The sequence below is a fragment of the Antechinus flavipes genome, chromosome 6 (assembly GCF_016432865.1).
Source record: "Antechinus flavipes isolate AdamAnt ecotype Samford, QLD, Australia chromosome 6, AdamAnt_v2, whole genome shotgun sequence".
In the NCBI taxonomy this organism is placed as follows: domain Eukaryota; kingdom Metazoa; phylum Chordata; class Mammalia; order Dasyuromorphia; family Dasyuridae; genus Antechinus; species Antechinus flavipes.
Window position 1 is genome coordinate 246,587,266 of NC_067403.1, and position 72,089 is coordinate 246,659,354.

Sequence of the window (72,089 nt, forward strand, 5' to 3'; positions counted from 1 at the left end):
ATTTCCAAGAATCACACCTGCTTCTTGTCCAGATGTCAGTGGGTCATTAGTGCAAGTTAACTAGAATTAAAAAAAAAAAGATCTGGGGATTTTCATTTTTTAAACAGCGTTTATATGACACTTTAAGATTTACAGTGTACTTTATAGATACCTCATTTTGTCCTCACAACCACCCTGGGTGAGAGATATTATTATAATCCATTTATCAGATGAGGGGAAGTAATTTCACACAGCTGTTTAGGATTTCTTGACCTGCCCCCTAAGTAGAAGGGGGAGGAAACGAAGGTAACCCTAAAAACAAAGAATTTTCATTTTTAATGAAATTAAATGAACTGGATTAATTTTTTTAATTAAGAGAAGATGGATTCCCAAGGAGGAGGAGCTAGAAAAGTGGGACACTTCCCAAGTTCTTTGATATCTCATCATTCTCCAGAAGTGGAAAGTCTGGATGCAAGCAGATGAATCAGATCTTGGGTCGCTCCTTACCCCAGCCCTTCGAAAGCAAAGGAAGCCGCCCATCGGGAGGCAGGACCAGAGAGCTGGGCGGTTTCAGCAGAACCTACTGCCCTACCCTGGACAGAGTTCAGCTCCTCCTCCCCGCCCTCCAGCCTGTCAGACGAGGATCGGGATTGGTTACTAAGGTTTGGATCTCAGGCAGAAACAGTTAAAGATGATCAGCGAAGAGGATGCTGAGAGGGAAACGCTCGGCCCCAGAGAAAAGAGGCGCGTCTTCCTATGGGATGAAAGCCATCCTTTGAGGACAGAAGAGCGGACTTTCCTTCGGGGCAGGAGGCGATGCTGGGGGCTCAGGGAGCACAGATACGGGAAGGGTAAACGGGACTTGGCCCAGAACAGAAAAAGGACTTTTAAAAAAAAAAACAGAGGGGAAGGGCAAGCTCTCTAGCTTGTTAAATGAGAGCAGGATTGCAAAAGGCTCAAAAGTGAACCTCGAAAGGCAGCATGGGGCTGAGAATAGGGGACTGTGAAGAAAAAATAAAGGTGAATGGGGGGCAGGAGATTAAGAAACGTTGGGAGGTGAATGGGAAAGGGGAGATCAACGGGAAAGCGGCATCCAATGGTCAGCTTCACGACGAGCGAGAGGCCAGAGGCAAGCCTCTGGGAGACAGCAGCCGACTGCCCCTGTACAGCTGGGAGGAAATCAAGAAGCACAACCTGCACACAGACCAGTGGCTGGTGATCCACAGAAAGGTCTACAATGTCACCAAGTGGGCAGACAAGCATCCAGGAGGTAGCCGGGTCCTCAATCACTATGCTGGGGAAGATGCTACGGTAAGCGAGATGGAGCTGGAGCTTCCCAAAATCCCACAGCAGCATTGTGTGTGTGTGTGTGTGTGTGTGTGTGTGTGTGTATGCAGGCAACTTTGTATCTGTGTGTGTGTGTGTATGTCAGGTATGTGTAACAGTGTACCTGTGTGTACATGTATGTGCAAGTGTGTATTATGTAACTTTATAAGTGTGTGTGAAGTTGTGTGTCAGAGTGTGTGAGTGTGTATGAGTGTGCAAGTGTGTGTGTAACTTTGTAAGTGTGTCTCTGTGTGTGAATGTGTGTATATGTCAGAATATGCATGAATGTATATATGAGTGTTACGTGTGAGTGTCAGCATGTATGAGTGTGTGTGAATTTATGTGTAAGTATACAAGTATGTATGTAAGTGTGAATATGTCAGGAGTGTGTATGAGTGTGTGCATGTGTGTGCAAGTGAGTGTAACTTTGTAAGTGTGAATTGTGTGTGTCAGGGAGTATGCATGAATGTATATGTGAGTGTGTGTGTCAGTGGGATGTATGAGTGTGTATGTGAATGTGTGAGTGAGTGCATATCAAGGGGTGTATATGTGAGTGTGTATGTGTCTGAGTATATGTATAGAAAGTGTGTATGTGAGTTTGTGTGTATTGTGAGTGTGTGTATGTTGCTCATGTGAGCAGGAGAACGATGTTGGGGGAGGGGAGGGGAGAGGAAAGGCAGAAATGGCTCAGCCCTTGGCCCAAAGGCACTGCCAAGGCATGTTCAAACTTGAAGCGTTTCACCCGTTCCAAAACTGATCTTGTAGGATTTGGCCCAGCCAGAAATGAGAATGTATTAAGTCCCTAGGCCTAAGGGTGATATGCAGTAGTTGGCTTAATCCTATAATTCAAGCTGAAAGGAACTGTGGGATCAGCCAGACCATGTTGGTCATTTTACACAGGAAAAAAAAAAAAAAAAAAAACAGGTCCAAATGATATCCATCAGAGTTGGGCTTCAAGTCCTTTGTCTACAGAGTCAGGGCCTTTTTGTTGTACTACCTCTGTTCCAAGACCTTCTCACAAACTTACTCCGGAACCACAATCCATTTGATTTCTTGGAGTTTTTGTTTCCCTGTCTATAAAATGGAATATAATGACACTGAGCTCATAAAGCTATTGTAAGGATCAAATGAGAAAATAGTAATGGTGAACATTGAAAGAGTGCTCTAAAAATTGCAAAGGCAATCTGAAGGCAGCTGGGTGCCCAGTAGATAGAGTTCTAGACTTGGAATCAGGAAATCAAAATTCATCTTTGGCCTTAGTCGCCTACTAGTTGTGTGACTTTGGACAAATCCCTTAACCCTGTTTGCTCTCATTTTCCCAAATGTAAAATGGGGGGAATAATAGCCCTTGCCTCCTAGGGTTGTTGAAAGGATCAAATGAGATAATATTTACAATGCACCTAGTGAGTGGCTGGTACGTAGTAGCTACTATATAAAAGCTTATTCCCTCCCTCCAGTACTCAAAAACATTTTCCTTAAATTATCTCACTTATGATTTTACAAATTATCTCCATTTAATAAATGAGGAGACTGAAGCTAAGGAGAGGTTAATTGACTTGCCCAGAGTCAGAATTTCTTGAGTCAGAATTTGAACTTGAACTTGAACTTTCAGGCTATAAACTGACTATTCCATTCATTTATCTGAATAACAGAAATCTAGGCAAAACACTTTGCAAACACATAAATGGCTCTATATCATGTTTCTGTATTGTTTAGTTATTATTATTGCTTTTTATTATGTGGTGGCTGACCATGGTAGAGAGCTGAATTGCTTTAAATCCCAAGAGAGAGCACAGAAAAGCAAGTGTAGCAGATGCCAGGGCATTTAAGGGATTTGAATAGATCTTATATAATAGAATGATATTTTGGGTAAATGTTTAACAACTGGCTGGGCAGGGGCAGAAAATACACACATACATATAAACTTAAAAGTGTATCTTATATAGGATATGCTTTTAAATTTAATCAGCATTATTAACATTTTCTCTTTCACTTTCTGAAGGCTAGACAATAAACAAAACAATAAATTGGGTTTGGATTTGTAATTTGAATGTTCACAATAAAAATTTAACAATCTGGTTCAAGTGGGTTAGAGCTGGCTCCAGCACCCCCTTGCATATATGACTAAGAAGAACCTTTCTTCCTCATTTCAACTCTAATAATTTAAAAGAAAATCTGGCCATAATGGAGGATTTTTTCAAACTCCATGTGGCTAGAATCAGAGAACACTGAATCTGGAAGAATTTCAGAGATCCTTATGGAATTACAGCAGAGCATTAGATTTAAAGGCAGCAGACTGAGCTCCCTGATTCAGGCTTGGTTACTTAAGAAGAGCATGACGTTAGATGATCCATTCCCCTCTCTAAGGCTTCATTTTTGGTCCATTTACAATGAGGGGATGGGACAAATTGTGTTTGGCCCTTCAAGGCCTAAAAATGATGATTCTCTCTAGGTCAGACTTTTTCTTTCTCAATTAAGACAACTGAGACCCACAAAAATGAAGTGACTTGAGTAGTCATGAATCCTCCTATATGAACTAAAAAAATCAATTTCTTTATCTGATTCCTCCTCTTTAAAATGAGAAAGTTGTATGCCAAGATCCCTTGTAATATGATATAATAAAAAAGAATCACTTGAATTAAATCAAAGGAATTGTTCAAATCCCAGCTCTGTTACTTGCTGCTAGCCAAGTGACCATAAACAAATCCATCTCCCTCCTAAACTTTGGTTTGCTTCTCTGACGATGGGTTAAACTTTAGTCATGTTGTCATGTCCAATTCTTCATGAATCCATTGGGAATTTTCTTCACAAAGATACTGGAGTAGCTTGTCATTTCCTTTTTCAGTTCATTTTGCAGATAAGGAGACTGAGGCACAGGGTGAAGTGATTTGCCCAGGATCATACAGATAGAAAATGTTACTAAGCTCAGGAAGATGAATCTTCCCGATTTCAGACCCGCTCTATCCATTGCATCATCTAGGTGCCCAAGGGGGTAGACTAGATATTCTCAAGGGTCTGTTTGGTCCCTGAGTCCCTAATCCTTTCCAACTTTAGCATTCTGTGGTCCAGGAGTGGTTAGAGCCAAAGTTGGATCAAGAAACCACGGCCTGCCATTCTGAAGAGGATTCCTTTCTTCCACCAACCATTAATTTCATTCACCTGCCCCAGCCTCAGGAGGGTATATTTTCTTTGGCTTTTATTAGCCATGGTAATAGCAGGTTTCCTCCTTGGCATAGTGTATTTTTTGCAATTTGTTTTACATTATTTTATTTGCATCAATTTTTGCATTGTTTTATTTGTATCTATTTTGCATTATTTTGCTAAGTTTCCTGAATTTGACAGGTGAGATCTTAGAAGCAATGCATCATCAATGGGGTCACTTTTCTCCTTTCCTAAAACAACTTTCTTAAATATACCACCCAAAGAGTGACCTTTCCCCTCTGCCTCTCCTTTAATTACAGTACTTATGACATTCATTCCTAGAAATGTCTCTTAAATATTTGCCTCTAGGAGGATGAAAAGACATTAACATTCCCATTCTCTCAGCTGACAGTGAGATCTCTCCCTCGTGTTTCTTAAGATGCTTGATCTAGGGGACACGCCACCCATCTGCCTTTACATAGTGTCACAGTGATTAGTATGAAGGACTAAGAATCAAGAAGAACTGGATTTGAATACGATCTAGAAATTGGAATATGTTCTGTAAAATCTTCTGTGTCAAAGTACTATGTAAATCTCAAAATGCTCTCTCCATGCTTGATGTCATTATTGACTGGCTGTCTTTGGGCTAATCACTTGCTACTACAGCTATTTATTATTACCTCCACCACCCTCAATGGCAAAAATTGATGATCTATCTTAACATCAGTCACTTTGGCTATAAAATGAGGAGTCTTTGACTAGAAGATTTGGTAAAGTCCCTTTTAAGTCAAAATCGACTACCTAGGATCTTAAGGTAAACACCCAAAGAAGGTGTAGCAGGGGTCTGTGGAAGTAGTCAAGTCAGAACAAGTTAAGATAATAACCACTTATTAAGCACCTGCTGTGTGCCAAGCACTGAGCTAAATATTGGGGAATACATAAAAAGGAACCCTCCAAAAAAAAGTCTCTGCCATAAATAATACACAAAGAGCTACATACAAATAAGATACACATAAAGTAAGTTGGAGATACTCTAAGGTGGAAGGTACTAGCATTAAGAAGAAGATGCTGAGTGTCAGAGAGGGGACTAGGTAGTATGTTGGATACATCGCCAGGCCTGAAGTAAGAAAAACTTGAATTCAAAGCCAGCTTCAGACATTTATTAACTATGATTCTGGGCCAAGTCATATACCCTGTTTGCCTCATTCGCCTATAAAATAATCAGGAGAAGAAAATGACAAATCACTCCAGTATCTTCACCAAGAAGATCCCAACTGAAATCACCCAGATATGATTGAAACAACTGAATAACAACAATAGATCTTGTGCTCTGTTTATTACATCGCCTGATTCCAGAGGAGCAATAGAAGAGCTAAGATTAGAAGGGGATAGTGGAGACCATAGAATAGGAGACTGGCCTTTGTACAACAGAAAGGAGGGCAGTGAGTGGTCTCCACATCTGTCAGGAAGGCGGTCCTCTTGTTGATTGATGTTCTGCCCCACCCTTTTACATAGAAATACAACTCCACCTTCCATCTGGATGACTCCCTAAGAATTCCAACTTCCCAGTAAAGAAATATGATTGATGAAAAGTCCTAAGGGCAGTACACTGATCCAGGAGATGAATGCTAACTGTAGCTCTGCCCCTATACAAACTTTATATTATACCATGTGATGTCTTTCAGGGAAAAGAATCATAAGGATGTAGTTTGGAGAAAATAGGGCATTGGGATTGGGAAGATCTATCTTTTGATCTTCCCAATTACTGTCTCTGTGACCCCCAAAAAATCTTTACTCTCTTTGATCTTTGTTCTTTTCTATTATAAAATATAGAAAATAGTACAAGGGTTATTATGAGGATAAAGTGATAGAATTTAGCATAGGGCCTTGAAAAACCTTAAGATCTCCCTAAATGTGATCTATAAGTATGTTATATTTATTTAATCCATTTCTAGAAATCATAATGTAATAGTAAGAGTACAATATGTAAACCAAGGTCCTTGGAATCCAAAGTGTGGGTGGTTCTGACTCTTACAAGTTATGTGACTGTGGGCAAATCATTTCACCTGAAAAGGCTTTAATTTCATCATAGGTAAAGCAGGGATAAGTATATTTGCCACTCCCTCTTTTGCAGGAGGATTGTCGGGAAATGATGCTATAAACTGTTACATTCAAATTTTCAAAACTGCAAACTAACTAAATACTTATCAAAGGCTTGCTTTATGTAGAATATTGTGCAAAGGCTTGGGAAATTAGTTGAGAAAAAACAAATGTGCAGTCCCCAGTCATGTGGAGTACATATTATGCATAAGGCACAGGGCTAGATGTGGAAGATAGAGACAAAAGTGAAATTCCCTGCCTCAAGGAGTTTACCCTCTATTGGGGTAAGCTCTCTGTCTCTATCTTTCTGTCTCTCTCTTTTGTCTCTGTCTCTTGTCTCCCTCCTCTTTGTATGTCTCTCTCCTCTCTCTCTGTCTCCCCTCTCCTTTGTTCTTCCTCTCTCTGTGTCCCTCCTCTGTCCCTCTCTCTGTCTTTCTCTTTTCTCTTTCTCTTTTCTCTTTTCTCTTCTCCCTCTTTTCTCTCCTCTCTCTCTTCTGTCTCTCCTCTCTCTCCCTCCTTCCCGCCCCTACCCCATGTCTCCCAGTTCTCCCTTCTACCCCCCCATATGTTTATGCATGTACTGGTATGTGTGCATAATCATGGGATCCCTAGATAACTATAATACATAATGATATTAGAAGGTTCTGGGTCCAAAATCATGAAAATCTGAATTCAAATCTAACTTGAGATATTTGCTGATTGTGTTTATTGATGTTCAATTGTATGCAACTCTTTGTGATCCCATTTGGAATTTTCTTGGCAAGGTTACTAAAGGAGTTTGCCATTTCCTTATCCAGTTCATTTTATAGATGAGGAACTGAAGCAAATAGGGTTAAGTGATTTTCCAGAATCATACAGCTAGTATGTGTCTGAGGCAAGATTTCAACTCAGAAAGTTTGTCAAGTTCAATACTCTGTGCCATTTGCCTCATTTTCTTCATTTGTAAAATTGGGATAATTATAGCACCTACTTCCCAGGGTTGGTGTGGGGATCAATTGAGATTATAATTGCAAAGCACTTAGCCTAATATCTTAGTTTTTCCAATGAAATTTCACATTTTCTTCTATTTTTTTTTTCATTTTTTGGTCTTGATATATCGTTTCTTGATTTCTCCTACAACCATTAGTTTTCATTTGCTCAAATCTAATTTAAAGACAATTATTCTCTTCAGTGAGCTTTGTGCTTCCATTTTCATTTGTCCAATTCTACTTTTTAAGGAGTTTTTTTTTCCTTTAGTGTATTTTTGTTTCTTTATTTCCATTTAATTAATTCTGCTTTTTAAGGCACTTTTCTCTCCATTGGCTTTTTGTGCCTCCTTTTCCATTTGGCCTGGTCTGGTTTTTAAAGTTGTTATTTTCTTCAATATTTTTATATCTCTTTTATGAAATTGTTGATACATTTTTCATGATTTTTTTGCATCAGTTTTATTTGTCTTCCAAATTTCTCTACCTCTTTTACTTTAATTACAAAATCATTTTTAAGCTTTTCTATGGCCTGAGACCAATTCATATTTTTCTTGGAGGCTTTGAGTGTAAGAACTTTGATTTTGATATCTTCCTGAGTGTGTGTTTTGATCTTCCTTGTCACCATAGTCACTTTCTATGGTCAGAATTTTTTTGTTGTTGTTTACTAATGTTCCTTCCTATTACTTGACTTTTTATTCTTTGTAAAAGTAAGATTCTGTTTTGGGGGTGGAAACTGCAGTGTCTCAAGCTTCAGGGGGTTTGTACAGCTACTTTCGGTCACCCTGTAAGTTTTCAATTCTTCTAAGGTAGTACAATCTCAGAAGAGATGCTCACTACTCTCCTGGCCTATGCTCTGGGAGCAGCCACAAGTATTCTTTACTACCCTGGATTGTGAGGAAGATCTCCATTGCATTGTGACCATTGGTTTTGATATTCTAATGCTCTTCCTCACCCTAGGACTGCGGCCCAGATCTGAGTATGGGCAAAACAAGAGTTTTGCCTTAGTGCTAGCAAAGAGATTCCTATAATCTCCTTTTTTAACCAGTTATTCAACCCTGCCTGTGGGCTGAAAGTTCTGCTGTTGATTCGGCGCTCCCAAGGCCTACTCCCAGTTTGCTAGGACCAGAGTTTTGCTGGTATGGCCTAAGATGGACTATGCTCCACTCTTACCCAGGTGTGAGAAACATTTTCTGCTGTTCTTCTGAGTTGTCTGAAACAACCATTGCTGCCATTAATTCACTTGCCCCGAGGCCAGCTTCTGGACTTGGGTTGTGCTGGCACACCTGCACTCCATTCTCACCATTATACAACAGAGCTTTCCTGTGAACTTCTAAGTTGTCTTGGTCTGGAAAATTGTTTCATTCCATCTTTTGTGAGTTCTGCTACTCAAGAATTTGTTTATAGTCATTACTTAAAAGTATTTGGAGGAGTTTAGGGTAGATCCCAAGCAAGTTCTTGCCTTTCCTCTACCTTGACTTTGCCTCCTATAATACTTCTTGTCAAGGGTTAGTTTCCTTCCTTATCACTTTTAATTAGATTTATTTTTGCTCTTACATGTTTTGAGATCATGATTGTTACCTTTTTTTTTAATTTCATCTGAATCACAATAGAATCTGTTCTACCCCCTTTTCCTGTAATCTGCTTAAAATGTGTTTTTGTAGATCTTGTAGATTCTATTTTTTATTCCATTCTGCTACCCTCTTCTATTTTATTAGTGAGTTCATCCCATTCACATTTACAGCTATTATTGCTGATGACATTTCATTCAATCCTATTTTCTTCTATTTATCCTTTTGGTCTCTCTCCTTTCATCCTGTCTGTCCTCATAAGTGTTTTGCTTCTAACTACTACTTCCCCCTCTGTTCCATCAATAACCCCTTTTTTCTTATCTTCCTTCCCCTCTACTTCCTTATGGGATGAAAGAGATTTCTATATCCAATTGAGTTTATATGTTATTCTCTCTTTGAGGAAATTACAATAAAACTAAAGTTCAAGCATTGTCTACCACCCTACCCTACCCCACTTTTCCTTCATTGTAATAGGTCTTTGATATCTCTTCACACTAGATAATTTCTATTTCCCCAGTGAAATTATCTCTTACCTCTTAACACTTTTAAATGCTGTTTTATCATGATCAACTTATACTTCCAACCTCTGAATATTTATATTCCTTTTAACTACCCTAATAGTGATAAAGTTCATAAATTACAATTATCATCTTCCCATGTAGTAATATAGTTTAATTGTATTGAATCCTTTATTTTTTTCCTGTTTTTTATGCTTCTCTTGAATCTTGAATTTGAAATCAGATTTTCTCTAGTCTTATCAGGTTTTCTCTAGTCTTTTCATCAGGAATACCTGAAAGTTTTCTACTTTATTAAATGTCTAATTTGTTCTTTGAAGGATTTATACTCAGTTTCACTGGATGAGTAATTCTTGCGTGGAAAACTAATTTCTTTGCTTTATTGAATATCACAGTCTGAGACTTCAATCCCTTAATGTAAAAACTGCTGAATACTATTTAATCCTGACTGTGATTCTACGCTATATAAATTGTTTTTTTTTTTTCTTTGATTGCTTGCAGTTGCTTTTTTCTCCTTGACCAGGAAGCTCTAGAATTTCACTATAACATTCCCTGGTTGTTTTCATTTTGGTATCTCTTTTAAATGGTTGATAGATTCTTTAAATTTCCATTTTACCTTTTGGCTTTAAGAGCAGAGTAGTTTTTCTTGACAAATTCTTGAACCATGATGTGCAGGCTCTTTTTTGATAATGGGTTTCAAATAGTCAAATAAATCTTAAGTTATCTTTCCTGGATCTATTTTCCAGATCAGTAATTTTTCCAATGAGATATTTTCCTTTTTCTGCCTTTTTTTTATGTCTATGTACACTCTTCAACCTTAACTTTTTGTACATTCAGGCTTTTTTATGTCTATGTACACTCTTCAACCTTAACTTTTTGTACATTCAGGCTCTGATCTGACTTTTTGGGGGAAGGGACAATTATTTCCTTCTTCATATTAGGTGACATCTTGAGAGAAAAAGCCAAATGTAGAATTAAAATGCTACATTAAAATGTAGAATACTGTTAAATCAAGTGTCTTAGCATGAGACTATGCAAATTATTTTCTTATCCTGGAATTCAATTGAAATGAAAGTTATTCTAGAAGTACAATTTTGCCTAGAAATCTTTCTACTATAGAAAGATGTTGGAAGGAAAGATATTGAATATAATGGGACTGGCCTATCATCCCCATTGGAGCTCTGAAAAAAAAAAAAAAAAAACAATGAAAGTAGATGAATGTTTCTATTTGTGCATTGCACTGTGACTATGGAAAACTACTCAAAATAATAAGTGTTTATGTTTATAAAATTCTCTCTGTGCATTCTTATTCATATGGACCTTACATGATACTTCTGAAGTATGATCATTCTAACTTTGTAGATGAGGAAATTCAAACTTTAAGAGAAAGTTGTGAAGCTAAGGCCTGAAGCCATATCTTCTTAGTCTAGATTCAACTATCTTTCTTACCTTACCATACTCAGAAACAGAAATGTGAATTTATTCAGAAGTTCAGACTTTTTCCATCTGATTGTTGTCCTTGCTCACTTCATTTGTGTCATAATTGGTATTACACTGTTTCTACATCTGGGTTTGAGGCATAAAATTGATAGAAAAGTGGATTGAGGGCTAGGCTTGGAATCAAGATCTGATTTCAAGTCTGTTCTCAATCATTTACTAATTGTTTTACTCTGATCAAATCACTTAACCTTTGCCTAATTTAGTTTCTTCATCTGCAAAATGGGGAGAATAATACTGTATATCTTACAAGGTTTTTTTTGATGATCAAATGAGACAATATTTATTGGAAAAAAGTTAAAGCAGTATCTGGCACATAATAGCTACTGTACAAATTTTAAATATTATTGTTTTTGTTGAAAGGGACCTTAAAACGAAGAAGACAATATCAGAGCTGGAAGATATTTAGAACAGAACCTAGGCACTTTAGAACAGAGAATGCAAAAACTAATATGTGTGTGTGTGTGTGTGTGTGCGTGCATGTACTACATAACATAGAGTGATAGAGCTGGGAAGAAATACAGAACATAAAATACAGAATGTCAAAAATCTAATATCTGAGTCCCAGACATATAAAGAATTTTGGCTAAGATCACAAAGCTAGTTGATGCCATAGGTCTTGTTTCCTAATCCATTTTTCATTTTGCTAATAGGAGGAGTCCATATCTGTAGTTTGCACTGTGCTTTATAAACTGTAATTTGGTGATTGGACTCAACCTCTAATATATAATCCTATAATCTACTAAACATATAAAATCTGAGTTTTCACTCTAAATATTTTCAAGATTTGATAGAAAAATAATTTGTATATCTTCCATTCCTAATAGCTCTTCACTTTAATGTCTGTAAATATTTTAATACATAATATTGCATTGATCAGGATAATAACCCTGTGAGATAGGCAGATGAGCATTTTATCATTGCCATTTTACATATTGGGAAACTTGGACTCCTGGAGATTAAATTAATCATGCGCATACTTCCACGGCTAGAAAACAACAGAAGTGTGTGGGATTTGAGCTCAGCATCTTGCTGGTGCTGAATTTAGTACTCTAGTCCCTATACCTTGCTCCTTTCCAGTGAATCCCTAAAAGAAAAGAATGATGTTGTGGTTGGAAAGGTAGATTCAAATTCAACAGCTGCATTTTATACATTATGTAAACTTAGACTGGTTCTAGCCTCCAAGGGTCTTAATTTTATGCGATGAAGAGGAAACATCAGATGAACTCAGAGTTCCTTTTTTTCATGTCTACCCATAAGCTCTGCACAGGGTAAAGACAATATCCTGGACTCATGACTAAATACACACAATCAGCCTTGTTGCTGGCCCAGGAAGACCCATATAATCAATTATACAGCTACAGACTCGGAGTCTTGAAGACATAATTTCATATCTGGCCTCAGACACTTATTAGTTGTGTGACTGGGGGAAATCATCCAAGCTCTGTTTCAGTTTCTTATCTGTAAGATAAGAATAATAAAAATATCTCCCTCCCAGAGTTATTATAAGGATCAAAGAGATAATAATTATCAAATGTTTAGCACAGTACCTGGAACATAATTAATGCTACATAAATATTAAACCTTCTTCAGAATCAGCGAAGGAAGACAACCTCCCACACTTCTAATTTGTTGCTTACATAGGTGTAACCCTCTTTACACAGTAGAGTATTTAAAATTAAATAAACATCAAATTCACTAGAATAATAATTATTCATATAGTTGAAAAGTCTTCAGCACTTTAAGACATTTTGTTGGATTCTCCTAACAGTTCCATTAAAGGGGTGCTATTTTAATCCATTATTTTTAACTTATTTAGTGGTAATATTATTCCCATTTTACAGAAAAGGAAATTAAGGTCCAGATAGCTCAGGGTCAAGCAATTAGAAAATGTCTAAGGCCCAATTCAAGCTGAGGATTTCTTGATTCTAAATCTGATCCTGTATCCATCATCCCACATTGTTTATTTAAAATACTTTGGAGAATGTTGGTTTTTAAAAGAAACTGGTAAAGTCCTAAATCAAAGAATCCTTTTGCCTAAAGATTTCTATATGGTGAAAATTGTTCCATAAGAATTTTCTTTGAAAAATCATTTTGTGATATGAGGATGTTCTCTCTACTTGACCAGATTTTCATGTACCCAAGTTTTTAAGTGGCCTCATCTACAGTTTGCAAAGATGACTTTTCATTCTGACTTTATTAAATCAAGTGACTGGTTTCAGCCATATTTTTATGTTTTAGGAGCATAATATTCAAGATCTTCTAAAGAGGAATTTTTTTGAGAATTTGGACAGGGACTCCAAAGGAATCCCTAATGGACTGTGATTGGACTGAGTTTAGATCCAGGATGAGGAAAACCTAAAAGGATGATAATACAAATGGAATAGATAAACAGAAAATTTATCTTTCTGTCTCTGTGTCTCTGTTCTTCCCATTCCAGGATGTCTTCTTGGCCATGCACCTGGATCAGGCTGTGGTTCAGAAGTACCTAAAGCCGCTGCTGATTGGGGAACTGGCCCCCGGGGAACCCAGTCAGGAAAAAAACAAAAATGTAAGTAGGAGTTGAACTCCATTGGACAATGACTGATAGGGAAATTCTCCGGGAGCTATTTATATTTAAGGGAGTTCTTTGGATTCCTCTAAATTAAACTGCTGCTGAGGATTAATAAAAAGCCCACAGCTATTTAGCAACAGGGCATAACAACCAGGATTTAGTCCCATGGTATTCAATATAGATGGAAATAAATATAAGACTTGAAAACCCTTGAAGGTAATAGGCACATTTATTTAGCTTTGCCTCCTGAGTGCTCTGGAATCACTCTCAAAGAGGAAAACCAGATATATCTCACCCTCTGAGATTTAATTATCTCCTAAGGGATCAGAATATCGTTTTCTTAGTGCTTTTGGTTCAGTCCCCATTCTGGTGTGTTGTAACCCATTGCTAGCCACCAGAGATTGATAGTTCAATTTAATTAATCAACTAGCTTCCACACATATTATATTTATTTCCAGAGAGGGAGGGAAGAAAGGGGGAAAGAAAAAAGGGAAGGCAATTATCTTTGTACACTTTAACATACTTTCACAAATATTGTCACCCTGCAACTCACATGGATCGTAATAATTACCCTTGGAATGGAGCAAAAAACATTGTCTGATCATGTCTATGAATGGAGTTTGTCTAGAATACCATTCTCTTAGAAAAAAAGGGAAATCACACATACTAAGTAGTAATCCTCCCCAAATGAGTTTGTTCAACAATTAAAATTTTATTTCTGGTGATCGGGAGAGAAAGCAATTCATAGTGAATAGAAAATTGGTCTCAGGAAGGAATGAAAGGAAAAGAAGGAAAGGAAAGAAGAGAAGAAAAGGAGAGGAATGGAAAGAAGAAAAGAAAGGTGGCTAATTGCAATGTAGATGCTAATATGAATAGAATAAGTTGAGGGATTTCCCCAATAGCACATAGATTAAATCACAGATAAAAAACATTTTAAAGTAATTATGATTATATCTAACATTATATATATCTCCCTTGTCCAAATCTATGATTACACTGGTAGATGAAATCTGTTATTACGCTGATATAGGAAATCTCTACGAAAACAGATGAGTCATGGACTGTTGGTATGAGTGTTGGAGATTAGGACCTGAAAGAGTAAGCAAATTTCCAAAGATCATGTGTTCAATTTTGTCATAAGAAGGACTCACTCCCTGTTTGTCCTGATCCTGAGGCTAACTTTTAAACCACTATTCCTTATAGCCTATATACAAAGCTCTTTAAAGAGTCCATATACTTGTATCCTTTCATCTCCTCATAAAAGTGCTTAAGGGTAAATTGTGCAAGTATTATTGTCCTTTTTCTTTTTTATAAATAAAAAAAAATTACATTTCAGGCTAGATAATTTGCCCAAGTTAAAATCATAGCTAGACACAGGTTCCAATTTACCCAATTCCTCCCTCCACCAGCCAAAACTTTGACAAACCTCCTATTTCTAGAGATGTTTTAAGATCAATCAATTAATCAAAAACCATATATAATAAAGCAACTATATACACTAAGCCAGACCTTGTGCTAAGCCCTGAGAATACAATGGGGAAAAAAGTCCATATCCCCCCCCAGGGTTGGACTTAAAAGGCTTCTTTTTAAAAACTAAACAAATATGTTTGATTAATATTATCTAGTCTCTATACTCCCAAATTGAACAGTTAAAAGGAAAAGATAAAGAAAAGCAAATTCCTTAATACATCTTTAATATAGCAAAAACAACTTCCTGCAATAGCTATGTCCACATCATATGCTTCTGGTTACATGAATTTTTCATCTCTCACCTCCCTGACAGGAGATGAATAGCATATAGTATCCCCATTCTTTTGGTTGCATGGTTTATCATTACAATGATAAGAATTCAAAAATCTTTTTAAAATTTTTTTCTATATTTTATAATTAAATTATATTCCCAGTTCTGCTCACTTCACCTTGATCAGTTCATAAAAAAATCTTCTCAATTGCTCCTGAAATTATTGATTTCATCATTTCTTATAATACTATAATATCCTATTACATTCATCTACCACAATTTCTGGCTATCATGAAGAGAGTTGCTATAAATATTTTTGTACCTAGAGATCCTTTTTCTCTTTCTTTGATTTCTTTATGATACAGACTTTATCATACTATAGCTGGGTCAAAGAGGATGCAGAGTTTGGTAACTTTATAATTTCTTTCCAGTATGGTTGAATCAATTTACAGTTTCATCAACAGTGTTCTAATATGCCTCTTTCCCCATGGCCTCTCCAATATTTGTCATTTTCCTCTTTTATCATTTTGAACAGTCCAATAGAATGAAGTGGAACCTCAGAGCTGGTAAATTATGTTTCCCTTATTATTAGCAAGATAGAGAATTTTTGCATAAGTTGTTGATATCTTGAATTTCTCAGTTCATCATCACCACCACCGCCAAATGTGCCATAAAAAATTAAAAAGTATAAGATATTTTACTAGATTTACGATAATGAGCAAATCAGTCCATCTCTCGAAGTCTCACTTTACTCATGTGTAAAATGAGGTAATTAATACGTGAATTCACTCCTGCCCCAGACTTCACATGTTAAAAATATCCTCTCTCCCTGTGCCCTTTCCCTCTTATTGGCTCCCTCAAAGAAAATCCGTTTTAAGAAGTATGAGTAAGATAGCCATGTCTTCATTCCACTCCTGGATGATTCTCCTCTTCTCCTCCTCTCTAAAATGTGTTTGCATACAATACCTTCCTCCTACACAGACACACACAGAGAAACACAAACACACCCCTTTCCAACTTCCTTTTAGATATTGTTTTCCCTCCTGAAGCTAAAATACTCAAGTGTATGAACTTTCTTCTTGTTGTATTTCAATACTTAGTACTTAATTCAGTGACTGGCAGATTGAAAGCTTGATAATTCCTTTCTGAATTGACTTGACAGAAGTTTGTTTTGCTTAGTACTCATATGTGACAGTAGTCTTTGTTGCAACATTATTTAGACAGAGAAGTGGGAAAAAGAGGAAACTGGGATATGAAGGATGCTCGTGTATATGTATGGATCCACTAGTCCTAATGCAAAGAAAATTGGCATCCAGCTAGAATAAGTTCTGATCTCCTAGAAGTTACTTGGAAACAAAGACTAAGACCAGTGAATGTGAATTATCTAATATGGGAAAAGGACAAAAAAAAATGAGGTCTAACCACTGCCATCAAAGGAGAGGGAATCAGAAAATAATCAATATGGGAATGTAAAGGAAAAAAAATTCTGAAATTACCAAAAACCATAAGAGGAATGATAATGGTGATATAATCAGTATAGTGCTTTAAAGTTTGCAAAATACTTTAGAATATTAACTTTTTATCCTCACAAAAATTTATTTTACAAACACTGAAGACAAAAAAATACGAAAAAGAAATGAATGAAACAACCAATGAAGGTATAAAGTAAAATGCATTATTCCAGAAAAAGGAATAAAAAATAAGCCCTAAAAATTAAAAATTAAAAGACTCAAATGTTATAAACAAAAGAGCAACAACAAATATTACCAAAGAGACTATTAAGAGTTTTTCCCCTAAAAGAACACAAGAAAATAAAGAAGAAAAGAAATCTTAAATAAAAGTGATGGTGGAGGGAAAAGGTTTGAAACTTTATGGATTAAATGAACCTTACAATTCATCTACATTGGAATATTTTTTCAGTCAGACTACAGATTGGAGGTACATAAAGAAAAAAGGAAAGAAGATGGAAAGGATATGATATATACTGATCAAATTAATGGGCAATAATCCTGTAGTCTTTCAGAAAGAATAAGATCTCCAGGACAAAGGGTAAGGAGGCAAAAGTGATTGAAATATTAAAAAAAAAAAAGAGGAAAAAAATATCATTTCAAAGGTTGAAGAAAGTCCCAAAACATTGTCATGGTGGAAGGGAAATATTATATAATGAAATAATGAAATCTAACCAAGGCTCTAATCTACAGAGATTTACTACTTAGATCACTCATCTTGTGACAACAAAAGGGCAATCAAAAAATCTGACAGGCATCCAGAAAACTAAAAGGGCACGGGCCCAGGTAGGAGTGATGAGGTAAAGTCTAGTTTTGGGGGCTCCCCATATGGGAACCAAAATGAGATTAGGGTTTCTGGTGATCAGGAAGTTAAATGATAAGGTCTAGTGGCAGGTTCAGGGTTCAGGTAACCAAATAGAGAGGTTTGGTTCCCCCTCATCCCCTTGGGATTCAGCACAAGGGTAGGGAGTTTGGGAGAACTCCCTTCTGACAGCACAGGGATTCTCTGTAAAGAATTTCCAAACCTGAAAACCTAAATTGATAAGAGGTTTATTATAGGGATTGGGAAGTAAGGTTAGAAATCCTGACAGAGAGGCATAAAGTCTCTTTTGGGGGAATAGATGAGGGTAAAGAGAGAGTAACACTGGAAAAGAATATTATTCCAGTGGGCAGAGGCTTCCTTGGCACACCATGGCATGTTTGGAACCTCTACAAAGAGAGGATTTTAGATTGGCTCTTTTATAATAGGAGCTTTGTCTACAGACTGAAGGGGACTAGTAGGTGGAGTTCCAAGTTGGCTCATTTACTAGTTGGGTTTCAGCTTGAGCTAGAATTTGAATAAAATAGATCTTTAATTGAATAGGGTTGGAATTCTTTTGCTCAGGACTGAACCAACCCCACTTAGATAACAGAATGAAACTGTTTGTCTTGTTTCCCTGGGCACAGAGTTGAAGGAGATTTTCTCCTTCTAGGAGTTTTCAAGTTTTGGGGTCCCTTCTTCAGGAGATGTCATAGCAAAGGTATGGGAGTAGATGTTCATGGGGATAGCAAAGGATAATAACAAACTATACAAGAGACTGCAGGAATTAGTATTTCTAAGAATAAAAGACAACAGAAAAAAAGGGTCACAGGATAAGATTACAAGGCAATAACAGACATTGTTTATTAGAGAAAACTCAAAATATAAACTTAAATTATATGAAGAAAATAAATATCAAAGAAAAACTAAAGTTTAAGGTGCATGAAGCAAAGCATTAAAGTCTTAAGCAGAAAGAATGGAAATAATGGAGAGAGGAAGAGAAATCATCTTTAGAAAAAGGTGTAGAAATGAAATTATAAAACTGATGACAATTTGAGGGAGCATAGGAAGAGTGATTTAACATTACTACCTAACTGGAAAACTTTACTAACTGGAACAAAAAAAATATAAAACTAGGTAAAAGAAGGAAAAGAATTAAAAAAGAAAATCTAAGACCTAGTAAAAGAGATAACAAATAAAAGGAATAAACACTTGAGAATAAGGGAAATAGAGCTGAAGGGAATAGTAATGCCTTAAAGTAGTTTAAGCTAAAATCACTGAAGAAATAAATACTGTCTTTATAGAGGAAGAAGAGGGAAAGCTCTCATTTATTGAAACAAAACAAAGGCTATTACAAAAGATAAGACATAACTTTGATTATTGAAAACCAAAGAGCTTCTACATAAACAAAATTAGTGTATCTAGAATAAGAAGGCTAGTTGTTGAATGGGTAAAAATATCTTCCTAACTAATTTCTCTGAAAAGGCTTTGTTATCCAATACATATAAATAATATATAAATAATGTATAGATAGTTTTAGATAAATAGAGTATATAAAGTATTCAGGAACTAACAACTCTTACTGAGCCCTTTTCGGGACTTTCGTCTACCTTTGGCATCTATCTGACACTCAATTCTAATCTGTGGCTCCAAGGAGCTGTAGAATGAGCAGCAGCTGCCACACCTGGTAAACTATCTCAGCAGATAGGCTAAACCAGATGGAGGGTTGCTGACGGACCTCAAACTTATCAGTGAGTTAAGGGGATATCTACCTGAAGCATGTGAAAATTTTCCCCAGTGGATTGAATGGATGAGAATAATTTGTCCCAATAGCCACTAAAGATAGATAAAACAAACACTGTGAAATACTTAGAGCTTGGTCAGACATTGAAGATGCCTGAATCTCATATCGGCACCAGTCCTCCTGACTTTTGTCTTACCACTGGACTTTGAACATTCTGGAAGAAAGAGTGAAGCTGATAACTTTGTGCAACTCTGTCTTAAATCCAATTCCTACACAAGTCAAGATATCATCCTATGTCCCCTTTGAAAACAAAGGACAAACAATAACAACAATAACATATATAATACATATGTGTCTGTGTGTATATAAGATATTAATATTAACACACATTTTTTAAAAAATGCAATTCATTCCCTAATAGATAAGCAAAGGATATGAACAGTTCTCAATAGAAGAATAGCAAAATATTTATATAACTCTGTGAAAGAATGTTCAAAATCATTAATAAGAGAAATATAAATTGAAAAATAAACACTGATATTTCATGTCAGATTTTGCAATTGGCAAAAATAACAAAAGATGGACATTTTCAATTGTAAGAAAAGGGAAGTATACTATTCCATTGTTATTGGAGCTGCGGATTGCTATGACCATTTGAAAACTTGATTGGACTTATGCTAATAAAGTGATTAAAATATCCATACCCTTTGAACCAGACACTCCATTATTGGCAAAGATGTCATTGATAAAGGAAGTCCCCATATACACCAAAATCAAAGTAGCACTTTTTGTGATAGCAAATTGGAAACATGGATGTTTATTGACTTGGTAATAGCTAAACAAATTATCATACATCAATGTAATGAAATATCATTCTGCTATAAGAAATAATAGATATAAACATAGAAAATCAAGAAAAGATCTAAGATGAAATAAGCAGATCAAAAAAAAAGTACAATAACCACAAAAATTTAAATTGGAAAAAAATGACCACTTAAATAATCAATAGGTAAGATTGGGTCATTAATGCACCGTTGGTGGAATTGTAAGCTGATCCAACCATTTTGGAGAGCAGTTTGGAAGTATGTCTAAAGAACTATAAGACTGTTCATATTCTTTGATCCAGCAACTATACTATCAGGTCTGTATACCAAAGAGACTGAAACAATTTGTATAAAAATATTTATAGCAGCTGTTTTTCTAATGGCTAAGAAGTGGAAATGACTAAGTTGTGATATATAATTGTAATAGAATATTATTGTACTACAAGAAATGACAAGCAGGATTATTTCAGACAAAAGGAAAGACATGAACTGAAACAAAGTGAAATGAGCAGAACCAGGATTACATTGTATGTAGTAACAGCAACACTGTGCATTGGTCAATTATGAATGACTTAGCTATTCTCAGTAATATGTTGATTCAAGGAAATCTCATAGGAGTCATGATAAAAAATGCTAATCATCTCCAAAGATAGAACTGATATTATCTGAATACAGACGGAAACATACTATTTTTCTTTTTCCTTCCTTCTCTTTCTTTCCTTCCTTCCTTTTGTCCTTATGTCCTTCCTTTTTTGTTCATCTTCTTGCACAAATAACTAATGTGGAAATGTTTTGAATGACTGGACACCTATAAATTAACAGATTGCTTACTATCTCAGGGAATGGGAAGAGAACAAAGGAAGAAATAGAATTTGAAATTCAAAACTTTAAAAGAAAACATCAAAATTATTTTTACATATAATTTGGGGGAATAATTTTTTTTAAAAATAAATTCATAAATTGATGTTAAGAAATTACCAAGAACAAGAGTGGCTCCAAAAAAGAGATATAAGAAAATAACCCCCACCCTTTGAATGAATAAAATTAGCTGTTGTCAGGAGACAGTGGGTTATATTTCACTGAAAGTCTTCAAGTAAACTCTATGACTGTTTGCTAAGTCTGTTTAAAACAGACTTTGTCTGTTTTCAAGTAAAGCTTAGGACAACTGGGCACTGCCATCCATTGTAACTCTAAAATCCTTTGATTCTGTATCTCCTGAAGCAAGTAGTTCTATGGTATTTATACTAAGTTGAGCATCTAGTATGTTAATTGTTAATGGACTATCTGATTATAAAAATTCAGGAAAGAGTTTTGAATTGAAAAGAACTAGATGAAGGATGATCAGTGATATAAGAACCATTTTTAATCCCACTGACTCATTTTTCCTTTTCAGGCCCAGCTGGTGGAAGATTTCAGGACACTGAGAAAGACAGTTGAGGACCTGAATTTGCTAGAGCCCAGTCTCCCCTTTTTCTTCATGCACCTCACCCAGATTCTATTTTTAGAAGCTTTAGTTTGGTTCATACTGAGAAGCTTTGGCAACGGCTGGCTCATTACAGTGCTTATCTCCTTTCTACTCACAGTTTCCCAGGTAAGAAGTTCCCTGAAAAATCAAATGCTTTTTCAGAAAGTATAGCAGCCCTTCTCTTTGCCTAGGTTCAGATCTGCTTTCATTAGCCACCAGACATATATAAATGCTCCCTACCTGGATCCACTGAAACTTCCATAATCTCAGACTTTGCCCCACCCCAACAGTCTTATCTTTTAGTTCTTTCAAAATAGTTTCCCTCTCTTCTTGACCCTTATCATACTCTAGTTTTTATCATATTTTTATACATCCCATGTCCTTACTATGCCCCTTAGTGTATCAAGTAAGCTACTTCAAGATAGCAATTCTGTTGGTTCATTTTTCTTTCCCAAATTCTGAGTATACAGTCTTGGGAAAAGTAGTCAGATAAGAAGTGTTTATTAAATTGAGTTGAACTTAATCGAATCTCTTTTAGAATTATCTTGCAATTCAGAATTGTCTCCAAAATCATGGAGACAGCTGGGTAGTACGTTGGGCCTGGAGTCAGGAAGACTCATTTCCCTGTGCTCAAATTTAGTCTCATACTCTTTTTAACTGTGTGACTCTGGGCGAGTCATTTAATTCTGTTTGCCTCAATTTCTTCATCTGTAAAATGAACTGGAGAAGGAAATGGCAGACCACTTCAGTATCTTTGCCAAAAAAAAAACCCAAAGGGGGTCATGAAGAATCAGACACAATGGAAAATGACTAGACAATAATCCCAAGATGATTAGCTCTATAAAAGAAGGAATATTGGATTGTAATCAAGCAGAGGTTCTAATCCTAGTTCTACTATTTACTAAGTGACCTTGTATATGGCATGTCGCCTCTCTGTGCCTTAGTTTCTTCATGTGAGAAATTAGAGACTGAATGTCATATTCTATAAGGTTCCTTTTCATTCTAAATGTTCTAATAATAATTTAAATACTCCACCAATGCAGATAACAATTCCTTGGTTATTTAAAAAATAGGGTTTTTTCATCATTTTTAAGAGTTGCAATGGCCCCAAAATTGGTCATCCTAGAGCCAGCCTCATGATGGTCACTCCAAACTTAGTAATTCTGGTCCGTTGACAAAAGATATCAGAACAAAAATAGTCTGCTGCTGAACCCATATTCCAAGGTTTCTCAGCTCTGCTTCAGCCTTACCACAGTTCTAACTTATTCTTGCCCCTTAGGCTCAAGCCTCATTTTTGCAGCATGACACAGGACATCTCTCCATATTTAAGAAATCCAAGTGGAATCATCTCATGCATAATTTCGTGATGGGGCAACTAAAGGTATGGACAAGTTGAAGGACATCCATATGTATTCCTTTAATCCTTCTGACCTGGAAAGAAAAAACATCTTCTCAGAATACTTGAGATGATTTTTGAGAAACACCAGACCTAAAGTCATAGAGTTTAAGACATAATTATTCTGCTTCTATTCTTTCCTACTTAATACAAATTTGTAAATGAGCTTGATTATTTTTCTGAGTCATTATAGAAAGAATGGGAAAAAACATAGTATTTAAATATCTGGTTCTGACAGTTTATATTTATAGAGACTTTTGCATACTCTAGGACTATGAAATGGATAGCATCAAATTAGTTCCATTTAAGACTCGGAGAAATGAAGAGATATATTGCATATTTATGATTCTCATTGACAGCTGCCTTAAAAAAAATTCAACTTGTTCCCCAATACCAATAGGCCCAATATTCTCTCCTAAGGAATACAATGTGATGTAAAAGAAAGAGCATTAGATTTGAGAATTTATACAATATTCTGTGAGTGAGTGAGTGAATCGTGAATTTGAAGTCTAAAGATCTAGGTTTGACTTTTCTTGATTTATTTTCTGGGTGATCTCATCCTTGAAATCAGTTGCCTCAGTTGTCAAATGACTTCATAGTACATGGACTTCCTATTTCAAGAGATTAGCATAGGAAAATGTCTTTATGTTCCTTTAACTCTTCATAAATGTGAATTGCTGTCCTTAATTATTCTTCCCACTTGACAAACTAAGAAACAGGATCAATGGATTTAAGGATCTGATAATCCTGAAGTGCTCGATAGTTTTGGATTCCTGACATCTGGATTCTGACTTACTGTGTGATCATTCACAAATCATTAACCAATGTGAGCCTTAGTTTCCTCATCTTTAAAATGGGAGTGTTAACACTAGTTCTTTCTAAGTAAGGAAAGGGAAGTTCTTTATAAAATGAACTAATGGGAAAGTGAAAAGAATAAAGAATTTGATTCAAATCCTGCTTGTCTCTTACTATGTGTTCAAGTACTGCTTATAATACTAACTGCATGACCTCCTAGACAGTTATTTAACTTCTCCTTAGTTTTCTCATCTATAAAATGAGGTTATTGTGAAGATTAAGTGAGATAATAATTGTAAAGCATTTTACAAACCTTAAAATGCTACATAAATGCTTGTTATCATCACCATCACCTCTCTAGTTCTCAGATTCTTCTTTTGCTAGCTCAAAAATTAAACACCTACATTTAATTCAAAATTTGTCCCCAATGACATGGATAGTAAATATCATCAATGAAAATGAAATCCATATCTTCTGTCTGAAGTTATAATAATTTACCCATTTTACAGATGAAGAAGTGAGAGGTTATGAGTTGTGCAGGCTCACTCAGTAACTGAGTAGCAGATCCAGGAGTCCAACCAAGGTCTTTTGTCTTAGAAACATTACAAGGACCTCCATTAACCACCACTCATACTCTATATTTGCCAGGTACTTTACTCTCATTATCTCATATTACATTCACCATACCCCTGGTGATCCAGACAGAGAAAGGATCATGATTCCCATTTTACAGTTGAAGAAATTAAATACTCATTATGAAATGATCTACCAGAATTGTTGATACCAAGTGACATCTCTCTCCTGTTTCTCTTTAAGGTAACATCTCCCAATGACATATCTTAGTAGGGAGTGAACGGTACTCCGTATCAACTTGTTTTGAAATTATCTGATAGCTCCCTATGGCTATTTCCCACACTGATTTCATAACAAGTTGGATACAGTCTTTGGTTTCAAAGGTGTTTGTCAGGTCATCTAGAACAATAACTCTCAAATTTTGTTCTCAGTATCTTTATGCTAGTAACATTCATTGAGGATCTGTCCAAAGAGTTTTTATTTATATGGGTTATATATTTATAAATGTTTATCCTATTGGAAATAAAAGCTAATTTTGAATTTGTAGATTCTTTGAAAGAGTTTGAAAGACCTTCAAGGATTCTCTGGACCATATTTTGAGAAACATTAATTTAGAGCAACTGCTAAAGAGAAATAAGTCCCTAAAACTAGAGTTGGCTACATCTCTCCTTGCTCATCCACATCTAACAATGGCATTGGATCTTTGTAGGAAGCAATATAATCTAGAGTTCTGATTCGCCTCCATTTCTGCCCAAAAGAGATAGTCTGATTGACTATTCCGTTCACTAAAGGTGGGAATTGGCCACAAGATAGGGCCATGGAAAAGCTGAATCCCAGATTATAGGATTAGAGAGTCAGAGTTGAAAGGAACCTTAGGGATCAGCTATTCCCACACCCCCTTTTTACAGATGAGAAGAATGAGGTCCAGAGAAACAAAGTGACATGTCCATCATCATATAAGTAACAAATAGCTGACAAGATTGGAAGCCAGGTCTTCTGATTCTGATACCACAGTGTGGTGAACAATAGTCTACCACATGGTGCTAAGAAATAGTATAAAAGAGTTCAAAAGATTTTAAGCAGAATACTGCTTTGGAGTATCAGACTAGAAGTCAAGAGTCTCAGATCTGCCAGCTAGGGAGCTGTGCATCTTTGGGCAAGTCACTTCTCTGAAATTCATCTTCATCTATCTAATATCTAATGAGAAATTTTCTCTCAGACCCCTTCCAGCTACAGCACTCTGGTGTCTAAGGTTAATTACAGTTTGTGTATCATTACATAATGTATAGTGTATCATTTATCTAGCTCAGCTTTAATTAGAACCATTAGGAATAATTGTTAGTAATGTCCAACTTTTCTCATTTGAATAAGACCGCAAGCCAAAATTTCAACAGCATCTACTAAGGAGAAAATAACATGAGGACAGAGAAAAACATGGTAAGACCAGGAAAATGGACAAAATGCAAGTTTGCCCAGGCTGTGGAGTTTTTTATCCTCCAAATAGTATGTTTACTCATTGATGAATGATTGATTTATTGATTTTCCAAAAACTAAGAATTGAACCAAGAGAGCTTTTAATGTCTGTTTAGCTCCATGTAAAGAAGAAAGATGCATAATGAAAAAGCCATTGGAGTGGGACCTTTTATGGTCTGAGAGCTACCATTAAATTAGGTGCCTGACCCTGTAAAAATTGATTCCCCTGTCTAGGGCTACTTCTTATTAAAATGAGAAGAGTTGCACTAAATCAAGAATTTCTAATCTTTTTGTTACATGAACTACTTTAGTAGTCTAATGAATTTTATGGACCCCTTCTCAAAATGAGGTAATCTTAAGGTTTAAAAGTATACAGGATTTATAAAAGAAACCAGTTATATTAAAATATTATCATATTTATATATATATATAGCTATATAACATATATATGTATTCACATACATAAATATATTTATTTATTTGAAGTTCAAGGACCTCATGTTAAGAATCCCTGGATAGCTAGAGTTCTGTGGAGCCCTTCCTGCTCTAGCCTTTTGGGAAGCTATAATTTTCTGACACATCCTTATTTTTTTGTTTGATTTTTTTTTAATATTTGATTTTATTTAATAATTACTTTATATTGACAGAACCCATGCCAGGGTAATTTTTTTACAACATTATCCCTTGCACTCGTTTCTGTTCCGATTTTTCCCCTCCCTCCCTCCACCCCCTCCCCTAAATGGCAAGCAGTCCTATATATGTTAGATATGTTGCAGTATATCCTAGATACAATATATGTTTGCAGAACCAAACAGTTCTCTTATTGCACAGGGAGAATTGGATTCAGAAGGTAAAAATAACCCGGGAAGAAAAACAAAAATGCCGATAGTTCACATTCGTTTCCCAGTGTTCTTTCTTCGGGTGTAGCTGCTTCTGCTACATTTATCATTTATCAATTGAAACTCAGTTAGGTCTCTTTGTCAATGAAGTCCACTTCCATCAGAATATGTCCTCATACAATATCGTTGTTGAAGTGTATAATGATCTCCTGGTTCTGCTCATTTCACTTAGCATCAGTTCATGTAAGTCTCGCCAAGCCTCTCTATATTCATCCTGCTGGTCATTTCTTACAGAACAATAATATTCTATAATGTTCATATACCACAATTTACCCAGCCATTCTCCAATTGATGGGCATCCATTCAATTTCCAGTCTCTAGCCACTACAAACAGGGCTGCCACAAACATTTTGCCACATACAGGTCCCTTTCCCTTCTTTAGTATTTCTTTGGGATATAAGCCCAATAGAAACACTGCTGGATCAAAGGGTATGCACAATTTGATAACTTTTTGGGCATAATTCCAGATTGCTCTCCAGAATGGTTGGATTCATTCATGACACATCCTTATTGGACCACAATACCTAGGTACTGCCCTGCCATTTCCACGATTTAATTCCTAATGAGCCTCAGTTTCCCCATATATCCATAAAGACATAGTAATAACTGGCTCCCAATACTATGGGAGGTGGATCAACTATATCTGAGAAAGCTGTTTTACACATGTGAGGGAGTGTTATATTAGCCTGAAGTCATATACCCAGATAAGCATCATTTGTTATCAATCTATAACAATGCCCCTCCCAAATTATTATTTATGCATTTCAGCAGATTAGGGTTTGGCAAGCACCGGCTTCACACATACTTTTGATTCGGCAGAGATGAATGGAGGTTTCTGATGTCAGGTCATTGTTATCTACAAGAATATTTATTGAATAGGATGGGAAAAAAGGAAGGGCAGGAAAGAAAAAATAAAGAAAGGGAAGGGAAGCAAAGATGAAGGGAGGAAAGAGAGAGAGTGGGATGGAATTAGATAGGATTATATTTAAAATTCAACCAAAATTTTCCTGTTACTGAATCTTCTTTCCTCCTAAGGGTATGTCAGCAAAGTGGTGGAACTATCGTCACTTTCAGCATCACGCAAAGCCCAATATCTATCCCAAAGACCCAGATATTGACATGGGACCGCTTTTTGTGCTTGGGGAGTCGCAACCAATCAAGGTATGTTTAGAGTGAGTACACTGGCATTTAGACATCCAAAGACATATTTAAAAGAACTGAAGAGATCCTAAAAGAAAACCCTGGAGTATTAGGGTTCAAAAGATTTAAAGAAAACAACTTCCTCCTTATATCATGTTGAAAGCACACATATATAGGCTAATTAAAACATGTAATTTCACATTTGGGGGAGCTAGGTGATACAATAGATAGAATGTTGGCCTGGAAGCAAGAAGACCTGAATTCAAATCTAGCTTCAGACACTTATTAGATGCGTGATCCTGGGCAAGTCATTTTATGCCTCAGTTTCCTCTTCTGTAAAAAAATAAACTGGAGAAAGAAATGGTAAACCACTTTAATATCTCTACCAAGAAAATCCCAAGTGGGATCACCAAGAATCAGATACAACCCAAAGAACTGAACAATTCTCATTTAGCTTCACTGCTCAAGAAACTTCAATAGCTCTTGTATAAAATATTACCTTGCTTGAAATTCAAAGTTCTTTACAATCTGACTTCAAACACATTTTGAGACCAGTTTCTCATTGTTCCCCTTCACATACTCTAGCCTAGCAAAAATGGACTACTTCTTCTGCATACATTAGATTCTGCCATACTCCCTTCACACCTTTGCACAGTGTACCTCATTTTTCTGAAACTCTACCCCTATTCACCTTTACCTATTAGAATTCCTAATTCCCTTCAAGTCTCAGTTTAAATGAATTCTCCCTTGGTTATTAGTGTTCTCCCATATCATCTCTTAATTATCTCGTATTTACTTTATTTGCATGCTGTTTTTTCCCCTTGTAGAAAGTAGAGTTTTTGTAAAATGTAAGGACTATTTCATTTTTCTTTTTTTATTCCTAGATTAGGGCCTTAGACATAGCAGGCACTAAATAAATGTTTGTTGAAGCGATTTCTGCATCTTTTTACTAAAAAAACAAAAAAACAAAAACAAAACCACTAAGCACTTCCTCTATACTAAATCCCCAGGAACAAAGTTTTGATAAGACAAAGTGTCTGCCTTCAACAAGCTCAGAGAATATCATAGAAGATGGGGACATTGCAAAGAGGATAGAGAGTTGTATTTGGTGTCAAAGGATCCAGATTTAAAACTTGGCTCCAATGCTTCCTATTTGATGTAGGAAAGAGCACTTGATTTATCTGAGTTTGTACTTCCTCATTGGAAATGAGTTCTATTATCTTTAAGTTCTATTGCCTCTCTAGGTTTTGACAATTTATACTCTCAATTCTTTCTAGCTCTGGCATCTTATAGTCTAAATTCGTTCTAGCTTTCATAGTTTGCATTTCAATGTTTTCCTTCCAGCTGTATCATTCTACGTTCCATGTTTTATGTTCTAAAGTTCCTTGCTAGTTCTACAGGACCACTAATTTCCCTCACAGCTTGAACTCTATGATACTGTAATTCAAGTTGGAAAAGTGTTGATGGTTACTCAATTCAACATTTCCACCCAGTCCAAGAAGTCTCTTCCATAACAATTCCACCCAACATTCCATCCAATTCAAGATTCTCTTCATAACAATCTCAACAAGATCAGCTAGTCTCTGTTAAACATTCCTAGAGCTCATTATTATATACTAGGAAGTCCTTTCTATTGTCTTACTCAAGGACTGGTTGATCCAGGATTGGTAAGGATTGCGAGAATGACTACATGGTCAAACCCATTCAGGGAAGACAGAAGTCTTGGAACTGGCACTGCCTACCAAAAGATCTTATGTTATTGCCAATTTTTGTTTGACTATGTAGGACAGATCCAGATTTCCCACAATCCATGATTTTCAAGTTTTATGTTCTCATTTTGTTATGCCAATTCAAAAGTAAAATTGGTCATAAAGATTCTTTTTCTTTATTGGATTTGATTGATATAAATATCACCTCTCTAGAGCTCACATCTTTGACAGAAATGTGAGAATGTGAGAATGAAAGAAAAGGCCTAGATCAAGTCGTCTTAAACTTTTTCCACTCATGACACCTTTTGACCCAAGGAATATATAAAATAATACAAATCAAATCTTTACAGATCCCCTTTCGTGATCCCATATTCAGTTACACGATGGGGTCATGACCCACAGTTTAAGAGGCTTTGACCTAGATGATCAATAAAACATCTTCAGTCTGTAACATTCCACATTATAGATTCTAGAATGTGGTTTTTCTGGTTCTGAATTTCTATGTTCTAATGTCCCTTCCATCTCTGGCATTTTGTATTCTATTGTCCTTCCATGTCCAATATTCAATATTCTATATTTTATATTCCATAGAATCTTCCAGGTCAGCCTCTTATGTTCTAAGTTCCTTTATGCTATATTCTAATACCCGGACAATTCTAACATTCTACGATATTTGTTCTATTTCCCAAAGTCCATCCCAGCTTTCATTTTCAATGAATGTTCTATGGTCCTCTCTAGCTCTGAAGGTTTCATCTAGCTCTGACATCCTGTTCTCTAGGTCTCTAGATTTTTTTTCTTTTGCTTCTGACATCTCATGGTTTTATGATCTGAAATAGGAACATGGAATTTCCATCTTTAAGTCTTTTTGTAGACATTAGCAGATATAAAAAGCCACCTCCAAAAAATGTGTACATTTTTTGTTGACTTGATTTAAAATTTCAGCACGAAAAGTTTTCTTTGACTTGAAAACTTTGGGTTCACTTAAGTGAAGCTAAGACACAGGTGATCTCAAAAAAACTGCACGTCCTCTTCCCAGATGGAAGGCTGGGCATTGAGATTCAACTACTGAATTGAGGTTGCTCTCTTCCCCAGAAGGCAAATAATAAAAGGTCTCATCAAAACTTAAAAAGAAAAAGGAGGGTGTTGAGTCAAAATGTCTACTCATTGAAATTCAAAGGCAAAAGTTTGACTCTCTTATGAAAACAGGTTTTTCTGGCTGTGGAAGATACTTTTTCTGGTCTCCTGCCAAATTACTGAGGGCTGCATCTTATTCACCTGCTGAGATCATCTTTTGGGTCATAATTCAGAACTGTGGAACATAGTTTAAAGGGTAGAGGTATATTCTCTATAGTAGGGGCTTCATACCAATTAGACTAAATGAATTCTGTGGTACTCTACTGTGCTAAGATTTGATTTTATATGTCTTGTGTTCCCCTCTACTTCTAATTAATCTTTTCTGATATTCTAATGATCCTTTTACTTTTTTTAATCAGCTAAGGTATGCCTTATTCTCCCATCCAGACTCTATGCCCAAATTTAAAATACAAGAAAAAATAAAGCCTATAACAAGCATGTATAGTAAATCGAAACACATTGACCACAAGACACACACACACACACACACACACATACACATATATACACGTACATACATATAATGAAGTGATAGCAATAGCTAGTTTGAAACAAATATGTGACAAATTCACAAGGACCATCTTCTTTGGCAAAAGGCACATTTATTTAGGAAAAGAGGTTATAGATAAAATAAAAGATAAATTAGGCACCAGGAGTAACAAATGTGAAATAGATCTGGGACAACATATTAGTCAACAAGGAAAAGGCAAGTTTCCCCTGAAAATTCAAATTAACCAGGAAAAGGGAAATAGTTCATGAGGTAGGAGCAAAGCCATTGACTGGCAGGTTCAATCCAAATAGAACTAATCAGAGTTAGCTGGAGTAAGGAAGACACTATGAGGGAAAAAGAGTAACCTCACAGATCTTCATCATAAGAGTATCTTTTATAGGGGAAATATACTTGGGGGTACATAGAATGTTTAAGGGGGATAGAATGTTCAAACTGGGCAAATCACTTCATAAAGCTGAATCTCCATCTCCTTATCTATAAAAAAGGATAACGAGATTTTTGTGATCTACTTCAAATGGATGAGATGAAAGCATTGTATAAACATTGAAGTGTTTATAAATGTGAGTTCTTGTAGAAAGAGAAGAGACACAGTAGATAAAGTGCTGGATCTGGGCAGGGAGATGAGTCCAAATACAGCTGCAGCCATTTACTAGCTAAATGACTTTGGCCATATCACTTCATCTATTTTCTTCAGTTTCCTTATCTATATAATGGGGATAGTAATAGCACATACTTCATAGGGTTGTTGTGAGGAGCTAGTGAGATTATATTTGTATAGAATTTGGCAAACTTCTAGCGCTACCTTATTATTATTCCAGTGCTGCTATTACCACCACCATCACCACCACTATAACTATTACTACTCCTGCTACTATTACTATCATCATCATCTGGTTCAACCTTTTATTTTATATTTGCCACCTATGAGGAAATCAAGGCCCAGAGAGGTTAAATAAATCGCTCAACAGCAAATTGGGAGTAAGTGCCTGAGCTGGAATTTCTACTCGGGCCACTACCTCCAAAGTCAACATGAATATTCACTGTACTACATACTAACCTTTCATTATATAGCATACTGTAATAACAAGGAGTAATTTGTATTTTTTCCCTTTCTCAATTCAGTATGGCAAGAAAAAAATCAAATATATTGATTATGAAAAGCAGCACCTATACTTCTATGTAGGTAAGCTGACATAACCTCCTGTGTTCTGGGTTCAAAAGATATCTCTTATCTCTGGCATTTATTCTACATTCTACAATCCTCCCCAGTTCTGAAATTTTCTTTTTCAAGATCCCTTCTATCTCTAATAGTCTATGTTCTAAGGCTTCTCCCAGTTTGAACATTCTTTCCCCCTTTAACATTTTATGGTTCCTTCTACCTCTGACTTTCTATGCTGTATCCCAAGATCCCTTTCTGCTCTAACATTGTATGTTCTGAAGGCCCTTCCAACTTGGACAATCAATATGATTCTATGAATAGTTAGTTTCTAATAGTTAGTTTCTAGTTTTTCTTGATTGTGTGACATGGGAGACACTGGCACAGGACCTGACCCAGCATGGTGCCCTCATCAGGGAAGATAATGTGCTCTATGAGCAAAGCAGAATTGAATTAGCTCAGAAAAAGTGTAGATGTACAAAGTTAAAGAGTCCACAGAAGCTATTTGTGTCCAACCTGGGGCAGAGCATTCTGAGCTTGGTCTGATCAGTCATAGTCGGACATGCTATAACTCGACTCCAACATGGTGATGTCATTTACAACTATTACCAGTTGAACCAGTAAGCAAAAAGCAGGATGCCCAATAAAAGGATTAGATATATCTAAGGGTATTCCCACTTATCTATATTTATTGCATCACTATCTCCTTGTCTTATTCAATATCTTTTCTTTCTTTCTAGTTGGCCTTCCCCTACTTATGCCAGTCTATTTCAACATGCAATCTATTCAAGTGACGTTCCTTCGGAAGGAATGGAAAGTGAGTGTCAACCTTCCTGTCATAGATGCTCTCCTTGGAGCCTAGGTCAAATAGAGGGATTCTGACTACTCCTCGAGATTCCTCGGTGCCAGAGGCAGAGAACATTTACCTTGCCAAGGGCCTACAGCAGGGGCTGATAGCTCAGTAATTAGGGTATCAGACTTTTCGTCTGAAGGTCTAGCAGGGGTTCTCAAAACTTTTTAAATAGGGGGCCAGTTCACTGTCCTTCAGACTGTTGGAGAGCCGAACTATGCCTTTAAATAAACTTCATAGTCCTGGGTGAAGGGAATAAACATCCTCAGCTGCTGTGTCTGGCCCGCGGGCCGTAGTTTGAGGACCCCTGGAGAGTTCCCTGTTCGGGTGGGAATCTGACTTTTTAATAGTGACACAGTGAGTACTAGACTTGGAATCAGGGAAGTCCTATCTCAAATCCTATTCCCTAGACTCAGCCAGAATTTCATAATTTGTCAAATAAGTAGGTTGGACTTCATAACCTCCATGGTCCTTCCAGCTTGAAATTTATTACTGTTCATAACTTCACCCCACATATCTTAAAGTTTTTCCTCTTTTAGGAACTTGCCTGGATCAGCAGCTTTTACATCCGCTATTTCATCACCTACAGAGCTTATTATGGAATTATTGGGACTGTACTTCTCATATATCTGGTCAAGTAAGTGAATCAATGAATGTTGTTGTTCCTCTTTCTCAGGGATTCTGAACCTGGAAACTTGGTTTTATTTTTTGTTTGTTTCTAAATAGAGGCAATCAAGCAGGGCCTAGAGTACTGGACTTGAAATCAGGAAGTTTGACCTCAGCCCCTTACTAGCTATGTTGTATCCCAAGATCCCTTCTCAGTCTGTTTCCTCATCTATAAAATGAAAGTAATAATAGCACCATTCCTAGGGTTCTTGTAAAGATCAAAGGAGAAAACATATAAAGTGCTTTGTAACATTCAAAGTGCTATTTTAATGCTGTTATTATTAATTTTATAAATTATATATGTATGTATAATTGGTCTCCCATGTAATTCTATATATTAATTTTTATACATTTAAACACATTATGTTGAGAAAGGGGACATAGATTTTCTCAGGCTAATAAAAGGGTCATGACATAAGTAAAATCATAAAATATAGTACAAGCTGCAAGCTCCTTTATCTCCCAATTAGGACTACAGGAAACCAAACAAAGTCCACGATGATCCTTCCACATACACATAGATCATCCAGGAATTGTGTATCTCGGTCTTCAAAATAGGCACTGAAATAACTGGGATTGTCTAATTTTTCTTCTTGTGGAGTGTTTGCCAATCCAGAACAAGCTTCCCTCTTTTCCCAGTCTTCACTTTATTTGGAATTCAGCAAAGACCAGCTTATGAAATGGCTTAAACAGATTTGAGTGGGTGGCTCACCTTTTCACTGGCTATAAATGTTCTCCTTCCTCTCCTCGATTTCCCAACTTTCTTTAAGACAGATCAGTTTCTCTTTTCTGCAATGCCTTTCTCAGTACTCCTACTGCTAGTGTTTTCCCACTGAGATTCCCTTCATTCATCCTGTGTCTTACATGTATATTATTATTTGAATATTGTCTCCGCCATTAGACTGTGAAGATGGAGACCATGTTTTTGTGTTTTCTTGGATCTCCAGCACTGAGAGAGTATACATAGTATTATTATTTTGAGGCAATATTGCCTATAGCAAGCAATTAGTAAATGCTTATTGACTGACAGTTTAAGATATCTGGTGGGACTTAGTTGAGCCAAATCACAAAGCCAAAAATGGGAAAGAGTTTACATTACCTCTGAGGAAACTGAGGCACAAAGAGGACCAATTACTTCCCTAAAGGCAGGAAGTTATAATACAAGAGATGAACCCACTCTTGTAGACCACCAGTTCTGTGTTACTTTGAGGAAGTTACTATACCTACTTTTCCTCTGGACTATTTGTGTCCAACTGTGGTAAAGTTTTCTAAACTCCATATTGGACTGATATGAACCACATAGACAAATTCTAGTTTGTGATGTCTTTCTGGTCCTCTTTGAGAATGGACAATGATAACCACTCTAACTTTAAAGGGAATAGACTGGATTTAATTATCTCTAGGGAGTTTTTCCAGCTCTAAAAGGTTTTTTTCTCTAATATCACTTACAACTTTAATATTTGTGTTCTATGTTGTAAATTTCCTTCCAACTCTAACATCTCATCTTCTGTGTCTGGAGTTTCTTCCGGTTCAATGTTTTATGTTCTCAAGTCTCTTTATTTTTGAATCAAATTTCTCTATGACATGATTTCAAAACATGAACTTTCCTTCATCTTTCATATTATTGAATATTCTGCTCCATGCATCAGGAAAATAAAACCAGGGTTTTAGAAGCTTTTAGTTTTAGAATTCTGGACAAGACATTAGAAAACCTGGGTCGTAATCTGGGTTCTGTCATTTAAGTGACCTCTCCGAGTGGTTTTTGTTTTTGTTTTTTGAAATGGAGGTAATGGTACTTCTCTGCCTACCTTAGTGGCTGGTAAGATGGGAATTTGAAACCTCTTTGAATTGTTTGAGGGAAGATAGAAAATCATTAGTTCAAGTATAAAGGGCATTATCTTACATATTTCAAGATTCACAGGATCACAGAGCTTAAAGATAGAAAGGATCCTGGGGATTATAAGTTTGGCCTTCTTATTTTAGCTCTGGAGAAGGGTAAATGATTTGTCTCAGGTCTCACAGATGTAATAAAGGTCTGGATAGGGGCAAAGCTTATACTTTCAATAGCCATTTCTGAAAGAGAAAGACAGAATAGTATCCATCATAGAAGGGTAGTCAAGTCCAATAGAAAGTTCACCGTTTAGTGACTTCCAAGACCTTTCCAATCTTCTCCAGTCTTACTCTTGGTTTTTCTCTTTTGTATTCCACCTTGTCGAATAGCCTAAGACACGTTACCCATTTAATAAGTATTGATGAATGGAAAGTAAATCTGTGTTCTGTGTGGAATGACTAACTGTCTCAATGTCTTCCATGATGCTTTCTCCAAAGGCTGCTGGAAAGTCCCTGGATTGCATTGGTCACCCAGATGAGCCACATTCCAATGAGGATGAGTACAGAGGAGAACCATGACTGGTTTAGCACACAGGTAATTATGTCACCTCCCAGGCCATCCACTGAATCACTGGAGTTCGTGAATGGTGTCCTGTCAAAGGGATCAAAGACATAATGAGAATGATAGACTGTCAGACTTGGGAGGGACCTGTGAGCACAAAATATTAGATTGGAAGGGATATTAAAGGAGAAGCTGTCAGAGTTAAGAGGGACTTAAGAGTCTAGAATGAGGGGGTAGTAGTGACTGTCAAATAAGGAATGTCAGAGTTGAAAGGGACTTGTGAAAATAATGTTTAATATGAGATATGGGAGGATCTTGGGAGCAAAGACAACTATTAGAGGGAAAGAGGGATCTTACAACAAAGAGCACAGTATGTCAGGTTTCAGAGAAAGCTTAGAATGTAGTTTGTCAGAGTTGGAAGGGACTTGAAAGTTTAGTACATAGGATGTGAGTTTTGGAAAATGTCGGAGGGAGGGAAGGAAGGGAGGAATAAAGGGAGGGACAGAGAGAAGGAGAAAAGAGAAAGGGGGAAGAGAAAAAGAGGAAAGAAGCAAATATACATATTATTTTATTTTGGGTACTCAGCTAAGCACTAGGGATACAAATATAACAACAAGAAATACAGACCTTACTCAAAAAATTTATATTTTAATGAGGGAAGGCTAGTGGGAGGAAAAGGAAGGTACCCAATCAGGGGTATAGTTCTAAACTCCTTAATGTCATGAATAGAGCCAGAAGAATGAAAGCTGACCAGTTCTTCCCTGGAAGAACTCACCAACGGGAAAAAGGGTTAAAGATTATTCTAGGGTAAGAAAGGTACAAGGATCATTGGATATTTCATGTTGAGGAGCCTCAGACTCAAAGGAAACTCCAAGATGTGATAGCAGCTGAGGCATGTTTTGAAATCCAAAGCACTAAGAGGGGAAGTGAATTTCTGGACATAGATTCAATTATAACACAAAACTAAACATGGAAATAATACTAAACCATAGCAATATCAGTACTGGGTAGGACCTCAGAAGATAGAATGCAAAAACCAAGATGAACTTCCAGATATGGGACAAAATGTGGTACTACAAAAAGACTATTGGCTCAATAAATTTTTAACTAAAAGAAAATTTGACTCTAAAGTCAGAGGATTCAGCCTCTTACTAACTGTATCACCATTAAGTTATATAGTCTCTCTGATCCTCAGTTTCCTCATCTGAAAAAAAGAACCCCTTGAACTAAATGGCTTCTGAGAACCCTTCCAGCTTAAGATCTATGACCTTATGTCTTAACCTTCAAACACTGAATTTTAGAACATAGGCTCTAAGATCTGAAAGGGTTTTTTGTAGACTATCTAGTCTAAAACCTTTATTTTCAACATAAGGAGGCTGAGGATTGGCTAGGAAAAAGACTTGTACAAGGTAACATATCCTGATCTGTGATGAAGCTGGGCCAAGCCTTCTGACTCCTGTGCATTTTATGAATTTTGCTAAGATTTTAAAAACATACAATTATCTTCCTCATTCATTTTCAATGTATGTCTACATAATCAATAATCTTGCCAAGAAATGTGAAGATGATACATGTCCCAAAGATGACCAACATGTCTTCCAGTTAGAGCTAAATAATATCTTGAAAAAGAGTTAAACAAAATGTCATCTTTGTTCTGTTATCTGAGAAAATAGCATGTTCCACATTCAAAAATGTGTCTCTACATCTGGCTTCCTGCAGAGCCCTCCCTCCTTTTCCCCATTCCTACACATACAAAGACACTCTTGAATTTCTTCCCTATCCTTCAGCCTAGTGAAATATTATTCATTCTTCAATATCCAATTCAAACGTCACCACCCACCTGAAGCTCTCCCTGATCTTTTGACCAGAAGTAACTCCCATTTCTGAATCTCTGAAACAATAGTCTTTACAATTTACACAACACTGACTAATTATTTGCTTATGTTATAGTATATTCCTGTAGATCTTTATATTGGATCTGGGTATTTCCCCAGTTTCTCCTGCTAAATTATCATCTCCTTGAGGAACAAAAGAAAATCTGCTTTGTAATCCTTAGCACCTTGTACAATACCTTTCGACTAGGATACACTCAATAGTCCCTGCTATGTGAGTGAAAATTGCAATAAGGAGAAATGTAAAGTTTTACACTTGGATTCCAAAAAATCAGTTTTACCAGAAGCAGGATGACACCATGGTTCACCCAGGAAGGACTGTAGTAAGTTGACTGACTATAGTGTATTATGGCAATTCCCAAAAGCTAAATCATGGATAGACTACAATAGGAGCCATGGAGTTCAGTACTAGGAAGGAGATTCAGTTGTTGTGCTCTGTCCTTATCTAATCACCTTAAAATGAGGAGATAAATTCTGGACGTTATATTTTAGGAAACATTTATTAAATGAAAGCATAAATTTGACAGTAAATGATATCAAGGTTAAAAGATTAAATGAAGGATGTTCAGTCCGAAGAAGAAAAATTAGAGGTTGTCTTCAAGCTTATTTGAAAGGTTGTCACTTGGAAAATGGGTTAGAACTTTCTGCTTAGCCTTAAAGGAACTAAGCCAAGTACTGAAAGAAGAATTTGTCCCCAAATAATCTCTAAATAATTAGGACTGTCCAAAAGCAGACTGGGGCTGTCTTGAGAAACTAGTAGATTTCCCATCACAGGATATTTTTAAGAAAAAAGTTGATGGATATTTGTCAATTATTTTGTAGAGATTGATTTCCATTTATGTAGAAACCAGAAGCAATATTCTCTTGCTATTCCTTTTGCCTCTTATGTTTGTTGATTCTGTGATACAAGAAGCTCTACATGAGACACATTAAGGTATAGGAGTAGTTAGACTTCATGACTCATACTCACTAAAGTCAATTATCATAATTTTTTTTTTCTTGCAGGTTTTGGCTACTTGTAATGTTAAGCAATCCTTCTTCAATGACTGGTTCTCTGGGCATCTCAACTTCCAAATTGAACACCAGTGAGTAAGAAAACATTTTTTTTTCCTGAATAGGGATAGAAAAGGTCATTTAACTCTCTCCCTAGTACCTTATCTGGATGACCCTAACATAATCTAAAAGAAAAGAGAGAGGGGCAGATAGGTGGCACAGTGGTTGGAACACTAGCTCTGAAGTCAGGAGGACCTGAGTTCAAATCTGCTCTCAGATGTTTAACACTTCCTAGCTGTGTGACCCTGGGCAAGTCACTTAGCCCCAAAGTGCCTCAGCAAACAAACAAAAAAGAAAAGAAAGAAAGAAAAGAAAGAAAAGAAAGAAAGAAAGAAAGAAAGATGAGAGCACTGAATTTAAGAGACAGAAATTAATTCATCAACAAACATTTATTAATCATCTATCAGTATTAGACTGAGTACAAAGTGAGAACTTACTGTTACTAGTTTCTCTAAAGCTAAACAAACCAGGTCTACACCCTCTTTAAATGATAGCTTTCTTCAAGTATTTATTGGAAAGGCTATCATGCTCTAATTCTTCTCTCCTCTGAGCTAAACATTATTTCAATTTAATTTGTTTTGGGATAGGATCTAGTACAAAGAATGTAGTGCTAGGTTAGGATCTAGGACAAAGAATGAAACCATCCACACTTACAATGAGAAGTGACTACATCCTATTCTTTCTGTGTAAAAATGGTCAGAACCTTTGTACTTGTTTTTTCTTCTGCAATGTGGAGACAATAATATTAGTAGCGTCTACCTCACGGCATTATTGTGAGCCTCTAATGAGATTATGCACACAAAGTACAAAAGTGAAGCTACTATATCACTATAAGTTATTATTAACCATCAGTCAACAAGCATTTATTATGTCTACTACGTGGCAGACATCACCACCATCACTATCATCATTGGTCCATACCTGTGATTTTATCAGTGAAGGAGACTCCCTTTTTATTAGGCAACTTCTACTAATGCATATTAATGGACACTTTGCAATTAAGTCTTAAAGAATTGACTGGAGTATGGGAAGATGTTAGAACTCAAAACCAAGTCTTTCTGACTTCAAGATCTGTCCTGCATCTAGTGTAACATGTGGCCTCCCATTGTTATTAAGCTAGACAGAAATCTTTGACATGACATCACTGGAAAGAACCCAACTTTGCTCAATAGAGAGAAAAAGGTCATAGAGGTATTCCCATAGTGTTAATATTCTATGGTCTATGGAGGGAAGAGAAGTAAATTTCAAGTAAAAACAAATAAACAAGAACAAACAAAAAAATTAAGCATCTATTGTATACAGGTGTCTATGCTAGCCCTGGAACCACAAATCTAACAGCTAGAAGAGATTCCGAAAGGACATAAATCCAACCCACTCGTTTTACTGATGAGGAAACTGAAAGAGATTAAGAGAATTAATTGTCTATAAATCACACACCTAATTGCCTAGGGCAGTGGTTCTCAAAGTATGGTCTAGAGAATCCTGGGGATCTCCAAAAGCCTTTTAGAGGGTCTACAAATTCAAAAATAGTTTTTATTTCCAATATGGTAAATGCCTATAAATATAATCCAGATAAACAAAGAGATCCTAAATAATTTTTAATAGGAGAAAGATAATGAAAACAAAAGTTTGAGAACCACTGGGCCCTAGGGTGTGATTTGAACCATTGTCTCCCTGACGCTAATCCCAATATCCTTTGTGCCAAACCACTGTCCATCACATGAGCAAAATAAATAATTTACATAATTGTTTCTCCACTTTAATGGACCTTGCAGTCCAGTTGAGGGATGAGACATCAAACACAAATAGCTGTAATACATAATATTGAAGGAAAAAATGCATTAAAGTGTTCTTTTTTAAAGTTCCCTTCTAGGGTCATTATGGACAAGAAAGAGAGAAACAGGTCAGCTCTTGAGAAAGACACCGTAATAGATACATCTATATAACTAAGGATTTTTTTTTCCAAAATAGAATTAACAGGGGCAATTAGGTGGCAAAGTGGATAGAGCACCAGCCCTAAAGTCAGAAGGACCTGAGTTCAAACACTCAGACACTTAATACTTCCTACCTGTGTGACCCTAACTGTAAAACATAGGGTTGATTTGGTGGCTGAACTCCAGGGAAAGCTGATCTCTTCAATAACACATTCTTCCCTGATACTCTAATGCTTAACTTTAGATAATCTAAATTTCATTTTAGATTATCTAAATCTCTATTAGATACTTAGAGTTTAGATATTTGCTCCTTTATAATTAAGATTAAGAATCACTTTCTCATGCCCAATTCCTTCTACATATTTCAGACAGTTACTGAATTTCTAAATGAAACTCTAGAAGAGATAAGTAAAAAAAAAAAAAAAAAAAAAAATGGCACTCAGATTAGGGAGCTAATCTCCCTGCCTATTGTCTATTTCTTTTGTTCTATATTTCTTTGTATCACTCATAATGGGTGCTGTGGGATGAAGCATCCTTCACATTTATAGTATTTTTACATTAGAGGTATAGCTGAGTACAGTGGTAAATGCAGAAAATATATTGTGAGGACCCGAGTTCAAAATTCAACTGTACAAAGAAGAGCTTTACCTTGGGGAAGCTTGAACTTTAAGGTCCTCATTTGTAAAATGGGGATCAAACCCACACTTCTTTTACCTGGTTGTGCTAAGATGATGAGATAATAAACATGAAGCTCCTCTTTGGAGGTAAAGAAAATGAGAGACAAAGAGGGAAGGAAACAGAGACACATAGAGAATCTTCTACTGTTACATAAGTTTTTGGCCTATCGCCATTGTATGAGCCACTGTTTTATAATAAACATTGATTCAGAATACATTTTTAAAAATCAACTTACCTTTATTTGAAGATAAAATGTATTATTAACATATAAATAACAAATAGTTTAAAAAGAACTGCAATTAATCTGAGGAGTGGAGATGGGAAGAGAAGTAGAGAAGAAATTAATCTAATAGATCCCTATAGTAATGAAGTTATAGAAATCACAAAATTCTCTCCAGGCAGATAACTCCATAATCAGCTCAGTAAGCTAAGTAAGACTTCACCTGCATGTGATTATACTTGTTTGGAATAGCAGACCCCTTATGTTGCAATTGACTGGCTGCTGGCACTGGAGTTAATCCATACCCTGTGACCCTCTCCTTTCCATGGAGCTCAAATTTTCTCTCAATTCTCCATCCTATGGCTTTCTCTTTCCTTCTTTAGTCCCTCCTTCCCACTATTAAAAAATTATACTTCCCATCATCCCCTTGTCAATGACTAGCTACAAATGTAAAGTATTTTATTTACTTTAAATTTAAATTTAAAGTTCTACATTTTTAAATTTAAAAAGCTACATAAACATCAGCTACCATTATGTCACAATATCCTTGGAAGTGATACAGTATTGGCTATGATTTATAGATGAGGAAAATAAAACACACCAAAAAAAGATTGCCACATAACCAGTTTAAAAAAGAGCTAGCATTAGAAAGTGGGTGTTCTGACTGTTGTCTCATTAACTAATACTTACTGTGCCCATCTATGTAGAGGACAGTGACATTCACTCTGCCAGATAATTCAAAAGAACAAAAAAATCAAACAATCCTTTACATTTAATATAAAATACAATGTAATTTCTCTTCAGGACCATTTTGTTCATAATCATATTGTCTTGAATTACTATTCAAACTCACTGGGATTTTCCAACCAAGCCCCAAAGCCTTACCACTGCCTGTCTCATAAACATATCAATGAATGGATGGGAGAGTGGTACGGGTTCTTAGAATCCTGAACAGAGATACCTGCATGTGTTCTCATTGTTATTGTGATAGACCTGAGGTCTTTCTCACTCTACCAGTGCAATTTAAACTCTTCCATACCATTTTACTTGTATTCCATTTCCTATCTTTCCATAGCAGACTTATAAGAAGCAGCAAAAAATGTATTTACTTCTACTAATGTCCAGGTTTAATATTCTTCCCCTTGTCTTTATTTCTCCAGCCTATTTCCTGTCATGCCCCGCCACAATTATTATAAAGTTGCACCACTCGTGAGGGCATTGTGTGCCAAACATGGAATTGACTATGTGAACAAGCCAATGCTAAAGGCATTTGGAGACATTGTAAGGTAAGAGATTATCTCACATTTCACAGGTTTCCTTCTCCCTGCACAATTGGTTTGTCCAGCACCTCCTTAGAACTTGAGACCCGTGGAGGGCTCAGAAAAGAGCTAATTACTATGGGAAAGATACAAAAAAGTAAATAGTAAATTTAATTCATCAATTTAATTTCATTTGCTCTTAGAAGCTCATCTTCAAACAGTGACAATAATAAGACATTTGAATACATCAAGGAATAATTGAAGAATCAAAGAAAATCTAGTAAATAGGCATATATCAATTACAACTTTCCACAGTTGTAAAAGATGCTTGTAACATAAAGGAAGAAAAATCTGCTTTCAAGTAGTTCATTTATAAGAAGGGAGACATCACACAGACACTCTGGACAAACAAGGTATATATTAAATAACATGAAATCATCTCAGAGGAAAAGCACTAATTTTAAGGAAATTGCAAAAGACTTATTATACATGGGGAAATTTTTACTGGGACATGAAGGAAGTCACGGGGCAAAAATGAGAAGGGAGAGAATTCCAGATATTGAGGACAGCCAATAAAAATGCATGTAACTGGGAGAGACAGTATCTAGTTTGAGGAACAGCAAGGAGATTGGTGTCACTGGGTCTTACAATATAAAAAAGGAATTAAAGTATAAGAAAACTGGAAAATTAGAAAGGGGCATGTTTTGAAGGTCTTTAAAAACTAAGGAGAGCATTTTAAATTTGATCCTAATGGTAATAGAGAACAAGGGAAGTATATTAAATGGGGAATAAGTGACACTGTCAGACCTCCACTTTAAGAAGACCAAAATGACAGGTGAGTAGAGGATATATTAGAGTGAAGAAAGACTTGACCAGTAGACTATGGTAATACGAGATGAGGGCCTGCCCCAGGGTGTTGGCACTGCTAGGGATTATATATGAATGATGTTACAAGATAAAAATAAAAGACAGGATATGACAAATGATTCTATGTGGAGGTGAGAGTTAGAGGATTACATCTACATTGAGAACCTAATAAACCTGGAGGATGTTGGTAGCCTCATTAGTACTAGGAAAGTTAAGAAATGAGAAAGGCTTGGAGTGAAAGATAATAAGTTTAGGCCATGCTGAAATTGACATGTCCATGCAACATCACTTTTGAGATGTCAGAACAGATCTGAGAATTAAACACTAAAAAAAAATAATTGAAACCGTTGGAGTTCATCAAGAGAAACAGAGAATAATCAGGACACAGAATATAGCTAAATCCTAATCGTGTAGAAATAAATTGGGTCAGAGGAGAGAGAGTGTGATGTGGCAATCAGACAGTGAAACTTTGGTCTTCATTGAGGAATAGCATTCAAAATTGAAGTCCTTATCTTATTGTACATGTAGGGAAATCTGCTATATTGGGTCTAATTCTATCTGCTTGTTCCTTCTCAGTCTCACATGATGGATCATTGTTGCTATCCTGCCCCCTAACTGTACCACCAAACTTGGTAGTGTAAATCCTTTCTTGGACCCTCTTTTCTTTATACACTGCTTCAATTGACAATCTCATCAATTGCCTTTGGATTGAATAATCTCTATATGAATGACACTCGAATATTTAAATCTAGCTAAGAGTTTCTGAGTTCCACTTGAATCAACTCTCATTACATGTTCTAGAGAGATCTCAAACTCTACTTATCTAAAACAGCCACTCAGCAATTCTCCCTCCCCCTGTGCCCTAAGGGGAAAAAAAAAAAAAAAAAAAACACTGTCTTGATTTTTTTTTTAAATAAGGGTACAATCTTCAAAGTTTTTCTCAACTTCATTTGGCAACCTCAACTCCAGATTCTCTCTCTGAACATATCCAATCAGTTGCCAAATCCTATTGTTTTTCCTCTTAATGTTAGTCTTGACCCCCATGTTAAATTAAGCATTTGAAAAATATATGAAAGAATTAGGATCCACGAGTTGAATTGGCAGAGAAGCAAAATGACTTTATGTGAAAATATATAAATAATTAAACTTATATAGAAACAAAATAGCCTATATCAGAATGTATCAAGGTCCTCCCTTATTAGAGTCTTTCAAATAAAAATGCCAGAGAACCATTTTGTAAAAGAAATGTTTTCAAATATGGTCTAGACTAGATGGCCTCTATGGTCCCTCCTTATTCTGTTATTCTGTGAAAGCACTGGCGTCTGAAAATGCTGAGAAAGGTTTCATCGGGAAGACAGGCAATCAAATATTTATTAAATCCTTGTTATCACAGCAAACACTGTGCTAAGCACTGACAACATTCTCTTAAGGAGCTCGCCATGTAATGGGAAGGCAACATGCAAACAAATACGTACAAACAAGCTACATCCAGGACAAAAAAAAAAAAAAATCAATAGAAGGAAGGCATTAGTATTATCATCACATGGAAAGTCAGAACTTGAGCTGAGACCTGAAAGTGGGGCTACTTCAGTATAGTGAGGAGAATAGGATGCTGTGTGGTGTAGACATGAAAAAAGTACAGGTGACTGATTAAAGACACTTTGGTCATATAAGGGCAGGAACAAAAAGCTGAAAAACTAAACTTATTCCACCAAGAGTTGCAGATTTTTCAGGAAAAGTGGGAGAGCCAGATATTAGGAACAGAACTGGTATATAATTTATCACTCTAGCTTATAAATGACCTAAAGGTGGAAAGGGGAGAACAGGATGAATTGAGTAGTTAATGACAACACCTAGTGCTAGGCCCCTGGATTTTTACATTGATATAAGCAGGAGCTATGTGGATCATGATCCATACCAAATACAATTTATACTAGAAATGGGAAAGAGAGGAGAGAGAGACAGAGAGCAATCAGTAAGTCCATAGTCAAAGGCTATGTGAAATAACTATCCAATTTGACATCTCAGGCTGAGCTGACATGTATTTTTTTGTTTCACTTCTTGTAGGTCATTGAAGAAGTCTGGGGATCTCTGGGTGAATGCTTACTACTACACTTGAGAAGATACACAGTTATTGGGCACGGGTTGGGGAATGGGGAAGGTATTTTCATTGCTTTATTGTCCTTGAATGTTGAAGCACTTTGACTATGCCAACTTAATGTTTATACATTATACAGAAGCCCCAGACCTTGCCTTGCAGGGCTATCATTCAAAATTACAAACAGAAGAAAGAAAAGACTGCTTTGTTTCAGAGAAGGAAGGAAACATGGGGTTCTGTTTTCTGTACATCAAAACTTAGTCTTTTCAACAGGTCTAGTCTGCGCCATCTGCTTAGGAAGGAAGTGCAAGAGTGAGCAAAGCATTTCATAAAAGTAATTCACTGAGAAAGAATTGACCCTATAGAAATTCCTATTTCTCTAGAACTTAAGATTTGCAGAGTATATTCTTTCCTCCTAAACAACCTTGAGAAGAAATTTGTACGAGTGTTGTCATATACATTTTACAAATGAAGAAACTGAGGTCCAAAGAGGTTAATCACATAGGTAGCAGCATTCAATCCACTGTACTATGATAGTAGATAGGGTTTAAAGGAGGGAGGAACAAATCATTTTTCCTCCCAAACAGATCTGCCATAAATAATGTCTTCTTCTTTAGGGAAAATTAGATATTTACATATAGTTGGCAAAACACTTAGGCACTTTGTAATGAGGGAATTTCACAGTTGAGCAACCTGAAGTTCCTAGAAAAGAAGTCAGGTGGTTATGCTTACAGAAATGTAGGAAGCAAGATACAAATCTATGTCCCACTTGATGTCATGTCCACCTGGAGCTCTATTATGACACCATCTCTTGGACCCATAAACCTCCTTAGAAAATCCCTTTGTTCATCAGCCCCAAGGCCTGCACTTCTGGCTTAGGTTCCCTGAACTACAAAGCCAGTGTTGTTGCTTCATCAAACAACCCATAAAATTGTAGAGAACTGGAATCAGTACAGAGATCTGACCCAGCTAAGGCATAGAGCCAATGGAGGGTCATATGACAAAGAATCCATACTGCCTCATCACCTTGGCCTTTTAAAATCCTTCAATGAGAATCCCCTTCTAATTCTTCCTAATCTTTCTCTCCTCAAATTGACTTTTATTTATTACTCTGTCCAAAGGCTATATCTCCCCAAGAAAAGAAAAGCTGCTTGAAGGCAGGCACCAATTTGTCTTTGTACCCCCAGTGCCTAGCACAGTCCCTAACAAATATTTTGATGGTGAAAATGTCATAGGGGCAGCTAGGTGGTGCAAGGATAGAGCACCAACCCTGAAGTCAGGAGGACCCGAATTCAAATCTGGCCACTTAACACTTCCTAGCTGTGTGACCCTGGGCAAGTCACTTAACCCCAATTGCCTCAGAGAAAATAAAAAGAAAATATTTTTCATATAAGTTTTATCCTTCAATATTCAACTTGGGTCTTACCTCACTTAAGAACCTTTTCCTGACTCCTTGGGTAATCAGTATTATCTTTCCTCAAAGAATCTTATGTCTCTGTTTATATTCTATGTTCTCCATTAGAATGTAAGCTCCTCGAGGGCAGGAATTATTTCATTTCTATATTCCCAGCACAGTGCTTTGGAAAATAGGAAAAGGTTATTACAAGGTTTTTTTTGGTAAATTTTCTGGTAAATTCTTATCAACCCCTTAGAGATAAGATTGAAGGACTTCTTAGTCCTCACATAAGGCAGAGAAACACTTCTCAGATCAATTTAAGTGATGTTAATGTGGGATATAACTAGGATTAGTCTATTTCTGTGATCCAAGATGAAAATGGAAAAGCTATCCAACAACTTTCAGCTCCAGAACTCACACTCCTAAAAACAGCTTCTCCAGCAACAATCCGATACAAGAAATTGTATCAATATCGCTCACGCTACAAGCAACAGTTATACATACTTTCTCCAATAAAATTTGAATTACTGGATATTGGATTCTGTTTCATTGTTTCTATTTAAAGGCCCTAAGAGTGCTCGGAGTATAGCAATATCTTTAAAATTATCTGTTGAATTCACCTGAAATGAATAACTTATAAATGAAATATCCATATGAGTCAGTAGAGGGAGTTTTTACACAAAGGAATTCCCTCTGCTAATAAAATCACAGGTCTAGATTTAAAACATAAACAAAAACCAAATCTGCCATGTTGTATCTTAAACCCCTACTCAATGTCATCATTGGCATCTCAGACTATTAACAGTGCCATGCTAATATTCCCCCTTTACCTCCATCTGACAATAGTGAAACTTTTCTGAAGAGGGCTTTAAAAATAGCATGGCAAAACAAAAGAAATTTGCACTTGTCCATGGCATGTGAAGTGCTTTTCTCATGCCCATCCTATGAGGAAGCTAGCACAAGTATCATTGTACCCATATTTCAGGGAAGGAGTGACTAACTCAAGATCACACAACTACGAGCCAGATCCATGATATATGAGGGGAGAAAAAAAAACAAAACAAATTTCCAGAGGACAAAATTAAACACCTCCACACAACCCCTACTCCTTTCCTCTGCCCTCTCATTTTGTAGAGGATTATGGAGCTTATTCTTTGCCCCTGGCCTATCACACTTTGGATTCTTCTTACTTATCTCCTTGGAGTAAACCTGTTATTAAACTGTTAGGAGCTCTTCCAGGGTAGTCTTTCCCAAATTACCAGCATCTGGCCTGGTTGTCAAGAGGGCTTTGCCTTGGGATAAAGGAAAAAAGCAAAGGAAAAAGGAAACAATTCTTTCGTTTCCTTTCCAATGGCTTTTCCTTTGAAATCCCTCTGAATTATCTACTTGTTACCGTCTGGATTCAGCATTCCACTTATTTCTGCAGACTTTTGCAAAAGCTAATCCTCATGCTGGAAATGAAATCTTATCTGGACAGAGCTAGTTGCTTAGGCTTTAGTGAAACATACAGTTCTGTATCCAAAATCTAAGTCCAACTGAGGACCTTGAATGGCAGTGAACTCTGTCACGTGAGCTTTGTTCACTTCTGAGGTATGTCCACTAATTAACCAGATATGCTATAATTATGCTTTGTAGTTAAGGAAATTGATACATGATACTTCCTTTCAGTCCCTTGAAATTCTGGACCTTACTGTCATAATAGTCCTATCGTTACACTAATGAGAAACTGATGTTCAGAGAGGAAATTACTTGTCAAAAATCATATAAGTAGTAAATAGCAGACATAGGCTCTAAACCCCTTTTTTGTTCTTTGAAAACAAGTGTTCTCTTCACTAAATTGTGTTCCCTTGGAGCATTGATAGATACTTCCCTTAGAATCTGTCAGTCGTGCTATGGCCAGTGCTATAAGGTTTAATGATAGTGGGGTGCCATACAAAGAAAGATAGTCTTGGAGCTAGGAACTCTGGGCTCAAATCCCACTTCTGATAGTTTCTTCCTGTATGGTCAAAGAGAAAACCCAATATTTCTGGGCCTCAGTTTCCCCTTATGTAAAATGGTGGGGATAATTTTACCAATCTTCACAATCTTAATGTAATAAGCAACAATAACCCTCGAGACATTATAGAATTGTTATTTGTTATTTTAATTATTGGGGCAACTTGGTAGCACAGTGGATAGAATGGTGAGCCTGGGTTAAGAAGACCCTTCATCCCAAGTTCAAATTCATCCTCAGATACTTACTAGTTGTATGACTGACTCAAGTCATTTAACCCTGTTTGCCTCAGTTCCCAATCTGTAAAATGAGCTGAAAAAGAAAATGGTGAGCCCCTCCAATGTCTTTGCCAAGAAAACCTCAAACGGTGTCCTCAAGAATTAGTCATGACTGAAAAGACTCAATAACATTTTAAGTATTGCGATAAATACCAGACTGGCAATTCCATTGGTATAGCAAATTCCCAGGGAAGGTAATCAGCACCTTTTGGTCAACTTAAAGTTACAGAGAATTATCTGGAGCAGAGCTTCTTAAAATTTTTTTTCACTGTTGACCCATTTTCACCCAAGAAATTTTTATGTGACTCTGGGTATAGGTATCTAAAATGGTTATACAAATCAAACATTTTTTTCTAATAAAGTCATAATTTCACTAACCCACATTTAGTTACAAGACTACATAAAGGATCATGACCCACATTTTGAGAAGCTTGAATCTAGAATAATGAAAGGCCATATGACTAGCACAAATCATACAGAAAATATGCCAATGCCAATGGGAGCTATGATGCATGTCTTTCTGGCTCACCATAGTATGGCTCCCTTTGTCACCCTGCCTCCACTATAAAACACTTCCTCTCATTATAATTATTAATCACACTAAATCCCTAAAAGAAGCCTTGAAAGGCAAATGAAACTCCTATAATAGTGGGAGATCTCAACCTTGCTCTCTCAAAATTAGATAACTCAAACCACAAAATAAATAAGAAAAAAATTAAAGAGGCAAATAGAATACTAGAAAAACTAGATATGATTTTGGAGAAAATTGAATGGAGACAGAAAGGAGTACACTTTCTTCTCGGCAGTTCATGGAACCTATACAAAAATTGATCATCTATTAGGACATAAAGACCTCAAAATCAAATGCAGAAAGGCAGAAATAGTAAATGCATTTTTTTCAGATCATGATGCAATAAAAATTACATTCAATAAAGGGCCACTGGAAAATAGACCAAAAAGAAATTGGAAACTAAATAATCTTATCCTAAAGAATGAATGGGTGAAACAACAAATCATAGACACAATCAATAATTTCATCCAAGTGAATGACAATAATGAGACAACATGCCAAAATTTGTGGGATGCAGCCAAAGAAGCAATAAGGAGAAATTTTATATCTTTAGATGCTTACTTGCATAAAATAGAGAAAGAGAAGATCAACAAATTGGGCTTGCAACTAAAAAAGCTAGAAAAAGAACAAATTTTAAAAACCCAAATACCAAACTTGAAATTCTAAAAATAAAAGGAGAGATCAATAAAATTGAAAATAAAAAAAAAAAACTATTGAATTAATACATAAAACTAAGAGTTGATTTTATGGAAAAAAAATAGATAAACTTTTAGTCAATTTGATTAGAAAAAGGAAGCAGAAAAATCAAATTGTTAGTCTCAAAAATGAAAAGGAAGCACTATCCAGCAATGAAGAGGAAATCAGAGGAATTATTAGGAATTACTTTGCCCAAATTTATACCAATAAATTTAACAACCTAAGTGAAATGGAGAAATACCTACAAAAATATAGATTGCCCAGGTTAACAGAAGAGAAAATAAATTACTTAAATAGTCCCATTTTAGAAAAAGAAATAGAACAAGTTATTAATCAACTCACTAAGAAAAAAATCCTCAGGATCAGATGGATTTACATGTAAATTCTACCAAACATTTAAAGAACAATTAACTCCAATACTATATAAACTATTTGAAAAAATAGGGAATGAAGAACTCCTACCAAATTCCTTTTATGATACAGACATGAACTAAACTAGGTAGGATGAAAACAGAGAAAGAAAATCATAGACCAATCTCCCTAATGAATATTGATGCTAAAATCTTAAATGAGATATTAGTAAAGAGATAACAGAAAATCATCCCCATGATAGTATACCATGACCAAGAAGGATTTATACCAGGAGTGCAGGACTGGTTCAATATTAGGAAAACTATTAGTATAATTAACGATATCAATAACCAAATTAGTAAAAATCATATGATTATCTCAATAGAGGTAGAAAAGGCATTTGATAAAATCCAACACCCTTTCCAAATAAAAACAAATAGTTTAGGAATAAATGGACTTTTCTTTAAAATAGTCAGTAGCATCTATTTGAAACCATCAGCAAGCATCATATGTAATGGGACTAAACAGGAACCATTCCCAATAAATCAGGGGTGAAACAAAGTTGTACATTATCATTACTATTCAATATTGTACTAGAAATGCTAGCTTTGGCAATAAGATAAGAAAAGGAGATTAAAGGAATTAGAGTAGGTAATGAGGAAACCAAATTATCACCTTTTGCAGATGATATGATAGTATACTTAGAGAACCGTAGAGAATCAACTAAAAAGCTATTAGAAATAATCCACAAGTTTAGCAAAATCGCAGGATACAAAATAAATCCACATAAAACATCACTATTTTTACATATCACTAATAAAATCCAAACAGCAAAAGATACAAAGAGAAATTCCATTTAAAATAACTATCGATGATATAAAATATTTGGGAAAGTTAGGAACTATATGAGCAAAACTACCAAACACTTTCCATACAAATAAAGTCAGATCTAAGTAATAGGAAAAATATTAAATGCTTCTAGATAGGTCAAGCTAATATAATAAAGATGACAATGCTCCCTAAACTGATCTATTTATTTAGTGCTATGCCAATTAAACTCCCAAGAAACTATTTTACTGATCTAGAAAAAGTAACAACAAAATTCATCTGGAAGAACAAAAGGACAAGAATTTCAAAGGAATTAATAAAGAGAAAAGCAAATGAAGGTGGCCTAGCTGTACCAGATCTAAAACTGTATTATAAAGTAGCAGTCATCAAATCCATTTGGCTAAGAAATAGAAAAGTTGATCATTGGAACAGGTTAGATTCACAGAACAAAATAGTCAATGACTATAGCAATCTAGTATTTCACAAACCTAAAGATCCCAGCTTTGGAGATAAGAATTCACTATTTGACAAAAACTGCTGGGAAAATTAGAAGCTAGTCTGGCAGAAAGTAGGCATAGACCCACACCTAATACCCTATACCAAGATATGGTCAAAATGGTTCATGACCGAGACAAAGAATGATACTATAAACAAATTAGAATTATAGGATAGTTTACTTCTCTGATTTGTGGAGGAGGAAGGAATTTGTAACCAAACAAGAACTAGAGACCATAATTGATCATAAAATAGATAATTTTGATTATATTAAGTTAAAAAGTTTTTGTACAAACAAAACTAATGCAGACAAGATTACAAAGGAAGCAACAAACTGGGAAAACACTTTTATATCCAAAGGATCTGATAAAGGCCTCATTTCTAAAATATATAGAGAATTGACTCAAATTTATAATAGTTCAAGCCTTTCTCCAATTGATAAATGATCAAAGGATATGAATAGACAATTTTAGATTAAGAAATTGAAACTATTTGTAGCCACATGAAAAGGTGCTCCAAATAACTATGGATCAGGGAAATTCAAATTAAGACAACTTTGAGATACCACTACACACCTGTCAGATTGGCTAAGATGTCAAGAAAAGATAATGACAAATGTTGGAAAGGGTGTGGGAAAAACGGGACATTGCTATATTGTTGGTGAACTGTGAACAGAGCCAACCATTCTGGAGATCATTTTGGACTTACATTCAAAAAGTTATCAAAATGTGCATGCCCTTTGATCCAGCAGTGTTTTAACCGAGATTATATCCCAAAGAGATCTTAAAGGAGGGAAAGGGACCCACATGTGGAAAAATGTTTGTGGCAGTCCTTTTTTGTAGTGGCAAGAAACTGGAAACTGAGTGGGTACCCATCGATTGGAGAATGGCTGAATAAATTATGGTATGTGAATGTTATGCAATACTATTATTCTGTAAGAAAAAACCAGCAGGATGATTTCAGAGGAGCTTGGAGAGACTTACATGAACTGATGCTGAGTGAAGTGAGAGAACCAGGAGATTGTTATATGCAGCAACAAGAAGACTATACAATGATTTGTTCTGATGGACGTGGCTCTCTTCAACAATGAGAGGATTCAAACCAATTCCACTTGTTCAGTGATGCAGAGAGCCATCTACACCCAGAGAGAGAATCATGGGAACAGAGTATGGAACACAACATAGCATTCTCACTCTCTCTGTTGTTATTTGCTTGCATTTTGTTTTCTTTCGCAGTTTTTCTTTTCCTTCCTTCTTGATCTGATTTTTCTTGTGCAGCAAGAGAATTGTATAAATATATATACATATATTGGATTTAACATGTATTGGACTATTTAACATATTTAACATGTGTTGGACTACTTGCCAGTGAGGGGAGGGAGTGAGGAGAAGGTGGAGAAAATTTGAAACAAAAGGTTTTGCAAGGGACAATGTTGGGAAAATTACTCATGCATACGCTTTATAAATAAATAAATTTTTTTAAAAAAAAAAGAAATACATAAACATAGAGATTGTAGAAAAGTGATCAATCTGTATAAAGGTAGTTGGGATTTTACTCCATACTGAGTTGGTAAGATTGAGTTCAAATTTGCCTTTAAATATCAGCTGTGTGGCTCTCAGTAACTTGTTTAATTTCTTTTTGCCTCACTTTCCTCTTCTGTAAAATGTGAGGGTCAAATGAGATAACATTTGTTAAATTACAGGTCTAGTTTCTAAAGAGGGAAAAAACTGTCATTCACTCTCTCTATAAGTTTTGTCATACATTTGTATAAATACCCTTTCCCTAAATTTTTCCTAATCTCATCCTTACTACTTTGGCCCTTTGTGTAAGTTATATCCCTTCTCTGTCCCTTAGTTTCTTTATCTGTAAAAGGTTGGCAATCAATTAATTGGAATCTGAAGTTTTTTCTAGCTGCTGAATGATGATCCTATGAATCTATGATCTCTCTCCCTTTTCTAAATACTTTTACCTCCAGCATTTACTTACATGTCTGTGGTCATGTTCCATGTCATAATAGATTTAACATTCTCAAGTGCAGGAAGTTTTTCACATTTTTTCGGCCAGCCTATGACTTGTGACTCTTTATTTGTGGAGGGAAAAGAAGACCTCTGATTTAATTGATATAGGGGAATTATGGTGAGGGAAATCCCTCTATTCATGCAGGTAGCAGCAAGTTTGCAGCTTGTAGTTATAGAGAATGGAGAGCCCTGAGAAAATAGTAAGAATCGAAGGTAAGGCTCTGACTTAAGGACTCTGAGTTGGGCTCTCTGTATCCTCCATTACTTCTTCTCTGCTTTGTAGTAATAGGCACTGCATTAATAAATGTTTCTCTAATGAAATTGAGTAAGGGATAGATCTCCCCTTCTAATCAGTACTCTGGAAGGCTGCAGCCTCATCCCATGACACCATTGCTCAGACCATCCAAGTCTGACCTCCTCTCTGGATGGATTTTCAGAACCAAGTTTCCAACCACAAATCAATAGGCCTCACTGTTTTGTGCTGCAATCTGATCTTGTTGTTGTTGTTGTTTTTTAATAATAGTTTTTGTTTTCAAAATATATGCAAAGATATTTTTCAACATTCACCCTGGTAACACCTTGTGATAGAAATTTCTCTCTCCTTCCTCCCCTCTCCTAGACAGCAAATAATCCAAAATATATTAAACAGGTACAATTGTTTTATACACATTTCCACATTCACCACATTCATCATGCTGCACATGAAAAATCAGATTTAAAAGGGGAAAAAATGAGAAAAAATAAAAAGCAAGCAAACTGAAACCAAAAAAGGTTGTACTCCCCATTTAATCTCCACAGTTCTCTTTCTGGATGCTGATAGTTCTCTCCATCACAAGTCTTTTAGAATTGGACCAAATCACCTCATCTGTGAAAAAAACACAACTAATCTGATCTTGTTTTAGTACACAAAGGAATAACAACACCCAAGGGATCTCTTTCCATAGCTTATTGCCCAGACTTGGCTCCAATTTTTGACTGGTTCCAAAACTCAATCTAACTCCTAAGGAAAGAGAGCTCCCTCCATTGAGTGGAGATAATTCAACAAATATATTAGAGGACCTCTAGGTGTCCTGATAATAGGAGCTGATGTCTCAGCCTGAGCAGTAATAGTTCTACAATTTAAATGTGTCTTAATTTCAAAAGGTACTGCGTAAAGTGGTACAGACCTCACCGAGATGGATAAGCTCTAGAGCATTTGTTTAATACTCTGTCACCTTATATCAGTGAAGTAATGGTGATGAAGCTGTAACATCTGAGATCAGTCATGAAATGTGATTCATGTGCCCTCCTGGTACTCTTAACAAGCGTCCTTTTGGATCCCCAGACCATTGTACTCCAGAAATAGCTAGAGAGCTTACTTCTGAAAAGAGACAATATTAAGCTTGATTGTCTGACCATCCATTAAGGACCAGGCTCACATAAACCCAAAAGGTTCTCACAGAAAAGTCCATCCAGAGAGAACTGGACAGGACTTAGAGATCCTTCAGTCCTATTATCTGATTTCTCAGCTAGTGGTAGTCAATAAAGCTCTGTACTTGGAATTGGCAAGACTGAGTTCAAATTTGGCTTTAGATATCAGCTGTGTGGCTCTTAGTAACTTGTTTAACTTCTTTTTGCCTCACTTTCCTCATCTGTAAAATGTGAGGGTCAAATGAGATAACATGTGTAAAGTGCTATAGCTGTGCGTATGTATAATGTATGTAGCTGTTGTAGTTATTCTCTTAGTTTTTTGTAAACATTCATTTCACTAGATAATCATTTTCTACTAAGAGGGCATGGAAGGAATTCAGATTGATAACAAAATTAGTGTTATGTTTATCATTGTTGTTGTTGGATTATTATCATTGTAGTTCAGTATTTGTCAACATAAAACTTATCAGATCAAACCACAGGAGTAAAGATCAATGCCCATAAAATAATGGTTTATCCAAATCAACATAATATTGGAGGGAAATAGACCATGTTATGTATACTAGCCTTGTAAAACAAAAGTGAAAATGTGAACCACCAGAAAATAAGAATAGAAACTCACTGCTCATTCATTCCTAGTTATGACTCATGACAAGCTCATCATCATTTTCTTGACACTTTTCTGTGTACATCTCTTCTACAGGTGATATATCTGCTACAATCCTGACCCAGGGAAACAGCAGCACAGTCACTGAATTCATCCTGCTGGGCTTTACAATCTGACAAAACCTACGATATGGGGTGTTCCTTGTGTTTCTTTTTGTCTATGTCACCTCTGAGGTGGGCAACATTGGTATGATTCTGATCATCAAAACTGACTCCCACCTTCATATTCCCATGTACTTCTTTCTCCAACACCTGGCTTTTGTTGACTTCTGTTATAACTCTGCCATCACTTCCAAGATATTACAAAATTTCCTGGTTTCTCACAAGTCTATCTCATTCTCAGGACATGTGATCCAATTGTTGCTCTATGTGACATTTGCTACAGCTGATAGTTACCTTCTTGCCTCCATGTCCATAGACCATTATGTGGCTATTTGTAACCCCCTACATTACCCAGTGGTCATGTCTCAGAAGATTTGCATTCTTATTATTGCTGGATATTATTTTATAGGATCCCTGCATGGCTCTATCCTACAGGTTTTACCTTTTCTCTATTCTTCTGTAATTCCAGCATCATCAATCATTTTTTCTGTGATGCGCCCCCGATCCTGACCCTTTTCTGTTCAAATATTGATATCAATGTCATGTTACTAATTGTGATTGTGGGCTTCAGCCTAGTAAGAATTGTGATGGTTGTGTTCTTTTCCTGTGTTTACCTCCTTACTGCCATCTTGAGGATGCACTCTGCTGCAGGGGAACACAAGGCCTTCTCCACTTGTGCCTCCCACCTGAAGGCTGTTACCATTTTCTATGCTACTCTTTCTTGTATGTATTTACAGCCTTCTTCTAGTGAGTCCTAGGAAAATGATAAAACTGCCTCTGTCTTTTATGTCATCATCATCCCCATGCTGAATCAAGGAAGTCAAAGAGGCCCTGAATGTGATGAGCAAGATTTGCATAATAAGCAAGCCCTGCCTGAACTTTAAACTATGTCCTTCTGAAAAGAATCAGAGAGAATGACCTTTGAACCAGTCTAACAAAGGTCATTCTCTCTGATTCTTCTCACAAGGACATTGCATTTCAGGTAAGTTAGACATGATCAGCCAATGGTACAATCTGGAAACTCTTGTAGGAGTGTTCGAATTTCCAACCAAAGTAATATTTTAAAAATTCTCTAATACAGATTGAAGAATAGCCCATCTTTGAAATGATAACATTTTATAATCATTGATATGCTCATAATCAATTATCAATAATCATCATCATCATCATGAGGAAACTAAGAATGATAGCTTATATTCCTCTTGCACTAAGGCATTTTCACAAATATAATCTTAGGTTTTCACTAACTAGACAGTATAGATATTATAATCTTCATTTTGTACATAAGGAAACAGTGACTCATCAAGCTATAAAAGAATGAGTGTTTAAAATTAAAAGAGACTAAGAAATTATCTAGTTCTGTATTCCCTTCTTGTAACAAATAAGGAAACTAAGGTCTTGAGAGGTTACGTGATTTGCCTAAGGTCACACAGGTAAAGTTCAAAGTCAAGATTTGAATCCTTAGACTCTGATTCCAGTACCAGTGCTCTTATCACACTATTATGGTAAAATTGACAAAAGCTTGTACTCGCTAACAGAACTTTTATGAAACAAAGTACTCTTTCATATCTCTATGGGGTTTCCGATATTGCCAATCAGGGATCTGTCATTTATTCCTACACTCCTGGTTATTTCAGCATCACTTTATGGGGGTGAATGGTCATGTCTGAGCAGACCTAATATTTTTGTTTACTCTATCTCTAAACTTCCCAGAGAGCAGAAACTAATCAGAGTAGAGCTCATTGATTTCTTCATAACCAGAGTCTACACCAGGGTCATGAAATGGTTTGAATACAATAAGTATAAAATCGATATTAATTGTCCTTTGAGTAGCCAGCCACTGTTCATAATAATGTTTTAGTATTTCAGAGGAAACCTGATGATGTCACGATCAACACTACCTGCCACCTTGAAGATCCTAAAGATCACAACCCTGGTATGCCTTGGGAAATGGCCTTCATAAGGTTAATACAAAGGCCAAATACCTGTGGTTGTTTCTCTCTGGAGTTAACCCAGATATTCCTCAAGCAGGGAAGAGTTCATAAGCAGATCAACACTCGCAGCTTGGTAGACTCTTCCCGAGTTGAGCTCCAGTGGAATAAATAAATAAAATAGGTTTCTGCTACTTAAACAAATGTAGGAAGCAAGATACAAATCTATTTCCCTCTTGATAGAGTGTCATAATAAAGAGAGCACCAGATGTGAGATGTAAGATATCTTATGCCCATAAGCCAGTGGAGCTCCAGTGGAATGAATAAATAAATAAAATTGGTTTCTGCTACTTAAACAAATGTAGGAAGCAAGATGCAAATCTATTTCCCTCAATAGAGTGTCATAATAGAGAGAACACCAGATCTAAGATGTAAGATATCTTATACCCATAAGCCCCAGAGACCAACTGACCCAAGAGCTCAAGGAATGTTGATAGAAATCAATAGAAGGAAATCAGCATGGTTTTCTCTCTCCTTCTTATAAAATCCCTTCATTCATCATCCCCAAGGCATGCACTTCTGTCTCAAGTTCCCTGAACTACAATGTCAGTGGTCTTGCTTCATCAGACCACCCACAGAACTGGAAGAGATTGGAATCAATAGAGAGGTCTGACCCAGCTAATGCATATAGCCTATGCAGAGTCATATGACAAAAGATCCCTATAGTTTCATCACCTCGGCCTCTTAAAATCCTTTGATGAGAATGCTCTTCTAATTCTTCCTAATATTTAGTGTTCTTCCTTCAAAGTGACTTTTATTTACTATTCTATTCATTGGCTATATCTCTCCAGGAAAAGAAAAGTTCCTTGAGGACAGGAACCATATTTTCAGTTTGTCTTTGCCTTCCCAGTTCCTAATACAGTGCCTTTTACTACAAATTCTTAATAAATATTTGATGACTCAGTTGATAAAAAATAAAAGTACATGATATATATTTTTAAGACTCAAATCAGGTCTCATCTCTCTTGAGACTCCTTTTCTGACTCCTTGGGTAATCAGTATTGTCTTTCCTCAAAGTATACTGTATTTATGTCTCTATTTATATTCTATATCCTCCACTAGAATGCAAGCTCCTTGAAGGCAGGAATTGTTTCATTTCTATGTCCCCAGAACCTAGCGCAGTGCTTTATATAAGTAAATACAAAAAAAGCTTATTTAAAGTTTATTAAACTCTTCCCAACCTCTTGAAGACAAGATTGAAGGACTTTCTCAGCACCAATATGATCTCAAAAGTGTTTCTCTGCCTGTTTAAGTGATAATAAACAATGTGGGATATAACTAAGATTAGTCTACTTGTGTGATCCAAGACCAAAATAGAATTTCTCTCCAATTCAGAAGCTACAGTCCTAAATATAGCTTTACCAGTGAGTAATCCCAATGCATGAAATTGTATCAACATTGCTAACCATACAGGTAACAGTTACATTTATATTATATACATTCTCTCCAATAAAACTTGAGCTACTGAAGACTAGACACTGTATCATTGTTGTTTTTATTTATATACACAGCCACCAACTTGGTGTATATCCAGATCTTTAAAAATATCTGAATATACCTGAATTAAATAACTTATAAATGAAATATCCATATGAGTCAGTAGAGGGAGTCTCTACACAAAGGAATTCCCTCTGCTAATAAAATCACAGGTTCAGACTTGAAACAAAAACACAATCAACCATGTTTGATCTTAAATCCCTATTCAATGTTGCTATTATTGCCTCAAACTATTAACAGTCCCATGCTAATATTCCCCATTTTCTTGTTTCACCTCAGTCCAAGAAAGGTAAAACTTTTCTCAAAAGGACTTTATTAAGCGTGTCATGGCAAAAGAAATTTACACTTGTCCATGGTATGTGGAGAACTTCACTCTTGCCATCCTATGAGGTAGCTAGCAAAAGTATCAGTGTGCCCATTTTTCAGGGAAGGAGTGACTTATCCAAGATCACACAATTAAGAACCAAAGCCAGGATATATGAGAGAAAAAAAACAACAAACTTCCAGAGGACACAATTAAAGTATTGGAAAAAAGGCAATCCACCTCCACAAACCTCTCCTCCTTTCCTCTGCCCTCTCGTGTTCTAGAGTATTACAGAGTTTATTTTTGCTCCTGACCTATCGCAGCTAGGATCCTGCTTACTTATCTACTTGGATTCTGCTGTTATTAGAAGTTATTAGACTGGTAAGAGCTTTTGCAGGATAGTCTCTTTTCTCATCTCATCAGCATTTGACCTGGTGGCCAAGAAGCCTTTCCTTTGGGATAAGAGAAAAAAGAAAGGGAATTATTTGATATCTTCACTTTGCGTTTTCCTTTGGAATCCTTCCGAATTACCTGCTGTTACCCTCAGAATTTAGCATTCCACTTAATTCTGTAAATTTTTGTAAACTTCAATCTGTCTTGTGTGATCAGAATCAATTTCACAAGGAAATGTATTTCTATATCCAAAAAATTAAGTCCAACTGATGGCCCAGGATAGGAGTGAACTCTTTCATGTCAACTTTCTCGACTTCTGAATTATAGCCACTAATTATCCAGATATGCTATAATTTATTCTTCATAGTTAAGTCAATTGATATGTGACACTTTTCTTCCTATTCCTTGAAACGGTTTCATGATTTAGACATAAAGGTCGATTCCATAAGCAAATTCGAGGAATAGGGTATAGTCTACCTCTCAGATCCATGGAGATTAGAAGGAAACAGAAAGCTTGGGGAAAAAAATTTAGACAGTGTTTATGATAAAGGATTCACTTCTCAAGGATGTAGGAAAATGACTCAAATCTGTGAGAATGAAAGTTATTTCTCAATTGACAAATGGTCAAAAAATATGAATAGACAATTTTCTGCTCAAAAAATTGAAGCCATTTCTATTCATATGAAAAAAGTCTCTAAATCACTATTGATTAGAGAAATGCAAATTAAGATAGCTACTTTAAGCTATCACTTTATACTTCTTACATTGGCCAAGATGGTGGGAAAAGATAATGATTAAAGTAGGAGACAATGTGAGAAACTGGGACACTAATGCATCGTAAATGGGCTGTGAAATGATCCAATCATTCTGGAGCGCAATCTGCTACTGTTCAAAGGGCTATAAAAATATCCATACATTTTGATCCAGTAGAACCTCTTTCTCAAAAAACCATAAAAGAGGGAGAAATACCCACATGTGCAAAGGTATTTTTAACAATTCTTTTTTGTGGTGGCAAGGAACTGGAAATTGAATGAATTCCCATCAGTTGAACAATGGCTGATTAAGTTATGGTATATGAATGTAAGGAAATATTAGTTTTCTATAAGAATTGAGGAATGAGTTGATTTCAAAAAAGCCTGGAAAGACCTACGCAAGTTGACACTAAGTGAAGGGAGCAGAATAAACATTGTGCACAGTAGCAACATAATTATATGATCAACTGTGATGAACTTCACTCTTCAACAATGAGGTTTGAAGACAATTCCAATAGACTTATAAAGGAAAGTGCCATTTACATCCAGAGAGAGAACTATGGAAAATGAATATGGATCAAAGAATAGTATTTTTATCTTTTGTTCTTGTTGTTTGTTTGATTGGTTCTTTTTTCTTTCTTCTGTATTTCCCCCTTTTCATCTGATTTTTCTTGAACAGCATGATGAATACAGAAATATGTTTAAAAGAATCATATATGTATAATCTATATCAGACTGCTTGCTGTCTTGGAGAAGAACGATTTGGAATACAAGGTACTTGGAAAAGTAAAATACCATTAAATAAAAAAAAGAAACAAATTCTGGACCTTATTGTGATAATAGCCTTATCATCTCACTAAGGAGAAATTGAGCTTCAGAGAAGAAATTATTTATCCAAAATCACACATATAGTAAATAGCAGAGAAAGGCTCTAAACTCCATCCTTCTTCCTTGAAATCAAGGAACTCACTAAATTCACTAAATCATGTTCCCTTGGAGCATTGCTAGATACTTCCCCTAGAATCTGTCCATTGTGCCAGTGCTGTGGGGTTTTATGAGAGGCAGTATGGTGCCATGCAAAGAAGGGTGGCTTGGAGCCAGGAATGTTGGGGCTCAAATGCCACTTCTGATCAGTGGTATCTGTGTGGCCAAAGGTAAATCACAATATTTCTGTGCCTCAGTTTCCACTTCTGTAAAATAGAACTAATACTTTTGCCATCACCTTCATAATCTGAAGGTAATAAGCAATAATTACCCTTAGAACACTGTGAAATTGTTATTTGTTATTATAATTGTTGGGGAAACTTGATGGCACAGTGGATAGAATGGTGGGCCTGGAGTCAGGAAGACTCCTCATCCTGAGTTCAAATCTAGTCTTAGACTCTAACTAGTTCTGTGACCCTGAGCAAGTCATTTACCTCATTCCATTTAAACTCAGTTCCCAATCAGTAAACTTAGTTGAAGAAGGAAATGGGAAACCACACCAACATTTTTGACCAAAAACACCCAAGAATCAGCCAGGACTACAATGACTCAACAACATTTTACTTCTTGCTATAAGTACCAGACTGGTGATTCCATTGGTATAGCAAACTGCCAGGGAATGATGCTCCTTTTATTGATGTATATCAGCACATTTTGCTCATCTTAGACAGAAAATTATTTAAACAGACCTACTTAAACTTTTCCCACTCATGACCCATTTTCAACCCCAAGAAAATAAATTTCACAAGACCCTGGTTATACAGGTACCTAAAGTAGGTATATAAATTAAACATGTTCTGATAATAAGTCATAATTTTACAACTCTCACATTCAGTTAAAAGATCCCATATTTGGTTCTGAGTTTAAGAAGCTGAGATCCAGAGCACTGAGAGGCCATGTGACTAGCACAGAATCATATATGAAATATGCCAGTGGTGGGCCTACAACCAATGTTTTCTGGCTCTCTTTAGTGTGGTTCACTTTTGTCACTCTGCTTCCACTGTACCACACTGTCTCTCGTTATAATTATTATTCAGAATAAATCCCTCAGAGGACTCTTAAAAAGCAATTGAAACTCCTTGTGGAATCCTAGCTCTGCAACAGTCCAAGAGCAGCCAATGAGGATTTTTCTCCTGAGCTCTCCACAGTCCCTGGGGATAGAGAAGCCCAGGAGAATGGGCCCCAGTGCCATAGGTAGGGCTTACGTATAGCTCCATTCAGTGCACCTGTAAAAACACTGTGTTGTTATTCCTGTTACCTTGGATTAGGGGAAGCAGAACAAGCCCAAGTAGGAGCCCCAGAAGACCAAGGAGGCATAGAATCCCCATTTTCTTCAGGATGGTACATTCCAGGATCTAAGGGCTGATATTACAGTGACCCACACTCTCATCTCATCAAAGCCAATATAATGAGAGAGCAGGAAGCACTAATGCTGGGGCGAGTCATTCCTGAGAAAGGTACTAGCCTTCAGAGGAAGGATCAAATTAATTCTAAAAGGAAAGAAGTAAAGCATTTGAATATCAAAAATGGTACTAGAAGCTTATAAAAGCTTCTGCTAAATGAAAATGTGGCTCTCTCTTGACTATCTGTGTATGGCAATAGGCATTAGGGTCTAGGGAAAGAGGACTGTGTAGAAGACCCCAGAACCTGTCTCCACAGCAGAGAATCATTGGACAATGGTGAGCAAGGTACCGCTGTCTGCCTGGGATCCTTTGATGTCTAGTAAGATGAGACATTTGGACCAGATGCTCACTACATCGTCAACTGCCTTGAATACTCCATATTCTTTTTTCCTACTTTTTTTTTCAGAACCAACATCCTGTGGTTTCCAGACTCCAGCTAATTTTTTGATTGGCTCATCTTTCCATTAAACATTTCCCTGTAGTCAACGATCTTGCTTAATGCATCTACAAATGTTTTGGTATATAAGGTAGGTCTCACAATTCAATAAACATTTAATTAACATCTAGTGTATACAAGATCCAGGGTCACATACCCTGTATATACCAAAGACAAGAATTGAATTCAAGTCTTCCTAATTTAAGGATTAACAGTTCTCTTCCTGCTATACTCTGCTGCTTCTGAGGACACTGTGACAACTCACTAAAACTATGAATTGTAGAATTGATCAATCTATACAAAGAGAGTTGGATTTTACTTTATACACATGAAATCACATGTCTAGACTCTTTCCAAAGAGGAAAAAACTGCCATTCAATAAGTCTGTAAAATTATGTCACATATTTTTATAGACAGCATTTGGCTAATTTTTCCTGGTCTCATCTTTACTACTTTGGCACTTTGAGTAAGACATGTTCTTTCTCTGGCCCTTAATTTGCTTATCTGTAAAATGTTGGCAATGGACTAATTAGTATCTAAAGCTTTTCCTAGCTCTAGTGATCCTATGATTCTATGATCCCTCCTTTGTCCCCTTACCCCCGCTTGTATTTACATATCTATGGTCATATTTCATGTCATTAGTAGAATGTAATTTCAAGGGCAGGAAGTTTTTCACTCCTTTTCTATTTTTGCCCAACCTATGTCTTCTGCCTTTTTACCTGAGGAAAGGAAGAGAAGACCTCTGATTATATTTTTCTAGTCAAATTATGATGAGGAAAATCCTTGTATTCATGCAGGTAGCAGCAGCTTTGTAATATATTCATAGAGAACACAAAGACTTCAGAAAGTAGTAACAATCAATGGTAACACTCTGAGATAAGGGCTTGGATATGGGCTCTTTGTGTCCTACATTATCATTTCTCCCCTACCTTTTAATAGCAGATAACTTCTCTAAGCAAACTGAAGAAGGAATAGATCTCCCCTTCTGATCAGTTCTCTGAAAGGCCTTGAAGACTTTATATCATTGATAACACCATCCAAATATGATCTCCTCTCTGAGAGTATTTTCAGAGTCAAGTTTCCAACCACACATCAAGCTGCCTCATTGCTTTACTATCTTATATGATCTTGGGTTTTTTTTTGTTTTTGTTTTTTTAAATAGTTTTTTATTTACAAGTTATATATATATATATATATATATATATGGGTAATTTTACAGCATTGACAATTGCCAAACCTTTTGTTCTGATTTTTCCCCTCCTTCTTCCCACTCCCTCCCCTAGATGGAAGGATGACCAATACATGTTAAATATGTTAAAGTATAAATTAGATACACAATAAGTATACAGGGCCAAACCGTTATTTTACTGTGCAAAAAGAATCAGACTCTGAAATATTGTACAATTAGCCTGTGAAGGAAATCCAAAATGCAGGCAGGTAAAAATAGAGGGATTGGGAATTCAATGTAATGGTTCTTAGTCATTTCCCAGAGTTCTTTTGCTGAGTGTAGCTGGTTCAATTCATTACTGTTCCATTGGAACTGATTTGGTTCATCTCATTGCTGAGGGTGGCCAGGTCCATCAGAATTGGTCACCATATAGTATTGTTGTTGAAGTATATAATGGTCTCCTGGCCCTGCTCGTTTCATGCAGCATCTTTTCGTGTAAATCTCTCCAGGCCTTTCTGAAATCATCCTGTTGGTCATTTCTTACCGAACAATAATATTCCATGATATTCATATACCACAATTTATTCAGCCATTCTCCAACTGATGGGCATCTACTCAGTTTCCAGTTTCTGGCCACTCCAAAGAGGGCTGCCACAAACATTCGTTTTTGTTTTTAACCCACCAAGGAAGAAAAACCCCAAGGGATCTCCTACCTCACTTTATTGTCCAGATTTGGTTCCAAACAATTTTTTTATTGGTTTCAAAATTCAATCTAGCTGCTAAGGAATGAGTTCCTTCCCTTGAGTGGGGAGAGCCCAACAAATATGCTAGAGGTTCTCTAGGTATTCTGACTTAAGATATGATGTCTTGTCTTGAGCCATAATAGCTCCACAATTAAAATGTTCCTTAATTTCTAAAGGTATTGCTGTAAAGTGAAACAGATCTCACTGGGATGTATAAGCTCTAGAGTATTTGTTTAATACACTGTCCCCTTTTATAAGTAGGTGATGGTGATGAAGCTGCATTATCCAAGATCAGTCATGAAATTTGACTCATGTGACCTCCTGGTGCCCTGAAAAAGTGTTCCTTTGGCTCCCAGACCATTGTACTCTAGATATAAGCAGAGAGCTTACTTCTGAAAAGGGATAATACTAAGCGTAATTGCCTGACCATCCATTAAGGACCAGATACCCAAAGTTCTCACAAAAAGGTCCATCCATTGAGAATTGGACAGTCTTAGACCTCCTCTAGTCCAAATGTCCAATTTCTCAGCTAGAGACAGTCAATAAAGTTCTACACTTGGTGTTGGCTAGGTTGAGTTCAAACTTGGCTTTAGATATGAGCTTTGTGGCTCTGGGTAAGTTATTTAACTTATTTTTTCCTCACTTTCTTCATCTATAAAATGTGAGGATCAAATAAGATATTATTTGTGAAGTGCTAAGCAAACTCCAAGTGTGATATAAGTGCTGGCTGTTGTTATTCTCTGAGTTTTTTAAAATCCCATTCATTTCATTGTATAATCATTGTTTCCCATTATCAGGGCATAGAAGGAGTTCAGGTTGATAAAATTATTCTTATGATTATAAATATTATTGTTGAATCATTATCATTGTGGTTCAGTATTTGTCAATATAAAAACCTAACAGGTCAAATCACAGGAGTATGGTTCAATGCCCATAAGATGGTGATTTATCCAAATTAATGATATAATATTGGAGGGAAATATGAACCACCAAAAAAATCAGAATAGAAACTCAATATTCATTAGTCTCACTCATGGCAAGCTCACCTTCACTTTTCTTGATACTTTTCTGTGTACATCTCTTCTATAGGTAATATATCTGCTACAGTCATGACCCAGGGAAACAGCAGTGCAGTGACTGAATTCATCCTGCTGGGCTTTACAATCCGACAAGACCTACAGTATGTCCTGTTCCTTGTGTTTCTGTTTGTCTATGTCATTTCTATAGTGGGCAATGTTGGTATGATTCTGATCATCAAAATTGACTCCCACCTTCACACTCCCATGTACTTCTTTCTCCAACACCTGGCTTTTGTTGATCTCTGTTATACCTCTGCCATCACTCCCAAAATGCTGCAAAACTTCCTAGTGTCCCACAAGTCTATCTCATTCTCCGGATGTCTGATTCAGATGTTGGTTTATGCTACATTTGCTACTACTGATAATTACCTGCTTGCCGCCATGGCCATAGACCGTTATGTGGCTATTTGTATCCCCCTACATTACCCGGTGATCATGTCTCAGAAGGTTTGCATTCAGCTTGTTGCTGTGTCTTATTTTATAAGATCCCTGAATGCCTCTATCCATACTGGTTTTGCCTTTTCTCTGTTCTTCTGTAATTCCAACATCATCAATCACTTTTTCTGTGATGTGCCTCCGATCCTGGCCCTTTCCTGTTCGAGTATTGAAACCAATATCATGCTATTACTTGTCTGTGTGGGCTTCAATCTGATAAGCACTTTGATGGTTGTACTCTTCTCCTATGTTTATATCCTGGCTGCCATCTTGAGGATGAGTTCTGCTTCAGGGAGACACAAGGCCTTCTCCACTTGTGCCTCCCACCTGACTGCTGTCACCATTTTCTATGCGGCTCTTATTTATATATATTTACAGCCTTCTTCTAGTGAGTCCCAGGAGAATGATAAAATTGTTTCTATGTTTTATGGCATTATCATCCCCATGCTGAATCCCCTAATCTATAGCCTGAGGAACAAGGAAGTCAAAGAGGCCCTGAAAGCGATGAGCAAGACTTGCTTAATATGTAAGCCCTGAACTTTAAGGTCCTGCTTTACAGGACCAGCCCAGCAAAGACCTTTTTCTCCTTTCTCTTTCTTACAGTTAAGCAGGACATGACCAATCAATGGTGCAATTTGGAATGGCACATAGGAGTGTTAGAAAAGCCCTTCCAACTTGAATAATCCTTTTACATCTCTAACATTTAATATTCATTGGTATGATTATGATCAATCATTAATAATTATCATCACAATTGACAAAGACAATAATGATGGCTTACCTTCTTTCTGCAATAAGACAGTTTCATATGTGTAATCTTAGGTTTTCACAACACCACAAATAGATAGTATCAATATTATAATCTTCATTTTGTACCTAAGTAAACTGTGACTTGACAAACCATGAAGTGATGTGGTTGTAAAATCAAAAGATAGCTAAAAAATTATCTAGTTCTGCTCACTCTTCTTGTAACAAATCAGGAAACTGAGGTCTTGAGAATTTAAATGATTCACCTAAGGGCACACAGGTAAGGTCAAAGTCAAGATTTGAAGCCCTAGACTCCAATTCCAGTACCAGTGCTCTTATCACAGTATAATGGTAAAATTGACCCAAGCTTGTACTCGCTGACAGAACTTTTGGGAAACAAAGGATACTTTCATATCTCTACGGGGTTTCAGATACTGCCAAGCAGGGGCCTGTCATTTACTCCCACACTCACTTTATGGTGGTGAATGGTCATGTCTGACTAGACCTAATATTTTTGTTTACTCTATCTGTAAACTTCCAAGAGAGTAAAAATTAAGTAAAGCAAATCTCATTGGTTTCTTCATAACCAGGGTCTGCACCAGTGTCATTAAATGGTTTGAACATGATATCTGAACATGATAAGTGGAAAATTGATGCTTATTTTTCTCTGAGCAGCCACTGCTAATAATAATTCTTTAGCATTTCAAAGGAAACATGATCATATCATTATGAGCACTAACTGCTACCATAAAGATCCTAATGATCACAATCCTTGTATGCCTTGGGACGTGGCTTTCATTGAATAGGTACCATGTTAATGTTCTCCAGGCTTAACCAGATATTTTTCAAGTAAGGAAGAGTCCATTAGTAAATCAACACTCCATCTGGGTCGTCTCTTCCTAAATTTGAGCCCCAGTGAAATAAGTAAATAAATAAAATTGTTTTCTACTACTTACACAAATGTAGGAAGATGCAAGCCCATGTCCCTCTTGATGTCATGTCAATGAGGGAGCTCTCTCGTTGTGACCCTCTGCCTCTTGGGCCCATAAGCCCCAGATGCCAACTGACCCAACAGCTTAAAAATTGTTTTAAAGCAATAGTTGGAAATCAGCATAGTTTTCTGGCTCCTCCTACAAAACCTTGTTGTTCATCAGTCCCAAGACAAGCAGTTCTATCTCATGTTCCCTGAACTGTCCTGATTTCATTAACTCATCCACCAAATTGGAAGGGACTATAATCAATGAAGAGGCCTGACTCACCTAAAACATAGTTCCAATACAAGGTCAGATAACAAAACATCTATATGATCTCATCACCTTGAACTCTTAAAATCCTTCATTGAGAATCCCCTTCTATTTCTTCCTAATATTTAATGCTCTCTCTCCTCAAATGGACTTTTATTTATCAGTTTGACTATAGGTTATACCCCTCTCCCAGGAAAAGAAAAGGCTCTTGAGGGCAGGAGCCATGTTTTCAGTTTGTCTTTGCATTCACAGTTCCCAGCACAGTGCCTTTTATCATAAGTTCTTAATAAATATTTTGATGATTCATACTGGTTAAAATATATGAAATGTAGTTTTATCCCACAAGACTCAATTCATGTCTCACCTCCCTTACGAATCCTTTCCTGACTCCTTGGGTTATCAATATTGTCTTTCCTATTTTCTTCAAAGTATTTTATATTCATGTCTCTATATTCTATGTCCTCCAATAGAATGTAAGCTCCTTGCGGGCAGAAATTGTTCTATAGCCCTTGCACCTAGAATAGTGCCTTGGAAAATAGAAAAAAAGTATTAAAAGTTTGTTAAATTCTAATCAACCCATTAAAAACAATATTAAAGGACTTTCTCAGCACTAGTATGATCTTAAAAGTATTTCTTTGACTAAGTGATGTTAATCAATGTGTAATATAATTAGAATTAGTCTACTTGTATGATCCAAGACCAAAGTAGAAAATCTCTACAATTATCTTCAGTTTCAGAACCTGCATTTCTAAAAATAAATTCTCCAAAGGTTTGTCCCAATGTTTGAAATTATATCAGCATTGCTAACCATACAAGTGACAGTTACACACTTAATTTATACACACTCTCTCCAATAAAATTTGAGCTACTGAAGATAGAAGATTGTTTCATTGATGTTTTTCTTTATACATAGCTACCAATAGTGCTTGGTGTATAGCATAATCTTTAAAAATATATCTATTGAATTCACCTGAATTGAATAACATATCAACAAATTATCCATATGACTCAGTAGTTGGAGTTTCTACACAAATTCCCTCTGTTAATAAAATCACAGGTCCAGACTTTAAAAAAAAAGAAAGAAAAGAAAAAGAAAAAGAAAAACTAAGTCTTCTATGCTTGATCTTAAACCCCTACTCAATGTCATCATTGGTGCCTCAGACTATTAACAGTCCCATCTTAATATTCCCCATTTTTCCCCTTTACCTCAGTCTTACAAAAGTAGAACTGTTTCAAAAGGGATTTATTAAGCATGTCAGGACAAAAGAAATTTACACTGGTCTGTGTAATGTGATGTGCTTTTTTTCATGCCATACTATGAGGTAGCAAGCAAAAGTATCATTGTGCCCATTTTTTAAGGGAAGGAGTGACTTATCCGAGATAACACAACTAAGAACCAGAGTCAGAATATATAAGAAAAAAAATAGAATATGCTTCTAGAGGGCAGAATTGAAGCAGGGAAAAGACAGGAATCCAGCTCCACACAACCCCTCCTCCTTTTCTCTGTCCTCTTATTTTCTGGAATATTACAGAGCTTATCTTTTCTCCTGGCCTAATATAGTTATGTTGCTTATCTATTGGAGCAAACCTATTATTAAATTGTTATGAGCTCTTGCAGGGTATTCTCTCCCATTTTACCAGCATCTGGCTTGGGTACAAAGAGGCCTTTGCTTTGGGATAAAAGAAAT

General features: G+C 36.2%; 2 protein-coding genes and 1 pseudogene across 2 annotated transcripts; all 3 read left to right on the forward strand.

Annotated features, from left to right (window-relative positions):
- The first annotated feature begins 653 nt into the window (after window positions 1–653).
- On the forward strand, window positions 654–48,349 carry LOC127540150 (fatty acid desaturase 2-like protein FADS2B). Its single transcript, XM_051964729.1, has 12 exons — window positions 654–1,290; window positions 13,532–13,642; window positions 21,655–21,852; window positions 23,006–23,107; window positions 27,898–28,023; window positions 32,479–32,539; window positions 33,253–33,329; window positions 33,902–33,999; window positions 36,357–36,453; window positions 39,318–39,397; window positions 43,358–43,483; window positions 46,391–48,349. The coding sequence occupies exons 1-12, from the start codon at window positions 961–963 to the stop codon at window positions 46,440–46,442; spliced, it is 1,458 nt and encodes a 485-aa protein (XP_051820689.1). The 5' UTR covers window positions 654–960; the 3' UTR covers window positions 46,443–48,349.
- A 6,877-nt stretch (window positions 48,350–55,226) lies between these two features.
- LOC127541597 (putative olfactory receptor 5AK3) lies at window positions 55,227–58,109 on the forward strand (annotated as a pseudogene).
- Window positions 58,110–68,005: 9,896 nt separating this feature from the next.
- Window positions 68,006–68,947, forward strand: LOC127541598 (putative olfactory receptor 5AK3). Its single transcript, XM_051966821.1, has one exon. The coding sequence runs from the start codon at window positions 68,006–68,008 to the stop codon at window positions 68,945–68,947; it is 942 nt and encodes a 313-aa protein (XP_051822781.1).
- Window positions 68,948–72,089: the final 3,142 nt, after the last annotated feature.

Excerpts from the sequence above, each read along its gene's own strand:
- LOC127540150 (XM_051964729.1), top strand. The coding sequence starts at position 961 with ATGGGGCTGAGAATAGGGGACTGTGAAGAAAAAATAAAGGTGAATGGG. Across the intron at positions 13,643-21,654 it reads GTCAGGAAAAAAACAAAAAT|GCCCAGCTGGTGGAAGATTT; the intron begins GTAAGTAGGAGT and ends TTTCCTTTTCAG. Across the intron at positions 43,484-46,390 it reads GCATTTGGAGACATTGTAAG|GTCATTGAAGAAGTCTGGGG; the intron begins GTAAGAGATTAT and ends CACTTCTTGTAG.
- LOC127541598 (XM_051966821.1), top strand. The coding sequence starts at position 68,006 with ATGACCCAGGGAAACAGCAGTGCAGTGACTGAATTCATCCTGCTGGGC.